The sequence below is a fragment of the Clarias gariepinus genome, chromosome 14, assembly GCF_024256425.1.
Source record: "Clarias gariepinus isolate MV-2021 ecotype Netherlands chromosome 14, CGAR_prim_01v2, whole genome shotgun sequence".
Lineage (NCBI taxonomy): Eukaryota > Metazoa > Chordata > Actinopteri > Siluriformes > Clariidae > Clarias > Clarias gariepinus.
In genome coordinates this window covers 29016905-29080000 of record NC_071113.1, presented here as the reverse complement: position 1 = coordinate 29080000, position 63096 = coordinate 29016905, and the positions used below count along the sequence as shown (strand labels likewise).

The window sequence follows — 63096 nt, the reverse complement described above, 5'->3', positions numbered from 1 at the left end:
AATGTGATAAACTCCACCAAGAGCCAGACGCCGGCTGAACCCAGGGGTCACCTAGCAACCGGCTGTGTTCATAACAACATTACACGGACAACAGCCGCAGGGAATAAAGAGACCCACACACACACACACACACACACACACACACACACACACACATCAAAATGTCTTAAATATGCAGTAGCAGAATGTTGAAACTGTTTCAGGATAATATAATTAGTTTTTTAATAATTACTAATTAATAGTTACTTAATCAGTTCCTGACACGTTGTACTTTTTGTCCGAGTTCAACGATGGATTCAATGCAAGACTGAAAATGCTGCTTATTTTAAAAAATGTCACTGCTGGGATGGTGTCGGACCTTTGACCTTACTGAACGGTGAACGTGTGACATCCTGACAAGATAAAAACAAAGCCTGAGACGGGTGTGTCCAGGCGACACCGCACTCTTCCTCTACGCGGTTCATCTTCAACAAAAGACGAGCTAAAGTGTCCTTTGACACGGAGCGCCGCCGCTAATCTCCAGCTATTATCCCTGAACACAGGTGTTACTGCAGCAATAGGTATGCGACCTAAGTGGCTTTGAAGGTTTTCGGCCGAGTTGCGGCCGAGGTGAGTCTGGCAGCACAACAGAGAGAGAGAGAGAGAGAGAGAGAGAGAGACGGGTCGTCTCACACCACCGTGCCCTGACCGGTTACCTTTGCAGACGAAGCACTTGATGTGGAAGTGTTTGTTCTGCACACGCAGCACCTCGCCCTTGCAGGCCTGGCCGCAGTTCTGGCACGGGATCGCCCCGCTCTGAGGGTGAGGCTTGGGCTGCTGCTGCTGATCCAGACCGCCGTGTACGGCCTGCTGCTGAAACGCTGAGAGAGAGAGAGAGAGAGAGAGAGAGAGATATGTGAGTGTTAATTATGATACCAACTCAACATTCTGAACAACAGTGGAAAAACCGCATCGCACCAGACAGGAGAGAATCTTTAATGCATCAGGAATTATCCTTAAACACCACGGCCAGTTGTATATGTGTTTTAAAAATCCCTTCTTCTTTCTTTTTTCAGTTTTAATTCTAGGGTTAGGGTTAGGTAGAGGTGTAATATTGATTCCTTATCACTCAGAGATCGCAGGTTTGATTCCCAGATGTGCGTTTGATTAAATTAGGGAGAAAAAACTAGGGAAAGGGAATATCAAGGTAATACTATATTATCAATTTAGTAATAATTATATAATTTTTTATGGTATTGTATGAGAAGGTCTGGAGTGGCAGAGAAGTATGTTAGAGTGGTACAGGACATGTATGAGAGCTGTAAGACAGAGGTGAGATGTGCTGTAGGTGTGACAGAAGAGTTCAAGGTGGAGGTGGGTCTGCATCAAGGATCGGCCCTAAGACCCTTTTTGTTTGCTCTGGTAATGGACAGGATGACAGATGAGGTAAGACAGGAGTCTCTATGGACTATGATGTTTGCAGATGATATTGTGCTTTGTAGCGAAAGCAGGGAACAGGTGGAGGAAAATTTGGAGAGATGGAGGTATGCTCTGGAAAGCAGAGGAATGAAGGTTAGCCACAGCAAGGAACGGTGAGGCTGCAGGGAGCAGAGGTAAAGAAGGTGCAGGATTTTAAGTACTTGGGGTCAATGGTCCAGAGCAACGGAGAGTGTTCAAAGGAGGTAAAGAGGCGGGTACAGGCAGGTTGGAATGGGTGGAGAAAAGTGTCAGGTGTGTTGTGCGATAAAAGAGTATCAGCGAGAATGAAAGAAAGGGGGACAGGACAGTGGTGAGACCAGCGATGCTCTACGGTGGCGCTGAAGAAAAGACAGGAGGCAGAGTTGGAGGTAGCAGAGCTGAAGATGTTGAGGTTCTCTTTGGGAGTGACGAGGATGAATAGGATCAAGAATGAGTTTATCACAGGGACAACCCACGTTAGATGTTTTGGAGATAAAGTCAGAGAGGCCAGATTGAGGTGGTTTGGACATGTTCAGAGGAGAGATTGTGAATATATCGGTAGAAGGATGCTGAGGTTGGAACTGCCAGGCAGGAGGTCTAGAGGAAGACCAAAGGGGAGATTTATGGATGTAGTGAGAGAGGACATGAAGGTAGTTGGTGTGAGAGAAGAGGATGCAGAGGATAGGGTTAGATGGAGGCAGATGATTCGCTGTGGCGACCCCTGAAAGGGAACAGCCGAAAGACAAAGAAGATATAATTTCTTATGAGGACGAAAAAATCATAATATATTAAGATTAAGGCGATAATATAGAATTAAATATAGAATAATATAGAATAAAAAAAAATTAAAATGATAAATTCCACTGTGTAAGACATCTACAATAAACGCTTTGACTGGAGTCCTCGTTTGTACAAATTCATTCTGTTTCTGTGGTCTAAAACAGAGGCACGTCTCTGAACCGTCGCTCTCTCTCTCAAATCTCTTTTCTTCCTCTTGGAGAGCTGGCATGTGATCTAAGACATATTTGGGATAGTGATGGGACGTTTGGATCATTTTAATGACTCAGTTCTTTGAATCTCGTTCATCTAAATAAACAAAGCTTTTGAGTCGTTTCGTTCTTTTGATCAGAAATAAAATAAAATCTTAATAAACAGACCCGAACAGGCTCCAGCAATAACAACACTGTAACACAAAATATAACAATGTGGCTAAGGATATGTTATGATAAACAGAATGAGCAGCTCTCCCCTCATATCTTCTAGTCTGAGTCATTCGCTAATACTGTCTATATGAACTAGACTATATGAACTATGGCGTCTATGAGAGTCACGTGACGAAGGAATGGACGATTCGGACCAAAGGACTCGAGAGGTGACTTCTCATTTTTGATCCCTGTACAGAACCTACGGAGGTTTTGCGATGCTTTGTGCACCCGCGCCCAGTAGAACATGAACGAATAACTCTCCGGTAGTGCTGGTGGGTGTGTCTGTTGTTGTTTTTATTGCTGTTCTTTTGTTTGTACTGGTTTGTTTATTCTTTTTTTTTTATTTTGTTCTCATTTGCTGATTCACTTTGTTTTTAAATCTGAGCGTTGATATTGTTACCCTGTAAAGTTATTTTGGTTTATAACTTTATTGGTCCTTCCCTTTATACATTTATTTATTATTATTATCATTATTATTATTATTATTATTATCTTATTCTATCTTATTACTTTGCAAATATTCTGAATGTGTAAAGTGTCAACTGTGTTATATTTGTATTATCTTTTTGTTGAAATAATTAGAAAATTGCAAATAATTTAATAAATAAACCAAGAATATATATATATATATATATATATATATATATATATATATATATATATATATATATAAAAGTAATAATATATGAAAAAATCGCAATATTCAGAGAATAAATTCATAATATTTCAAAGCTAGGGTACAATTATGAAAAAAATATTTTGATAATATAATCATAATATTAAAGAATAAAACAATAATTTATAACATTATGATAAAAAAATCATATATTTAGAATAGAATCACACAATGTGATATTTTGAGAAACAAGTCGCAATATTTCTAATAAAAAAAGTTGTAATATTTTACAAGTAAAGTAACTGCAGTACAAATTAACCCCAAAACAAAATCAATGCTGGCGATGACAGAAATGCACCGGAACACCCAGTACACAAAATACTCCGGCTACAGGAGCATCAGCAGCAGATTATTATTAGTAGCAGAAATATGAAAAGACTGAGCAACGGATTGTGTTTATTCAGAAGGCTGCACCACTGCAATCAGCATGGCATTGTGGGTAACGTACTGTAGGAAACACTTAACTGGAGCAAGAATCCAGCAACGTCTGTGAAAGAAGCCAAAATCACTCACGCCCCGAAGTCTTACACCATCTCTCACAACACACACACACACACACACACACACACAGATTGTCATAAAACATCACCACTACAGCCACTTGTTTTGCGAAGGAGTGGAGTTAAAACCGGTTTGGGTCAGACATACCGACAGCGCCGCATTTTACAACGTCCTGTACGAGCTCTGCCCGCTTACACAATTGTCTCCTGAGGATTAAAGCATTCACGGAGCGCTGGCTATCTATACACGCTTGTCGCTTACACACAGGACTTTCAGGTCTTTATTTAAACTCGAGAGCTTTGTGGAGAATTGCACAGAAACGCACACGCGGGACGACGCCGGAAACATCCGGGGTCACGTCGGAAAACACCTTCACACCGAGCAGCAAAAAAACACACAGCATTCAAACTAGTCTCCTTCTTCCTGTCTGGTTTTATTAACTTCAAAAGGTGGCAACAAAACAAGCTGGGAACAAAACGAGACGGCTGGTGTCTAACGTGCGTGACAACTCATTTTGCTAAACGCAAATATGAATGGATACTGTTGTGGTATAAAAGGAGTTTCCCTTTATTTCCCTTTAACAGAACAACACGGAGTGTTTTATTTCCATACGTAGTCCAATATTACCCTTTATACCGAAATAACTTTTATAACTGTATCGGTTTCCTTATTCTTAAGTCTTAATAGTGGCTCTGTGACATCATACTAAACTCCGCCCGTAAATCTGATTTATTTCATTTATATATTTTACAAGGGGTGTTCAAGTCAATGCAGGACTTTTAATAACAGTGCAGAATAACAGAACACCAAACTTTCTCTATATACAGTAATAATGCCTGTCTGATTCAGACGCCGGCCTCCCAGGAAAATGTCTTGGAGCGAGTACATGGGATGTGGCAATAACTCTCAGCCGAGGTTCTGTAACGTGCAAGTGGTGCGACAAGTTATCCGTCGATTTTTTACGGATCAGTTTTGACCTGGGTCTTGACCTGGGATCGTCATTCACGTACGTACTTTAAAATGTGTGCACAGTCTCACTAAGAGTCTCATCGCCGTACTTCTGTAAATGTCAATCAGTTTTACGCCTCCATTCACCAGACACTTCATCACAAGTCTTGGTTTAACTTGAAAGCCCTCTCGTATATACAGTATATTTACATAACTGCAATCCCGCTAGAGCGCTTTACAGCTCCCTTTGAGTTCGGTTCTCTGCAGCTGCACCTCCAGCGAGGCATGCTGGGAATGTTTACAAGCCTCTTTTAAACTAAAACTATTTCCTGACCTGGAACGGGAACAACTTTTCGCGCCGTGGATCATAAACCCGACACCGGCGCGTCTCCACTCCACCTCTGAGAAGAGTAGCCGGGCGGGAGATCGACCCGCTCATGAGGACACGCGTACGTCTCATTCTTTCCACTTGCATTTTTGTTACAACACACTTTTCCTTGGCACGGGTCTCCCCGTTAAAACGACTGTAAAAGCGTCTTCGTGTCTGAGCGGATGCTCCTGAACTGAGATGAACGCTGATAAGGACGCCTTCCTCAGAACCAAGCTGTTGAAATGTAAGAAATGTGGTTACTGGAGAGATGCCCGCTGTTTGACGGGTGCCCAATGGAGCCAACACATGGTTCCAATAAAGATAAGAATGCTGAAAGGATCAGGAAGACTCGCTTTTAAAAAAGACGAAAAAAGGGGGTTACCGAATCAAATTCATATTTTGAAAAACAACAGAAAATCCATGGAGAGCAAGATATGCATCTGGATGTGTCGTTAATTGATGTTTATTTTGTTATAATGCATGTAGGGAGGAAGATAAAGCACTTTCATGTTGAAAAGGATCTCTGTGATCATACTGTGATTAGAACACCAACAGGAATAATAAAGGCAAAAATGTCAATAAAAAGGTCAGAACATTTTCTTACAGGAAAAAATTACTGAAATCCTTTTATAATTGCACAATAAATTAGATTAAATCATTAAATTAATGTATATATATACAGTATATATACTGTGCATGCATAACTCTTTATGCAATTGAGCTTCCCACATCAAAACACATAAAGCTGAAGTGCAGTAATGGGACTCCAGTGTGACACTTCAGCTAATCAATCGTCACATCTGTGTCCTTTAACCTGCTGAAGGTCAGCGTCCGGGATCGATGTGACACGCTGCGCTGTGGAGCGCTAACACCGACCGGCTAGACGTCTACGCACATGCATGTGCGCTATTCATTTCCCGAACCGCTTCGGTGTTTGAGGACTTGAAGCAGGTCTGCTATAAATAGGAGGTCATGTGAAGCATCCGCAGGCACGACGCTGCGTTCTCCACACTCAACCTGACCCACCTGCAAACGCTCCATAGCAACAGCAAGACATTTACGAGTTTTTGTATTGACGCCAATACTTTACTCTGTTGCGTACATTTTTTTCTGACAGCAGACCATCCCAAATCTCGGAAGGAATAACGGCATCCGCATGCTGCTGACCGCCAACTGTGCTGAACTGTTTCTAAAATCTGATTGGCTGGTTTATGCACATGCTGTATATTGATAACCGAAAGTATTAAAGTCTGTATTAATGCACAACCTAATAAAAATGCTACACTTCAATCATTGCTCTACAGTAATCAAAGGCACTTCAAAGGCTACATTTGAAAATCCATTACATGGCAGCATCATGACAAAGTGCCCAATGTATCCCAGGATTCTTTGCAAGCCGGGGATGTGACGGTGGTGGAAGGAGTGCAAATTGGTTTCAATTCTACCGAATAGTTCACAATACTATTTAATCCATCCTTCCAGGAACCACTGTAGTCCAACTAGGGACCGTGGAGGCCAATGGAGATTACTACTGGTCTACTATTTATTCCCATTTTATTACCATGGGAGGATCTCACTTTCTGTAACACTTTATCCTGTATTTAGGGTCACTGGGGGCATAGAGCCTATCCCAGGAGACTTAGGGCACAAGGCGGGGTACACCCTGGAAGGTACACACACATACATGCTCTCATTCAAACATTACGGGCAATTTGGGAACGCCAATAAGCTTAATCTGCATTTCTTTGGACTATGGGAGGAAACCGGAGAACCCAGAGGAAACCCACCAGGGACGGGGAGAACACTCAAACTCCACGCACACAGACCCAGGGCGGGATTCAAACCCAGACCCTGCAGTTGCAAGGCGAAAGTGCTAACCACTAATGCACCGTGCCTCCCAGTCAATCAATACAATTACAGTATATAAGACAGATGAGACAGGTGTTCGTAAAAGTGTTGTTACATGGCCTTAACCAACAGCAGCTCATTAGAGATGAATAAAAATAAATAAATAAAAATCTAAATCTCCATAACAAGTCCGACTGCCACCAGGTATCACTAAATGGCGGACCTCGGTCTGGATCCGGACAGTTCCATCTGGACCCTGATGCTTTTCTGATAAATTAGAATAATGAATTTACCAGTGATCTAGCGCTTTATAAACACCTCAACCACTTCCTGTGTAACTGATGTGTGTTTAAGCTCCTGAGCATTTAGCAACTTTCAAGCCACCAGCCAAGTTACAGTACATGAAGTGTGGAATAAATTAGCAAAAATAATTGTAAAGTCTTGAAAAATAAAAGTTTTATTGGTACGGCGCTTTTAACCATGGTCATTGTCTTGCAAAGCAGCTTTACAGAATGAAAAAAAAAAAAAAATGCACAAGCTAGTTTAGCTACGGAAGCTAACAAACCAGGAGACGAACAGAATACAGGCAGCGATCTTGAAAAGACGTTAGAGGGTTAAAAAAGGTCAAATATCTCATGTCACAGTGCTGTAAGTGTGTAAAAAAATTAAGCATTACATGATTTATATATACTGTATATCACAGTGAAAAGAAATACGCCGCATTTATTCTAAGGTTTCACTCGATGCTTCACCACCTCGAACTGACTCTAATCTGCCCTGAGGTCGTCTAGATCCTCCTCAGCTCACCCGAGCACCTCTCACGCTCTCACATCGCTCTCAAACGATCCATATATTACTCACTGTATGTAACACACGACGTGCCTCAAAGGTGCAATTCAGCAGGGAAATGTGATACCAGATAACTGACAGGCGTAGCAGGGTGTAATTACACCATTAGAATAGAAAGCAAATATTTTATCATTATTTTGGGATGATAATTCACCTTTACAGTACTGTGCAAAAGTCTAGACACCCGCCCCGCCCCACCCCCCCACCCAATTTCTTCATATTTTGATTCCAAAGAGCCAGACTTTCTTGTATTTTTAATGTAGTCTTGAGGAATAGAATGTAAGAATAAACTCTAACCCTGTGCTAAATAACTTAAAAAAATATGCTAATTCCAATACGTGAAAACTATAGACTGGCTGCATCACAATCCGAACAAAAGTGCTGTCTGCCCTCTTCTGCATACATGAGCTCACAGACGCATGTGATTGGCTGCTCTTTCGTTGACTGACAGGTAGAGAGAGTATATCACCGCTTCCACTTAAACAACTCCCGAATCATGAAGTCTCTGGCTCCGTCGAGTTTGTAACTTGCATGTATATTTTAAATTGTTTCGTATTTAATTAATTCAATAACAAACTCTAAGAAATCAATGTGCTGCACTTCATTGAAAGTTTTGCTTCCATCTACTCCTTTCTTTCTCTTAATATAAAAATAACAAATTAAATAAAAAGAAATGTAGACATTAATACATAAAGTATAAGACAGGCTTTTCTTTTTTCATGCAATGCTACCATAGTGTTCCCATATAATATAGAAATGATTTGTAAAAAAATAAAAATATGTTGTCATATCACACACCCCCACCAGGGGCATCTCTACTGTATACTTCTGATCTTTTCAACTGCCATACTGTAGGGCTCCCGTCTTTACTGCAACCCATAAACAACGCAAAGAGCTATGATTTAGTCCACCTGCCCATTCAAAAGGCTAAACTTAAAAAAAAAAAAAGTGAGGAGGACATGAAAGCATGCATCATGAAGCCGAGAAAAAGCTGCTGTTTTAATTTTTGATCATGACTCTCTTCAAGGAAAGAACAACCTTCTTGTGTCAGAGCAACCGATTAGTTCCATCATCTTAATTGCAACTATAAATTTTATAATTTTAAATTTTATAAATTTTCCGACTGTCATATTTGTAAGTTTAATCATTTGTTTGACACTTTTATCTGAAGCACTTGACGTTTCATTTGCATTCAATTCTGATCTCAAAACCCAGCAACAGAGCACGAACAGGAAGCAAATACGCCACCGTCGCTCTGCCTGCTGGCACAAAGTCACACGTTACATCATCTCTGGTCTCCGCTGCAAGCCTGGATCGAGTGACATGGAGTCTCATCGGCTCAAAATGGCACAAGCGTCATATAATCCCCCCGTGTTGATGGATGCCGCTAAAACCCTGCCTTATTTCGAACTTGGTTACAGTTATTTCCCATGAACACCATGTGTTATTCTGTCACAACAAAGCTGTGAGAAAAACATTTAGTCCAGCCAGGGAACAAGTGAGTAATGGGAATAAAAAGCATCTATTCCAGAGCAAAGGTTACCGACGGATCCAGGAGGTGACACCAGATATTTCCTGGAGATGGGATTCGGATCACGGCTTGGACGGCTTGCAGGTGGAGAACAGACGCTCCGGTCCAACGTTTATACTCGCGCCTGTCAAGCTGGTTAAAATTATTAGAGCGTGATGTACACCAGGATGAGATGTCCAAGACTCCAAGACGTGGCTTAGTGCAGTCAATTAAGCCTCTCTGGTCTAAACCTGAGAAATGCCACACCCCACTGTGAAATTCCATCCTGGTAGCTGCTGGACGCCACGATCCAGTCGCGTTACGATGTTCCTGTGTGATAATGAGGTGCTGGTTCTATATTTAAAAAAACAACCTAAATATAAAAAAATAGTTTATATTATACTATTCAAATTGTATAAAAGTGAAAAGTGAAGTCCTTGTGTAACAGTGACTTGGATATTAGTAACCTAACGACCCAGTGCAAGGATCCAGCCGCTCTGGATGGAGATAATGTGGTTTGACTTGAATCAGACAGCCGGTCCGATCACGACTCCGGCGTAATGAGAAAACTTTCTACCTTCTAAGCACTAGTGAAACACTGGGATAAGTGCATTAGTGTAGCAGGGGATTATATAGATTATATAGTTACTCTGCACAATTAAAAGTCCCGCTTTGACTTGAACAACCTAAGTACATTTCAATAAAAAGCTACTGAACTGTTTGTAACTCTGGAAAAATGTCAATACTTTCATAGTCAACATACAGTGAAAATATCTTGACTTTTGGTCAAATTACTTACGGCAAACTAAACATAAGATTAATTAACCTGTTTGTAGACTTTTTTAAAACACAAATTTTTTGTTCTATTGTGAGACAGTTTTGCCTATTTCAAGCATCTACTGCTAAAACTGAACATCGAATATTCAAATATCCCGCGTCATTAGTGGCGTCTCTCGTCATTAGCATGCCTCTGGAGTAAAAGAGTAATTCATTATTATTATTATTATTATTATTTAAACAATAATTTCTGTATGTACACACAAATCAACCTAAGAATCTGTGACCCATCACCAGCGTCTGTTTATGTCGCATGCCTTCTCTATTATATAAACACACACACACACACACACACACACACACACAGTTGGCCCAGCCTGTTGCCCGGAGGGTCCAGATTGCATTAGAGCTCATGTAGCGCGTTAGCAACAAACTTCATCACGACTCCTGGCACTAGGTGGAGCAGTGAAATTGTTGCTCTTGTTGATTACTCGCATATTTAATGAACGCTATCATGCTGTTATCGCTACGTGAAAAAACCACCGGCTTCCAGCTAAGTCATAACGATTTGATTTAAGCAGTGATTGATTATCATTATAACATATTACATATTCTCCTTTTCCTCAAACACACACACACACACACACACACACACACACACTCCATGTCACTAATTTGCTTGTTCTACATTAGCTCACATCGATCCTTAAAATTTGCCTCAAACCTAAATGCCACCCCATTTTTTTTTCTTCTATTTAACAAATCCTACAAAAACTAGTCATAACTATAAAACCAATTCATTTACAGAATCATTATATAACATTTGTTCTTGTACTGAAAAACAAATTGAACTTAATACTAAGAATAACATAAGCATTGCCACCCCTTAGCGTTTCTCTGCCACCCCTGTTGCCCACCTGTTGTCTACAAAACGAATAATTCCAATTATTTCATGCCATCCTTCCACCTGTAGGCTCAAATATATGTTGTAACCTGCATTATGGAGTTTATATTCAATGTCATTAAGGTGTAAAGAATAATATTTAAAATGCAAAAGAAAGAGTTTTTATTATTATTATTATTTATAAAAGTAACGTTACAAAGAACCTTTACCAGAACACCAGCCTCACCTTTTTTCTCTGGCATTTTCCTCACTCTTCACTGCCAAGCTCTCAGGTGTAAATCCAAATTAGTATCTGATTGTAATTCCTATAAAGAATCTAATGGAGTAATCCTGTTTATCCCAGTTTACTCTCATCCACCATCCTCTCCCTCTCTCTCTGAGGACTCTTGGCTCTGATGTGAGCACACGCTGGAAGTGAAGGACTCGTGTGTGTGTGTGTGTGTGTTAAAGGCATGCAGCTCAGAGCTGGTTGGCAGGGTTGCCAGATGGACCATAAACCCGTCCAGAAGCTGGATGTGTGTCCTGGGTCCCAGACACCGTATTATATTATCGGTGGTACAAATCTTGTTATATATGTTTATCATGTCTGCATTATTGTGAACACTACCCGACAGACCGGTTTTCAGATGAAAACAAACGAAAAAAACGATCTATTTTAGGCTCCAGAAGATACAGTTACCAAAGGTTCAGTACCTAAAGGACCCTTCTCCAGCACGCTCAGTAAAACCTACAAAGTAAACTGGTTTGACTTGCGTTCTCACATCAAATACAGAACGTGTTAATTTTTATTACCCTCTAGTGATCTCTGTAGAAGTTTCTTTTATGGATAATTTTTTTCAAAGGCATCTTTGCTTATGGCATTTTTGTTTGTGCACGATACTGTAAATGAAACAGCCGTTAGGTTTTACTGAGCGTGCTGGAGAATATAAGTTCTTCTTTATTTTTTTTAAAGGTTTTTTGTTGTTGTTGTTGTTTCTGTGTCTCCATCTGAAATCTGGTCTGTAATGGAATATGTTGCTTTCTTTACAGCTTTGCAAAGATTCTTTTGTAGTGTTTTTTTTTTATTTTTTTTATTTTGAAGGTATATTTGGACATGATAAACATATAGAACAAAATGTGTACTTTTTTTAAATGTGTATATACATATAAACAAATATGTATATGAGCACAACGCCTCTGATTAAAACACCCGTATACACACATACTTAAACGTCCGAGTGCTGTTATGGTCTATATCACTGCTCGTGGAATGCTTGGTTGGAAATAAATGTTGTATAAAAATATATATATATATGACATCCATATATACAGTACAGCACATATCTGTATCTACTCTGTATGTAAACTGTATACTGTAGATTACCATTCAAAAGTTTGATCGCACCTCCTAATTCCATGTTATTTGTTTGTTAATTGGTGATTTCTGAGGCTCTAAATGAACTTCTTCATTCCAGCAGAGCTCAGGTTTGTTCTTGCTCTCCTGGGAAGGTCTTCATGAGAGACAGTTTCATCATGGAGCTTGATGGGTTTTACAAACGCACTCGACACAATACTGTTCTTGCATGAACTGTTCCGGAACAGCTGGTGTATATGACAGATTCAGACACATTCAAATCCCAAAGTCATTACACTACACACCTCCGCATATAAAACTAATCCCATCTGAATAGGGCTTGAGGCGTGGCACCACCTACATCATTCGTATAATTCAAATAAAGTGACAGGTTTGGCCACTCTAAAATAAATATCCACTAACAATACAATCACTATACTCAGATTGTTGTTACTATAAATCGAGATTTTACTTTAATGCACATTGAAATACTTTCCTTAGTCTATCATAAGCCACACATTTTAAAGCATGACATTTGAACTGTCAGAGGGATATGTTCGGGTTTTCATTTCAAATATAAATCAGAATTATAGATTCTATTGGAGGTTAATTCAAAGCAGGATCATGGTGGATCCGCAGCCTGACACCCTGAGCGTGAGACTGAAATACACCCTGGATGGGATCCGAGTCCATTACAAGGCACCACACACACACACACACACACACACACATTTACAAAAACACATTTCCAATTATGTACAGTTTAGTATAGCTGGTACGTCTACTGGCATGTTTGTGGATTGAGGGAGGAAACAGGAGACCCTGGAGGAAACCCACATGCACACAAGGAGAAAATGCTATGTATAAATAAATTAATTTAGTTTAATGTTATATCGAATGTTTGATTCCTATTTTGGGGTGAATTCACAAAGTTTCTGGCAAGAAATTAAACTGCATATACTGTATATTTTGTTGTATGTTCTGAATTCCAATGCTAGAGCACTGAGCTTTAAAGATCCTCTGACTTAACTTTAATTCTACAAAGTTTAAAGCCTCTTAACTTCAATTTGACAAAGTTGCTGCCTAAAAAGAATTAGAACAAACGAAACATCTCCATAATCCCGAGTGAAATAAAATCCAATCTGGCAACCCGGTTATTCCTGTAAGACATCCTGACAGCCTGGCCAACTTATTGCAGCGATGTATTATAAATAGAACACTCTCTATAACTAAATACCCACCGTGAGGGTCTCATGGCACCTAATGGGGGTCCGGTTGACATTGAACCCCCTTCTGGAGGGATTTAATTATTTATGAAAGATAAATGGCATAGCGCAGGTTTCCGGTTAAGAGTCGATGTGCTGTTAATGGACTTTTCTGTGCTTTAAAAGTGTGTGTTGCTGGTGACAGCCTAAATAATTGATATTCCTGCAGAGCAAAGATGCAACTTGAAGGACGAACATTAACAAAGCGTTATTGACGTGTATACAGTACGTATTCACATCTGATTCAGTTCAGTGTATTCACATGTATTATTAATAATTAGAAAAAAAGTTCTGTATAGGTGTGCCATAAAAACACAGCTAAAGTAAAACAGAAAGGAAAAATAATATGCAATACTCATTAAAACACTAAATTATAAACCACTAAGCATTTCTAAGACTTTTAGTGGCATCCGAAAATAGTGCTATATCTCATTAAATGTATATTAGCATATATTACAATGATGTTTTAATTAATGACAATTTGTTAATTGTCATTTTAGTTTTTTTTTTAAACATATATAACATCTAGCCATTTGTTTTAATTCTTAAAATAATTTATTCTTAACTTAACATTCTTACTTAACTATCTCAAGTAATTATATACACACTGTAAAAAATTATAATTGTATAAAGGTCTAGTTGCTAAATACATTTTAATAAACATCAATCCCTACTTGATTTCCGGAGTAATGTTCTCTTAAACACTTAAACAGTCTATCTTTTTTCAATCCTTGTGTTTTGTGCTTTATATATAAAATAAATAAATGATAAATCCTCTGATATTCCTCATTCCGTCATACCCACAAACTGTAGCTTCACATTCCTAAGCTGATCACGCAGGAAGGACGGACGATACTCATTACCATCAGGACTCCACTTGCGACTTGCGAGGTCACACACAGGTGTAGAGTTTCTCTAATGAAAATGCTCAGATGTGACAAATTCTTTAACAGACCTAAGAGGCATGTGGGAAGCCTGTGTGTTGATTCCAGCACTACATACAGTATTAGTAAACAACAGCTAGTTCCCACCGAGCAATCTGATTGGATAAGAGCTGTTCCATGAGTGCTGATAATAGACGGTTACAGCACTGGGACGTTTAACTATATGTATGGTATGAATGGGCGTCTCAGGTGTTGTATAAATATACTGTATTGTATATATTTACAAAACCCACATTCACCACCAGCCATAGAAGCACTTTCAGCAAAAACACGTAATTTAACTTATTTAAAAAAGACTTAAAGACTCCACAATGTGTTTGTTAATGTTCCAGTTCAGCTCCTGCGTTCTCGCTGTTCAATTCTCTTTCTCTTTCACTCCTTTTCCAAACGCACTGTTTTAGTGTCTGTAGCTTTAAGTCAACTGTCCCTAAACTGTCAGCCTTTTACTAAAGTGCATTTTCCCTAGCCAATCAGAACACAGGGACGAGAATGTTCGGGACCTTATTAGACATTTTTTCACCCTCCCTCTTCTCCAACCCACATTTCTGCCAAACGAAATGAGGGGAACGATTTACGTTCATTAGCACATCCTCTTATTAACCCAAATATAAGTTAAAACCCATCTGAGAGCTGATGAAGACTAGATTATTCCTTCAGTTGTTCTAAACTTCTCAATACCACCAGCTTAGCTAGCCCTTAAGAGCCCTAAATCTTACTAGATACAGTATAACCATTAGCATTTAGCCACTAAATGCTAACGTATTCCTGCTAAACTATAAATGCTAAACTATAAATGCTAAACTATTCCTACATAAAAGCTAAAGATTGCCAGGTTAGGCTTTAGTGGCTAGTTGCTACCCGCTAGCTGCTAACAGCTAGCCTAGCCATATTTACTGTAGCAGAGAGCAGATCTGAGAAAAACAGCAGAGAACGTTTTTTTCTCCCCTTATGTTTTTTGTTTGTACATGCACACTAAAAATATTAAAGAGATAATAAATAAAGTGTGATTTATAACAGAGATTAAACTGGTCCATAAACGATGATGAGATCAAAGTGAGCGGTGCTGGTAATAATAGCCACAGCAGGTGAACCTGGGTGTCACCTTTTCTCTCTCTCTCTCTCTCTCACACACACACACACACACACACACACACACGGTGTGTGAGTGTTTATTTCCTAACAGCTGCCTCAGTGGGTCAAACCCCCAGCTGAACCTGATACGGTCTGAATAAAGAGGCAAAATGAGAGAAAACAAAAACACTAAACTGCTTTTCATTCTGACTGCAGATCAGATTTATGGCTCAGGTCTGATTCGAGGGCTGCTCTCAGGCTGGGAGTGAAACGGCATGTGGGCAATTCATGGAAAAAGCAAACACCATGTCAAAGAAGCATTGTTCCAAGGACGTGTGTATGTGTGTGTGTGTGTGTGTGTGTGAGAGAGAGAGACAGAAGCTCAGTGTTCAAACGAAACAGATTACATAATTGACTCAGACTCTCTCGTGCACTTCCTGTGACTCTCCCTGACACTTCATACATTTCTTTAGAAACTAGACATCTGGAATGTGTGTGTTATCCAGGAATGTAAAAGAAAATGCCAAGCGGTGACAAGTAAACATTATTAAACTTTATGATGAAATTATTTCTTTCTAACGTAAGCTATTCTACAGTACGTCACTCACAATCATTAAACAATACTTTCTTTATATTCAACTGTCAAAACTCACATTCACAACCCAGAACACACATCTGATAACGTTAGGTCGTCTTAAACAACACGCCGTTCCAAAGCTAACCAGCTTCTAGCACAAGGCTGAATCCCAAATCCCTCTCTAAAACCCTGATCAAGGGCACTACTTAGAGTGTGGAACAAGGGATTGTGCACCCTACATAGCACTCTACATAGCACACTAGCTTTCCATTTAACTGTATATATTTAAATAATAAAGAAGTATTTAAATTACTAATAAACTGTATGTGTATATTTCTAGTAATACATTTTTGAAAATAGGTGAGTGAGTGATAAATTGCACCATTTTGCGTTTGCAGTTTAGATTTTTATCTTACATTAGATCATTATCTTCCATTATCTTATCTTAGAACAGATACCCCAGTAAGAATATGTCACGTGTAATAAATGATCTAAATGACCAAAGGGTGCAGTTAGAGTTTTGCATAAATAACGGCACCCTTTCACAACTCAGGTCCTGAGCGGAGACACCATGATGGAGTTGGAAATGTTCCACTCTTGTAAAAGGACTAAGAACAATGCCCACTTCCAGAAAATGCCGCACCATGAAATGACCTTGAATCTGTACACACCCTGCACGGCGCAGTTCAAATTAACATCTGCACACACAGGTTATATATTTGTTCATCATGTATAACTAGAGCTGGACGATTTGATCAAAAACATAAATAAATAAATTACTCTGCGATTATCTTGTCACATACTGCGATTGTGATTACGATTAAAACTGTGATATGAAACTACTCAATGTGGCAAAATAATTGCACAGGTCCATATTGCGATTTTTAATTATTATGAGTATAATTGTGCAGCATATAACTGATATACATTAAATGTATGTGGCAGGAATTTTTTTTTATGAATTACTACTTAATATGTTGCATTAAATAGTAGTTAGCTTGCAGGTGCTTTCTTAAACACACATTAAGTTCAGCATGAAAATATCCAATTAAAATAACAAGATTGAGGTTTTATTAGATCAGATTACTTAAAGTTAGTATTAGATTAAATCATGGCTTAAACAAATGGCTAGCTAACGCTAAGCAGTATTATTCCCTTACGCTACTGTATGCATTTACATCTTACTTGGACCTTAAAACATCAGGCCGATGACTGTAGCCTAGTTTTTCATCATCTCTAGCACAAAATAAAATAGAAACTATCAAGATTATTCTGTATTCACAAATTGTGCACTAAATTTTTTAATAGTGAAATAACAAAACTTTAACTTTTGTTTAACTGTATGTGAAAGTTAGTTGAATGTTGAACTTGTTTAAATTTAACAACTCTAATAACTTTACTAAACATTTAAGGTATTCTATTTTTTTCTACGATATAAATTTTACATGCTGTGCAACATCAAATGATAGAAATACTGTATATATATATATATATATATATATATATATGACGAATTTTCACCTTAAGACATGACATTTTTATAAGAAATTTGCCTTGTGCGTATGTCCAAGCATCCATATATATTTTTTGCTAATGTTCCAAACAATATAGTGTTAATGTTACTGGTGTTCTATAATTTTTTCCTACAAGGCCAGAATTTCCTACCAGTAGCAAAAAATTATAGTTATATCAGTCTGCGCTACTTACTAATTATCTCCTACCTAGAGTTTTGCATGATCGTAGCATAAAAAAATATAGTACAGTTTCATCAGAGTAAATAGCATGCCCTGACATACTGGTAGCTTTTGATGACTAACATTCTCAGAATATAATCTCTATCGCATTAGCTCTGGTAGCACTTTCTGACACTGAAAAATTTATCAATATCCACTATAATCAGTCGACCAGGCAACTGTTAAATTAACCGTTTAAATAAAATTAAACATGAAATTAAACACACAGATGATGGAAAAAAAATTTCAATACCAAACAGGAACCCACATGAAGTCACTAGGAGTAGTAGCATGGATTTATGGGCGGAGATCTACAGTAAAGCTGTGAAACGTGACATAATTGTAGGTAGGGGAGACTGATGACAAGGACGAGTTTATAGACCACCAGTCCTAAGATAACCACTGCACATATGCACTGTGATTTGTTCATTTCTACAGCTCTGGAAATAAATAAGTATTAACCCAAACATGCCCCACCCCCACCCACTCCCCAAACTGGATCTCACCCAACCCTTAATTACATCATGCATTTTACATAAGAATATACTGTATTATCATTCCTACTGTAGCATTTGTATATCTACTGTATGGAATGAACGGATAGACCGATGAATAAGTAAAGTTAAACATGAACAGTAGCGTGTAGTTCACTCATCGGGATGAGTCTAAGCCTGTCGCGATTAAGTTAATCCCGTTAACTCGTCCTTTTGATGTGAAGCTACTTTACATCTCATTCACTACACCGTACATCCCCTAAGGACCTGACACACTAAAACTCACACACACACACACACACACACACTTATCAAATAATTGGCTTTCTCTTGTCTTTGAGGCTTGTATAGACTATGTTTCGACACACATTTTGCTGTCCCAGTATACGATAAAGTTTGCACTGAGATTATTTTATACTACAATAAACACATGAACATATATACAGTACAGAGTTTATCAGGTCTGTGATGTACTGGCTTTCCATCCAGGGTGCATTCCCCGTTCAGGGTGTATTCCCGTGTCACACCCAGCGTTCCCAGGATCATTAGTTCTCACAATAATGCAACTCTGAGTGCACACTATCTGTAGTGGTATAGGCTACATCAAGCTAGTATAGACTGTAGGGATGGTTAGGTTTGTATGCAGCGTCTTTCACCGTCTCAAATCAAACATATACAGTATGAATCAAACATTTACTTTAAAGAATTGATTTTGCAGCCAAATCTTTTTTATAATAAAAATGAAAGGAGACGCTTTGGATTTTATTGATGCTAAAATCTGTAAGTTTACTGACACAGCTTTCGGTCTTATTAACGTCAAGACAGGAAAAAAAAAAAACAAAGACGTAATCACATTCGGAAGGCAAGCGTAACGCTGTTCATCACACCACCTTTAATTATTATTAATTAAATCATTAATTATTGTCCTACAGCAGCACTGAGACTGGGATACACTGTACAGTAGGTATGCGGCAACTATACTATTATATATAATTATACTATACCATTAACTATATAACTATTGTTTAGAACGAGATAAAAGTTAATAATGCTGATTAATGCTGAATATTAAAGGTTGTAGAAAAAATAAAGCATATTTTTTATACAGGACCACCAATTGAAGTGGGGTGCCAATAATTTTGAAACAAGTATTATGCATAGAATTTGGCAGCATATTATGATAAAACAATGTAAAAATGAAATAAAATAAATAAAATAAAAATCCTAGTATATTTACTCTCAGAAATATCGCACATTCTGTGTTTTTGAAGTAACATGTATATATTCGCATTTACACAATTTCATTAAGGGTGCCAAGAATTCTGGATCTGACTGGAGGAAATCTGCTGAACTGACTAAAGGTAAAGTGTGTGTGTGTGTGTGTGTGTGTGTGTGTGTGTGTGTGTGAGAGAGAGACAGTGCTGATGAACATCTGAGTATAGAGAGACTGATGGAACCATTTCTATGTTGGTTATCATTACATTATGCTGCAGGTTCCTCGCACGTCTGTAAACACATGCCGTAAATGCGCAAATCTCTATTGTTCTCTCTCGCTTTTGCTTTCTTAATTCGTCCTACATTTAATTTTCCTCTGGGAGGACATTTCTGTATTGTTTGCTGAAGCTCAGGAAAGCCTAGCGTCTGGAGCGGCATTGTGTTGCTCTATTTACGAGGGTTTAGAAACGTGTAAAGTAACGAGCATTATGTTTTCTCATGACTGCAAAAGAGATTTAAGACATTTTTGGCAGACCCTGTTTTTCTTTCCAAACAGGTTTCCAAGACATATTCAAGAATAAAAGAGATGTGTGATTATAGATAATTTTCCTTTAAAAGCAAATGTTTTTTGTTGTTGTTGTTTTTGTAAACCGGAGTGATTTGAAAAAAAAAAAATAATAATGTTCAGGTCAAAAATTACTGGTGAATGAAGGCGTAAAAGCGTTTTGATGTTTATAGGAGACTTCGAGCACAGCGCGATGATGAGATTCTTAGCTGCAGTAAAATATTTGAATTTTAAAGAAGGCTGTACGTCCGTGGATGATGATCACAGCCGAGGTGGCCCGGAGATCACTGCAGTCATGAACATCGTGACCAACAGCACTCGTTCAAGACATTTCAATATGTTTGGGTCATTCAAGGAGTTCCTGGGAGGCCGGGGTTTCAGACATGTTTGTTATCAAAAGTCCCAGTTTGACTTGAACGGCATTCTTAATTAGAGAATCATGTATTCATCTTGATTAGTCTTAATAATAACTATTTTCTCATCCTGAAAAAGTCTTTAATAGCAAACATCTAAATTTGACTTACATTTTTTTATGGATGCAAAATTTGTAATCAGTTATAAATAAATAAATCAGATCAATAGGAAAGCATCTGTCTCATGACTTTAAACAGAGAAGATGGAAAAATCCCCATCACCAGAAGGCATGGAGATGCTAAAATAACCAACAAACAATGACCAAGCTGTCCTGGCCTGGCTGTATATATAGCACTGAGGACACACACAGCAAATACCGAACACTCATCGTCCCGATCAGCGGCACAAACCCGGCTCTGACTGGCGCCTGGCACAGACATTCTGCTGAATTCATGTTTCACACACACACACACACAGTTATCTCATCCCTCACATTCATATTAAATCTGGTCTATAACACGTTTATAAAAATGCGTAAATCCTTTTCACCCAACATTACAGATCCCTTATTTTCTCCGGAGCTGGTTGTTAGTTCTCTGTTGTTCGCTGGAGTAAAGAACAAGAGAACAAGGCAAGAGTGATAAATATAAGCCGAGAAGGGCACAGATGGATATTTATAGACATTTAAAGAGACCTACATAAGGGAAACAAAAGGAAAGGGAGTGTCCCGGGGATGCTGTTGTTCAGGAACCAGCGACATGCAGTCTGGATTATTTTATAAATTATTTAAAGAGTGTTATAACGTTACAGAGGGAACTCTGTGTCACCGGCCGCTTCTCTTTGTTACTAGTGATGGGAAATCTGAATCGTCTCAGTGAATCAGATCATTCGACTCGGCTCACCGAATAAGAGTCGACTCAGAATCTTTTTTTTTTCCAAAACCAGTTAAGTTGACACAGACTCCAACATCATGAAATATAGCGGTTCAACCGTAAAATATTTTAACTTTGCATTGTATTTTATTTGATGTACAGTAATTATAAAGAATATGAATATAAATAAAAGTAAGTTTTAGTCTGTACATTGGTCATATAGGAAAGCAGAAAAGCATCTCAGAAAACACGATACGTCAAACCATGATGCGGACGGCCTGAAACCAGGAACAAGACGTACAGCTACCTGTAACCAGGAACTCTTCTTTAAACAGTTGATATTGAGATGTATATCTGCTACTTCTGCTCTGTAAAGCTTCATAACAGCTCTAATCTCAGGTGCTGGATGTTAATTGGTGATTTCCGAGGCTGGTGACTCTAAATGAACGTCTCCTCTCCAGCAAAGGTCAGTTTTGGTCTTGCTTTCCTGGGAAGGTCTTCATGAGAGACAGTTTCATCATCATGGAGCTTGATGGGTTTCACAAACGCACTCGACACAATACTGTTCTTGCAGGAACTGTTCCGGAACGGCTGACTGTCGGTGTTTTGTTTTTGTTGTTACTTAAATACCTAATTCTATATGTGTTATTTTATAGTTTTGAAAAAAATCCAGTCCAGTATTGTTCTAAAAGGTAGAAAATAAATCCAAACTTGTGTCCAAACGTTTGACTGGTGCTGTATGTCAGCTTCATTCGTGCACCGGGCCAGCGATTTACCCGAGAAAGAGAAGACCAAATAAACCCAATACAGAAAGGCCAGACTTACGTCACAATGCTTTAAATAAAGAACACAAATCAGACCCGACATCTAAACATATTAACTATTCTCATAGCACGTCTCCTGTAAACCAGATTATCGTAAATGAGAGTTTTGGTGTACATTTACAATCATTTAATGGAGCACATGTACAGCAAGCTTCATGTTTTAATATTACTCAGGTTATAAAAGTGAAAAGGGAGCATTGAAATGGCATAACTTTGGGATTTAATTGTAATTACACTTATTAAAGGATTTGTGTGTGTGTGTGCGTTCTTCAGTACATTTCCTCAATATCTCCGTCAGTAAAGATCTAAGCGTGTATACACGAGGGTGTACACAGGTAATGTACCTTTATCATTCGGCGCTATGGGGATGATCAGTGTTTTTAGTGAAGTACCTGTTAAAAGAGCTGACATGTTCTGCTTTATAAGTGTCTGTCTTAAACATTAAACGTATGGTTTAAAAAAAATACAAAACTAAACTTAAAATATCATCAAACCTGTTGAAGTGCCCTATAGGAAGAGCCATTTGCAGCACTTTGAAGCAGATTTGCTTTTCCTGAGTATGTACTGTACTACAGTGTGTAATGATGAAAAATGGTAAACACAAGGTTTATAGAAATAAAATAATAATTAAGATCATATTCATCTTCTTAACCCATCCAAATCAAAGTAATTCAAAGCTGCTGCCACTGATGACCTCATTAATATTATACATGTTAGGTCTAACTGAGTGATCGGATTGGATGAGAGGCGGTATTCCACGAGTGCTAAAAAAAAACGTAAAAGCACTGAGACGTGTATCTATCTGTATAAGTGGGCGTGTCCCAGATGTTGTCCAGTGGTTAATGACACTAACTGTGTGTCTCAGCCTGGGTGAGAGTAGGTCTGTACGGTCTGCAGTACTAAGGAGAGAGCAGCCGCCTGACAAAACCCACATTCACACCCAGTCACAGAAGCAGTTTCAGTAAGCCGTCTCTGCACTAATCACTTCTAAGTCGTTCTGAATCGCCTCTGAACCATCCGTGTCATTCTGTTCACAGTTAACGCTTAGCGACAACGCTAACTAGCTTCTAACCTGAGTCTAAATCCTAAATCCCTTTCTAACCCCTGATTAAGGGCACTACTTGGTGTGTGGAACAGGGGATGGTACACCCTACACAGCGCACTAGCTTTCCATTTAACTTCATTTGGGATTTGACCCCAGAACCTGTGAGTTAACGGAGTTAAAGGGTAGTTAACGGAGCTAATATTCTAAAGTGGAAATATTATAGTGGAAAGTTTCTCAGGACTGTCCACCACCTCCATGGTTTATTCTCCTCACCTTTTGGCTACACAATCCTGGTAAAAATGTAAACTACTTTCACCTCCTGTTAATTACATTAACTGTTGCTGGAAAAAATGTCAGTCGCGTTTAGTCAGGTCCACCAGGTGCCGAAGGGTATGTGTGGATGGAGCACAAAACCTACAGTGTAATTTATTACACAGGAGTAGCCTAGAGGGCACTTCATACAGTATCCCCTTTGCCTTATGGTTAACCTAGAGACAACAGAAATACCCTAGGGGACACCTCATCACATTCACACACATTCAAGTCAAATTTTATTTATAGAGCACAGATGGTTTCCATCCAAGACTCCAAGATTCTTTACGTAGTCGTGTAGGTTGTTACTTAGAGAAACTAACTGTGTTTTGATAGAGTTATTAATAACAGCAGGGCCCAATAGCAGCACCTCGGTTTTATTTTTATTAAATTGCAGAGTTTTTTGCCATCCAGCTCTTGACTTTACTAAGACATGACAAAAGATGATCAAATGAAAAGTCATTTCCTGATTTGGGTGGAAAATATAACTGGAGGTCATCAGCGTAAAAACGGTAATTAATATTATGTTTTCCAAGAATTGAACCCAGAGGAAGCATATAAATGGAGAACAAAAGAGGCCCAAGAATGGATCCCTGTGGAACACCACACTGAATAGGTGCAACGGGAGAAGTAAAACATCCAATATTTACAGAAAAAGTTCTCCCCTTTAAGTATGAGGCAAACCACTCTAAGACTAAACTCTGCACCCCGATAACACACTCAAGTCGAGTACTCAAGTCGAGTACTTCATCACATTCTGTTAACCATACGGGTAGCCTAGGGGGCACTTCATACAGTATGCCCTTTGCCTTATGGTTAACCTAGAGACAACAGAGATACCCTAGAGGCACTTCATTACATTTATCTACCATTGGAGGACACTATGTAGCGAACAATAGAGGGCACAGTCACAATTTATCTACCATGGGGTACCCTAGAGGGCATTTCATCATGTTTTCTCTTACACAAGGACACAACAGAGGGCACTTGATTACATTTGTTTCTACCACGGAGCCCCATAGTGTTGAATTAATTTTTTTCTAGTTTAAGAGCCCCACAGAGTGTGTTTAACTATATGTATAACTTCATCATCTTTTATGTACTACACTGTCATTCTAGATGGGACATGATCATGTTTCACCTTTCACCTTGTTGCTGATAATTGCTACAGGTGTAATGAACTCGAAATACCTTTAAAAAAAGAAAAGAAACTAAACGTCTAGCTTGTGAGTAAGCAGTATTACCACTGAGTGGCTCAAGTTCATGTTTTTACATCTCTTTAATCCTAGTTCATTAGACAGACAAACGAGTTATATACCCGAGGAATATCATGTCATCCTAGTTTATCCTGGTGTTGTTGCTGCATGCCTATAAGCCCCGTAGCGGTCGCACTGACAATGTCAACTGGAAGCCGTTCTTTCATTCCTTCTGATAATCTCAAACTCAAATAAAAGCCAAGACAAAAGGAATGTCACAGGCTAATGCTACATGTCAGAGCCAATTACTAGAGCCTCCCTCTCTCTCCACACCCACACGCATACAGTGTGTACATATACAGGGAACAACGGGGTTTCACAAAGGTCAAGTTATTAGTCTTTATAAAGCTAAGAAAACAACTTAAGTTGAAGTGACTGCAATCGGGTTAAAAGCTGTCCAACACACTGCTAAAACCTGGAGGACAGAACTGAACCCTCAACTTCCCCAAAGAAATGTTGTCGCGATAGGAGATCACTTAAACGCTTGGTGAAGTTGCATGGTAAAAAAATGAACAGTTAATAGCAATAGTGAAAGTGCGAGTGATGAGAACTCACAGGATTGGGACTAAACAGCTGTGTGTCCATAAGAAAAACACTTGTTAATGAGAATCATCAGAAAAAAGGCTTCGGTTTGCTAGGGAGCCTAAAGATTGGACTTTGGAGTGAATGAAAAAGGTCATGTGACCCATCTGATGAGTCCAGATTGAGCCTATTCCAGAGGGATGGGCGTGTCAGGGTAGAAGGGGACCCGCATGAAGCTTTTATGTATAGTGTCCACTGTCCAAGCCTCTTGAGAGAGTGTTATGATCTGGGGTTGATCAGTTGCTCAGGTCTAGACTTAGCAACGTTATGGAGCAATAAAATGAAGTCTAGACTCAGTACCACCTGAATGTACTGAATGAACAGGTTATCACAACATCTGGTGGCATGGACATATTCCAGGACTCAGAATATGAAAGTGTGGTTCTGGGAGCACGAGGAATCATTTTCCTCGGTTGTCAGGAATCATTTTTACCCAGGGTTGTCCTGCGTCTCTATTATTTGACCTCTATTATTCCTTCATTGTATGTAGTAACCTTCTACAAAAATGTGGAAATGGTATCATTTACAATAAACCCATATCTACTTTGGTAAACACTTCACACATCACCGCCTTACTGTTATGAGATCATGGAATTGATTTTGATGACGTCCAGCCAAGCGTAGACAGCAAAATGGCTGTGTTCTATATGTGGGAGGGGCTTAAGTTTTCTCCCTCATTAATCTCTGACCAATCACAGGAATCTACTAACTGATGTGGACGAAGGTGTATACTGTAGCACTTTTCATCCAAGTGTGTTACACAAAGTTAGCAAGAAGCTGGTAGCTGTTCCATGATGGAGACAAAAATGATGAAAAACATTGTGAATGTTCCACTCATGTTCAGCAAAGGATCCAGAGCACATCTTTATGATATTGGGCATGAACTGGGAATATGGGAAAAAACTGGAGAACACATGGAGGAGCCTGAGTTTAGGATCGAACCAGGAACCCTGGAGCTGTAAAGGCAACACTACCCATTAGAACTATTCATTTATTATTTGTTTGTTTAATTAGTTAATAACTGACGTGGCAATGTTTTTCTTATATTTACTAATCTTTTCACCTGGTTGTTAAGGACGGGAATCACCAGGGACCAGCCGATACAATATATTCATGATGCCTAGGTGGCAATTCGATCTGTATTGCAGTTTTTGTAAATATCACGATTTTTCAAATATCCTGATGCGATATTAAATGTTTTTATTTTCAGATTTGATTACAGTTCTAAATAAACTTTGCAAATATAGCAGAACCTATATGTATTGGTTCCAGTGCGAGTTCTTAAGGTGAGATTTCGTATTGTGAACACATCTTCCCCGTAAGAAATAATGTCAGTGCAGATGATCTGTTCCAGCCACCCAAAAATATGATCAATATTACTAATTCCCAATACTATAGTCAGAATTTTGCTTATAAAAACAATTGAAACATAAAAAAACAAGACTTTTGTGACACAATCAAGTTTCCAAAGGCTCCTGGTCATACACCCGACAAATATGCGCGACTTAGCTGGTGCTCGCTTCAGTTCGTATGCCAAGAACACTTTGTATGCAGAGGCGAAATTAAAATTCTCTATGCTGAGGTTGGTCTGTAGTTCTCTCCTACTACATGTGTTGCTGTGTTTGCCTGTCAACATGTGAATAGTTTGGAGCATGCTACCTGTAGGATTATAAAGCAATAGCGTTGTTCTGAAACCTTAAATGCAAACGAATGCATTTAAATTTTGTTACAAAGATCGATTCTGGAATCAGTATGGCGGTACATACAAAGGAATCTCAATTTTTTTCCTCCATCTCTAGTAATTGTGTTTTTTTCCTCCGTTCATATATACTGTAGCCTCAGGATTATATATATATAGGCTCAGGATTGTGCTGTATAGAGAGACGTATCCTTTTTTTTTCAGCACAACCCAGGCAATATACTGAACTGAATTTTATTTCATTTACACCAACTATACAAACATGACTGAGCAGAAAATATAATGCCAAAAAAATAGCACAGATACACATAATTATGTGTTTTTATGTTTGTTTTTGGTTGTTTCTATGACCAAAATAATAACAATAATAATAATACACTCATTAAAGGTTCTACATTTTTGCAATGTCATTCCTATAAAATCTACACGTTATAAAAGGAATAATAACTCTGATTCTACCTGACGTATCCGAAAACCCAAATACACAGTCTGAAGTTCCTTCATTAACACACACGGCAAGGCTTCCATAAAGACATATATATATATACGCACACACACATGTGACAATATAAGTCAAGTCATGTAACTTATACATTATAAGTTAAGTCATGACTTGGTAATTAGTTAAAGTATAAATGTAGAAACATTCTATCTCTCTCCTCCTGGATCGTAACGTTATTTCGGCTTTATGTTTATTCAATCATCTTTATCTGTTTATCAGAGTCAGGATGGTGGTGACTCTGGTGTAGTCCAGCTCAAGGGAATACACCTAGGATGAGATGCCATCAGGGGGCACCATGCACACACACACACACACACACACACACACTTGTGTGTTAACATCTTGGGGGAAATGTACAATGGCCTGGAGAAGCTGGAGGAAACCAGAAAACACAGAGGAAACCCAGGAGGACACGGAGACAACATCTGAAACTCCACTCGGAGACGAACCTGAGCTCGGCCATCGGACCCGGGACGGTGGCACTTGATGTTGTTATTTTAATATTTTAAATTTGTAAAGATATTCACTGTGACGAGTTTAATATAAGGAGTGTGAAGATGCTCCACAGTGATCTGCTGTATACACACCGAGGTAAAATGGCTCGTCTTATGATTTCATGATTAACTGATTAAAGCTGGAACGACATCATCATGATCTAACCTCCATACTACTATAGTGACATATTGATGGTGTGTTGTGCAACCTGCAACACACACACACACACACATTTCACAATAGAAAAACAAGCAGACTCCTGCGCTGAAAGGGGAATCTGCGTAACTGGCTTGTTGAAGGCAGAGATGACAAATACAGTACATACACCAAACCAACACACACACACACACACACACACACACACACACACACATTTGATATAAATGATCAGACCCGGCCTTGTTACACTCACCAGTGCTCATGGTGCTGCGCAAATCCCGTCTCCACTCCGGTTACAGTGTTGCAGCTGAGATCAAAGAGAGCATCACACACACACACACAAGGTCAGTCCGAGATGCGCACAGATCAAAGCAATCCCCCCGCGCGCTGCTGCGCTCTGAAGCAGTCCGGGTCCTGCGGAACAGACCAGCGCAGTGAGAGTCTCAGAGAGGTGTGTATGAGTGTGTGTGTGTGTGTGTGTGTGTGTGTACTGGGCGTGTGACAGCGCCGCTCCTGCATCAGCAGCAGCAGCAGCAGCACCTCCCCGGTCCTGAGCGCGCAACGGCGCATGGGAAACTGAGTACAGGGAGGTCTGTGGATATGGAAACCCCTCCCGCGGCCAGTTTATTAGGAACACCTGACTGCAAGTAGACCACACGCGCGCGCGAGGAGAGAGAGAGAGAGAGAGACGCAGTGAGACAGGGAGTGAGTGCTGGTTATGGAGACTCCTGGGTTTTAGGTGCTGTCTTGTCGCCCCCAAGAGGCGAGATTGCGAAACAGCAGGGGAGCTGGTGGGGCAAATACTGAGCACAAGACCATAATCATCAGCAGCTGCATCGTCATCATCATCATTGTCCTTTTTTCATTCTTCGTCATCATCTTCGTAATTAGCCCTCTTCTTAACCATCACCATTTAATTGCCATCAACATCACCACCACCATTGTGGTCATCATTGCCATCATGACCTTTTCTTTTCTTCAACATCATCATCGTCACCATCATCAGCATCATCCTCATCATAGTCGTCATTGTCATCGTGATTTTTTCTTTTCTTCATCAACCTCATCATTATCTTTATTATCATCCGTCTCCTTAAAATCATAATGTTTATTGTCATCAACATCATCGTCACCATCAGCATTCTCATCCTCATCAGTCATCATTGTCATTGTGATCTTTTTTTTTGTCATCATCATCTTAATCATGCTTCTCCTTAACGATCATAATTTTTATTGTCATCAACATCATCCTTTTTTCTTTTTAGCATCATTCTTTCCTTTCTTCATCATCATTATGTGTCACCATCTTTCTAAATTCTTTTCTTTTTCATCATCATCGTCATCATCATCATCATCATGGTCTTTTCTTCATCAACATCATCATCTTCATTAACATCTGTCTCCTTAACATCATAATTTTTATTGTCATCAACATCATCATCATCACCATCATCCTTGTCATCATGATCTTTTTTCATCATCATCATTATCTTTAATCTTCATCCTTCTCCTTAACGATCTTTATTTTTATTGTACATTTACATTTAGGCATTTGGTAGACGCTCTTATCCAGAGCGACTTACATTTTTTTTAATCTCATTACACATTTGAGCCATTGAGGGTTAAGGGCCTTGCTCAAAGGCCCAACAGTGGCAACTTGGTGGTCGTGGGGTTTGAACCTGGGAACCGTAGTCCAATGCCTTAACCACTGAGCTACCCCTGGCCTTATTGTCATCAACATCATCCTTTTTCTTTCTGAGCATCATTCTTCCCTTTCTTCATAATCATCATGTGTCACCATACTTCTAAATTCTTTTCTTTTTCATCATCATCATCATCATCATCATCATTGTCATTATGATCTTTTTCTTTTTTTTCATCATCATCCTTCTCCTTAACCATAATTTTTATTGTCATCATCACCACCAACATCCTTTTCTTCTTCATCATCCTTCTCTTCTTTTTGTCATCACCATCATCAAAGTCATCATTGCCATCATGAGGTTTTTTTTTTCATCATCATCATCATCATCATCATCCTTATTTCTTCTTTATTATCCTTGCTTTTCCTGATTCTTCTTTCTACTATTATTTTTCTTCCTCATCAGCATCATTAATCTTCTTCTTCTTCTTCTTCTTCTTCCTATTTTGATTATTTTTCCTCTTTATTCATTTTTCTTCATTATCTTCTTCATTGTTCTATAAATACCAGTATAAATCTAACCTTGTGACGGTGTGTACACCAGTTATAACCCTGTGTTGAGAGTATAATGTAGTATAATGTAGTATAATGGAGTATATAATGACCTGAGCCTACTGACATCACATTTATTTACCCGGTTCTCTCTCTGTTTTTATGGATTAATACTCATACTCATACACCAGACACGTTACACTATACACTGCGGTATGTTTGCGCTACAAAAGTGAAATAAATCAGAAAATAAATAGATCCGTGCGCGTGCAGGGGGCGGTTACGCGGGTGCACAGTGACGTCATATTTCCGCGACACCCAAAGTTACTGTCGCGGTGTTGTTGGAGTGAGTGAGTGTGCGCGCGCGTGATATTAACACAGTGACAGGAAGAAGGAGAATCAGTGTGTGTGTGTGTGTGTGTGTGTGAGAAAGAGAGAGAGAGAGAGATGGAGCAGGGTGGAGAGGTGGAAGTGATTATTCCCGGTGAAGAGGAGAGGAATGTACCGCACTGTCCACATGGTGAGTGTGTGTGTGTGTGTGTGTGTGTGTGTGTGTGTGTGAGGGAGAGAGAGAGACAGACAGACAGAGAGACAGACAGAAAGAGAGAGGCAGAGAAAGAGGCAGACAGAGAGAGAGAGACAGTCAGAAAGAGAGACAGTCAGAAAGAGAGACAGTCAAAGAGAGAGAGAGAGGCAGACAGAAAGAGAGAGGCAGACAGAAAGAGAGAGACAGTCAGAAAGAGAGACAGTCAAAGAGAGAGAGAGAGGCAGACAGAAAGAGAGAGAGGCAGACAGAGAGAGAGAGGCAGACAGAAAGAGAGAGACAGTCGAAGAGAGAGACAGTCAAAGAGAGACAGTCAGAGAAAGAGGCAGACAGGGAGAGAGAGAGACAGTCAAAGAGAGAGACAGACAGGGAGAGAGAGAGACAGTCAAAGAAAGAGGCAGACAGAAAGAGAGACAGTCAAAGAGAGATGCAGAGAGAGAGAGAGAAAAAGGCAGACAGAGAGAGAGAGAGAGAGAGACAGTCAGAGAGACAGTCAAAGAGAGGCAGACAGAGAGAGAGACAGACAGACAGGGAGGGAGAGGCAGACAGAGACTGAAAAAGAGACAGTCAGAGAGAGAGGCAGACAGATAAACTGAAAGAGAGACAGAGAGAGAGACAGACAGACAGGGAGGAAGAGGCAGACAGAAAGAGAGACAGTCAGAGAGATAGAGGCAGACATAGAGACTGAAAGAGAGACAGACTGAGACAAAGAGAGAGGGGGAGAGAGACAGACAGAAAGAGATAGAGAAAGACAGAGTAAGACACACAGAGAAAGAGAGAGACCCTTTTCGTGTAATGTACAGTACTTGTGAATAGTGTAGTTACTTTACTTATTTAAATAATTGAACATTCTCCCACCAAAGCGCTCAGTTACAGTGTTATAATTGTTTAAAATAATCTGTTTATTTGTAAATTTAACTGCAGCTTTATTTAAAAAATATTACATTATAGTGTGCTATGAAATACATTTGAAATATGTGAATATATATTCTTTTCTTCCTCTGACGTTATTAAGCTCTGGGTGAAAAAAGGACCAGCTTTTTATAAGATCTACTGTACAGTCTGACTCATATTCACCATCTGAACCCCATTGAGTTCACGTTAATTGTTAACTATATTTAAGCAGTATTACACCTGAGGTCATGCTGTGATGCGTTCGTACTGAATACAGAGGATATCAGAGCCGTGCTGATATTCAGCACAACAGCACGACCTCGAGTGTGAACTGTTTTTATACAACAGTTCCACAAACACCATTTATTAGCAGCAGATTATGATTTGTTTCTTTATTTAACCAGTTATGTTGCTCCGCCCACACATATCCTTCCGCAGCTTACCGCAACTGGTGGAGCTGACGACCGACAGTTTTAAGTGTAATTACCAGAAGGTGAAATTAGTTTTAAAGTAGTTTTAAATTCTTACCAGTACTGTATAGCCATAAGGTGAGGAAAATGGAGGACAGTCGAGGGTTTTGTACAACACCTGGGATGCCCAGGGATGCATATAGTTAAACATCCCAATGCTGTTACTGTCTATTATCAGCACTTGTGGAATAACACCTCTCGTCCAATCAGATTACTCAGGGTGGAACTAACTGTTGTATAACAAGCTAATCTGATAGGATGGGATGGGATCATCAGATTAAAAAGCGGTAACTTGACATTATTATGTAAAAGCATGGATTTGAGTTGCCCTGAGATTTATGTGTGTGTGTGTGTAGGCCCGACAGTGTTGTTTCAGGTCATGTGCAGTGAAGAGAAGAGCAGAAAGAGGTTTTACGCCTGCTCTGCATGTCGAGACAGAAAAGACTGCAGCTTCTTTCAGTGGGAGAACGAAAAGGTAAAGGAGCTGACGTCTGCACGTTTTTATTTTTATCCAGTCTTGTTAATTTAATTAAATGTTCAGTACAAACCATAAATTACATTTTAAATGATTATTGTAGAACTTGTAGAAGCACAAGTTAAAAGTAAAAGAAATGAAACCATTAAACTTAAAAAGATTAAATAATATTCATCTACAGTGACGATCAGGAAACGGGTACCGAGATCCCTGTTGTAGAAATTTACGTAAAAATTAAATAATAAAATACAACAAAATGAAAAAACAAATTGGTTTAGAAATAAAATAAAAACACAGGCAGAACTTCTGATCTTATCTTATGCTGTTTTACTATTTTGTATTCTTTTCTTTCTTGGTAATTTTGTCTTTTTCTTCTTTTAAATGTTTATCTTCTTTGTCTTTGGGCTGTTCCCTTTCAGGGGTCACCACAGCGAATCATCTGCCTCCATCTAACCCTATCCTCTGCATCCTCTTCTCTCACACCAACTAACTTCATGTCCTCTCTCACTGTATCCATAAATCTCCTCTTTGGTCTTCCTCTAGACCTCCTGCCTGGCAGTTCCAACCTCAGCATCCTTCTACCGATATATTCACCATCTCTCCTCTGAACATGTCCAAACCACCTCAATCTGGCCTCTCTGACTTTATCTCCAAAGCATCTAACGTGGGTTGTCCCTCTGATAAACTCATTCTTAATCCTATCCATCCTTGTCACTCCCAAAGAGAACCTCAACATCTTCAGCTCTGCTACCTCCAACTCTGCCTCCTGTCTTTTCTTCAGCGCCACTGTCTCTAAGCCGTAGAGCATCGCTGGTCTCACCACTGTCCTGTACACCTTTCCTTTCATTCTCGCTGATACTCTTTTATCGCACAACACACCTGACACTTTTCTCCACCCATTCCAACCTGCCTGTACCCGCCTCTTCACCTCCTTTCCACACTCTCCGTTGCTCTGGACCGTTGACCCCAAGTACTTAAAATCCTGCACCTTCTTTACCTCTGCTCCCTGTAGCCTCACCGATCCTCCTGGGTTCTTCTCATTTACACACATGTATTCCGTCTTGCTGCGGCTAACCTTCATTCCTCTGCTTTCCAGAGCATACCTCCACCTCTCCAAATTTTCCTCCACCTGTTCCCTGCTCTCGCTACAAAGCACAATGTCATCTGCAAACATCATAGTCCATGGGGACTCCTGTCTTACCTCAACTGTCAACCTGTCCATCACCAGAGCAAACAAAAAGGGGCTTAGAACCGATCCTTGACCCACCTCCACCTTGAACTCTTCTGTCACACCTACAGCACATCTTACCACTGTCTTACAGCTCTCATACATGTCCTGTACCACTCTAACATACTTCTCTGCCACTCCAGACTTCCTCATACAATACCACAGCTCCTCTCTTGGCACCCTGTCATATGCTTTCTCTAAATCTAAAAAGACACAATGCAACTCCCTGTTACCCTCTCTGTACTTCTCCGCCAGCATCCTCAAAGCAAATACTGCATCTGATGTACTCTTTCTAGGCATAAAACCATATTGCTGCTCACAAATGCTTACCTCTGCCCTTAACCTAGCTTCCACTACTCTTTCCCACAGCTTCATTGTCTGGCTCATTAGCTTTATACCTCTATAATTGCCACAGCTTTGCACATCTCCCTTGTTCTTAAAAATTGGCACCAATACACTTCTCCTCCAATTCTTCTTTTAAATGTTTATCATCATACAAATTGCCAGATGTGATTGTGGTTTCCTTGTGTCGTATTTTTATTATTAAACATTTTAAAGTAAAATTGCACAACAGGGCAGTCACTGTAGATGAATATAATTTAATCTTATTTGGTTTAATTGTCGTTGACCTGCTGATGCTTAAATGTTTTAGGTTTCAGAGGAACGTTTGCGTGCGAGAGAGGAGCAGAACCGGTTAAAGAGACCCGCATTCAGTCATTCAGAATACTGCACGAGGTAAGAACTTGGTACAGGTACATACTGTAGTAGGTAACGAAACCACAATCCACTTCCTAGTGTTGTATTTTAACAACTTTAAAATCACAAACATCTTTTTTTTTTTTAAGAGAAATTTAATTATTGGCACCCTTACATCATCCCTACACCACAACCCTTCAGATAAACTGTGTATGACCCAGACTCAGGTACTTGACCAGGGTACAGGTAGTACCGCTTTAGATCAGGGTGTGAAGTGCTTCCTCTCCCTCCCGTGCCAGGTTCAGAGAGTTTGTCTCCCTGCCGCTGGATGAGAGAAGGTTCTGTGTGGACTGTCAGCTGCTGCTCCTTCCCGCCGAATGGAGAGCTCACACCTCGCACCAGGCGCTTTCTGATGACATCACAGTAGCACGGCTGAGGAGACCCAGTCTACTGCTACGCGCTTTGGAGAATAAGAAGAGCAACGCGCAGTACCTGTTCGCCGACCGCAGCTGCCATTTCCTGCTGGATGTTCTCTCCGGATTAGGGTTCCAGAAGGTTCTCTGTATAGGAACGCCCCGGTGAGTTTAAACATCTACATCTCCATTTACAAAAAAAATTATCAATGCAAAACACAAGTTCATTAGCAGAATAGTGATAATAATTACTAAGTTAATATTAACTGCAGAACTGCGATATTACAGAGTAATGTAAATAAAAGAGTGTGTTTATATCAGGATTGCCAGAACTCTAAATATTCAAACATCAGAGACGGTCGATGTAGGAACTGGAAATCTGGCAATGATTTCTACTATATATATATATATATATATATATATCTCTAATACAGTATATCTACGTCTTATGCTGACCATTTTTCTCATCTGAACCGATGTTTTGTTTTCTAACAGACTTACGAAATTTCTTATAAACTTACCTGCTTACAAACACACCTACAATCTCACATTCTTACTAACAAACTTGCAAACAAAACCAACATAAGTATTTTATATTCATTAGGTTGGAGTCTGTTTTATTTATTTATTTGTTTATTTATTTTCCCAAGCTTTCATTTTTCAAGTCACAGGTTTTAGTCCTTAAAAGTATTATCTGTAAGTCCACTGATGATGATGTCACTGACTCTACTTTAGTATCAGTTTTGAACTAGAAAATGGAATGTTATGTGATTAACCCAAAAAATGTAAAACACTTCTACGCGACAAATCAAATTAGTGGACAGGAACTATCTTATGTAAGATGTTGTGTAAACTAATTTGTTTCAGAAATTAACCTATTTAAAAACTGACTTAACTTCCTTACAAACTAACATTCTTACTGAGAAACCTACTTAAAAAATAACATAAAAATGTAAACACACTTACAAACTCACTTTCATACTTAATAACATACAAGCTAACTACAGTAACCTTTTTCATGTTAACAAATTTACTTACGATATTACTTACAAATTACTAACAAACTTACCTACTTATGAATTTATTACAAACTAAGCTGCTTAAGACAAATGAAAAAACCAACCAACGTAATCAAACTAACCGAATTATAAACTTCAACTAACCTAAATCGTTTATTATAACATACAAACTAATAAACCAACAAATAACCAACAAACTAATGTACTTAGGACATTATTACAAAATAACATATGAACAAAATTACAAATTAACCTACTTGCAACTTTCAAAGTAACTTTAAATACTAATCTATTTACAAATTAGCTTGCTTAGAAATGTGTTTGTTAACAAACTAATTTATTAACAAACTAACAAACATACTTACAACCTAACCTACTTACTGTATGTCTTTCTTATTTAACCTACTTGCAGAATGACCTACTTACAACAAAACTACTAAAGAACTTACAAACTAACTTACTGAAAAACGTACACAGATATTAATGTACTTACTGTATAAATGCAGTTTATCTGAACATATACACTAACTTACAATCCAACTTGTTTACGCACTAACTGACAAGCTTAAACTTATGAAATCAACCTTACAAATTAATCTACGTATAAACGTTAATCTACTTACAAACCAACATATTCACAAACTAACACACTACTTATCCTACCTGCAAACTAACCAAGGCATAATGTCACCAACATGAAGACTGGCTAGTGATTGACAGGTGTAAGAGCAAATGCCCCTCCCACCCAGATTTGATCTCTTGAATTTGTAGTAATGGATTATTCCCTGTTGTTTATTTGCTGTCATTCCAAAAGTGTAAATATTTGGTTCCAGCTTCATTCCCCACATCTGTGACTCCTTTAGTATCTGACGTGCTTAATAACTATTTTGCAAATTAGCATGATTTATCAAGTATTATTTACGCAAACTAACTTTTATCATTTAATCCCAGATTACATGAGCTGATTAAGATCCGGAGCACAGAGGACAAGACAAACACCATAAAGAGTTTATTACTGGATATTGATTTCAGGTAAAAGCGTGTTTAATAAACATTTTGCCATTTTGGCTAGTTAAATTTTAAAAGCTAGAGTTTTGTAAAAAGTTACGATGTTTAGAAGTAATTACTGTAATTACTATTCATATCATAAATCTGGGCCTAGAATAGCATTAAAAATTACCTGTCCTGTTTATTATGTGTTTGTTTATTTGTAAATCACATGATCAACCGAGCAAGATTGTTTTTTGTTTTTGACACCCATGTAACGTAGGTGTATTACTTTTTGGTTTTGTTTAATACAGTGGAATCTTGGCATACAAATTTATTTTGATCTTGAGGCGAAAATGTTTTTTTTCCGATATGAAATTTCCAGACCCCCAAAATATAACCAATACTACAAAAAAAAGAAAAATGCGCGAAAAATCAAGTAGCTTTTAAACGGATGCCGAAGGCAACGTTGGTATGATGAGTTGACGCTTTAAAAACATCTTTTGTTGACTGGGAAAAAATTGTGAACTTGCTTCACTAGGCTTTTCACTGACGCAGACAAGTTTTGAAACGGCTCTCGGACACGCGTGCAACTTTTTGGTTTGGTTTGTTTGTTTGCTTATTTGTCAAAAATGCTTTGTATGCCAAAGTGAATTTCTTGAATTTTTTTTTATTCTTAAGACAAAAACTCGTAAGGGAGGGCATTCTTATGCTGAGGTTCCACTGTAATTACTATTCATATAATTTAAATACCATTTTTATTTGGTTAAGTCATCATTAAAGCGTGGATGTAAATTAAAACACATTCACTTGGAAAAAGTGCAATGCTAATTATAATTTTTTTTTTCGGCATTATAATGTAGCACCGCATCATTTAGACTTCAGGTGAAAAAAAATTATGATAAATTGGGGCAAGAAAGAACCGGTCTATCTGCGTTTGGGTATTCCTGCAGACTAGAGAGTTAGAGCCAGAGGTCACAGATCTTCATATGATCAGGAACAGGCTGTCGATCTCTGGCTTTGAAAAAGCGAAAAGCAGGAAACAGCGGCTCGGTGAACTGGTGATGCGCCCTCTCGAACACGGTCGTGCAGCTCGCCGAGAAATCCTGCAGCATCTTCATGGCGTCCGCGTCGTAGAATGCAACGCGACCCTTCTGAAAGTTCACCAACACCCCCACCGTATCTGGCACCGCCCGAGCGGATAAGGCCACGTGGCGGTCGTTGTGCCATGCCGAAAGATGCCCGTCCCGAAACTCCACACACCACGAGAGTCTGTTCCTGCCCAGTTTTGCACTCTTCTCCTGCCCTTTCCTGTGCAGGCTGCCGTAAGCCACGCCCACAGCCCAGGAAGTGCAGCAGTGAACATCCACTTCCCAGTAACGCTGACCCGAGGTTATCGCAGGCAAGCCCAGGGCACAGCAGATCTGATCGAACTGCAGAGGCTGGCTAGGAGCCGAGCCGTCGTCAGGGGAGACGTGAAAGCCCCGCCCACTCGCATTCGCTTTGATCTGTTTGTGGCAGGCTGTCCTGTCAATCATCACCGCAGTGGAGTCTGGCAAGAGAAATGCAGCGATACAGATTAGTTTTAAGACAGCGTAGTGCATTGTGGATAACTATGGTAATAGATTTTGTGCATTCTGGAATATAAAGAGTACATTGGTCCTTAAATAAAATAGAAAGGGTGTAATTTTTTTCTAGAAATTAATTATAATATGTTGTGTTAATTATAATTATAGGAAAAGAATGAATGATGAATGAATGAGTGTGTCATAAAGCGGAAGTTATTTTTTTCCACCTTGAAGTTTAATATTTTCCTTTAATGGTGAATCCTGGAGTGTTTATTCCCCCACAATAAAAAAAAAAACATACATATACAGTACATTTTATCCAGTACAGGTAGTCCCCAACTTACGAACAAGTTTTGTTCCGGGAGCACGTTCATAAGTCTGATTTGTTCTTAAGTGAATCTTGTATGCCTTTGACACAAATATACAACGTAAAGCATACAAATCCACTTAACTAAATCTCTCTCCTCTTTTTTATACATTTATTTACACACTAACAATATTGTATATAATTGTAAATATTGGTATCTGGTGCACTGCAGTATATATTTTTTGTACAATACTTGTGAGTTACTTCTGTAATTGAACCGGAAGTAAAAACCATGGTCCGTTTGTATCTTCTGGCATTCTGTAAAATCATTCACGTTAACAAAGCAGAAACAAAAGAGTTTATGATTCAGTGATATTCATCGAAAATAAACAGTATATTTACCCAACAGCAAGTTTTTTTTCTGTAGTTGGACTTGCAAATCTTTTGAGATCTTCCCCAAAACTTTCATGAGCTTCTGGAACTTTTCTTCATTTAGCTTGATGCCCAGTTCTGCTGCGTCCTGCTTCTTATGGCAACTACACAAAAGTTTAATCAAATGACCATTAAGGAGATGCTAATTAATTCTTAATGTTGATTATTCCAAAACTGAACTGCAATTCATACTGAACGTGTTTTACTGTACCTGAAATCCACATGAGAGACCTAGAACCAGAAATCACATAATAATAACTTCAGCTTTAAGAGTGGCCGATTTTTAAAGCATTGAACGCAGCGTGACGCGCTTTGATGCGTACCTGCTGCTGGCTCTCGACTCCCCTCTCCTGCAGCGTCCTGATGGCGCTCATGTGCTTGCGCACAGTTTTCAGGTGCTGGTTCCAGTCCTGCAGGAGACGCGTAATTTTGCTGCTGCTCTCCCTGTGCTCTTGCTCCAGGGCACCCAGGACCATCTGTTCTTCCTTCTCCAGGGCCAGACGCATGGCCTCGAACCGCTCATGCACTTGTTGCTCCATCGTCTCTGCGCAAGCCTTAGCCCCGACAACAGGGACAGAGGAGGAGATTTTAACAAAAAAAAGTAGACATTTGGATTTCCATAGACACAAAGTGCCTTTGATTGGATCATTACTGCAGTGAATAAAACGTTTCAGCTGCAAAAATTATTTTATTTTAACTAGTGCTATAAATCGATAAAAATTTTTAATCTTGTAAATCACAATAATAGTCTGTGATTCATCGTGATAAATCACAGTTAAAAAAAAAAATGTTTTGTCCTGTCCTGTTCAGCTGCTTCTCAAGACGTTTAGTAGCTGTTTATTAACTCCAGCTGTGGAGGTGAAATAAAGGAACTAGGAAATTCTCTATATGTAAACACTGAAACACTGTGATTACCTTTAAAACAGCACGTATAAGACGATTCGCTCATCACTTACAGTCAGGTTGTCTTGGCGCTTCTTTAGAGATGCGATGTGAGCTTCTGTGCTTTTGCTCTCCTTCTCCATCTCCTCCAGCCAGCAGGACAGCTGTTCCTGATGTTCACACAATACACACATGGATAGTGCTGCATCGCTTTAACATAACTGTCAGACTTTTATTTTTATTAATTAATTTTTTTAAATGATGTAAAGTTACATTGGAATGGCAGCAAACCTGAGAGTATTTGAGCGAGTCAGGAGCGTTCAGTTTGCGGAGCGTTTTAGGAGAATGCCTGTAGGGCTGCGTGACCGACGCCAGACCGGGCGAATCGGCTTGCGGTGGCCGTGATGCGCCATTTTCCTCTGCCATTTCTGCTTTAACTTTGTTAAATATTAAAGAAACAAAAAGAAGAAATCCTCAGGTCATACTTCCTCACTAGGGGGTTCAGTGGATCTTCTTATGTTTTAACCACAGCCCTGATCCTCTCTCGAACATTTCAGCATTTCTGCTCTACAAATAGTTCATGTTTTCTCTTCTCCAGGAAATTAATCCAGGGATTTCTCCTGGTAGCTGAAGTGCAATGTGTTAAAACATGTCTGAAGCAGAGCCGTACACTAAAGGTATTTAGAAAGGAAGCGTTCCAAACTTCACCCTGATCCTTCAGAGACATAGTAATAGATGTGTTCTTAATCTAAGGTGAACACAGAGGAAATGTTCAGTTTCTCATCTCTGATCGCACCAAAGCTTTAAAATTCAAAAACATTTAAATCGTTTAATTCTAGAATGAAAAATATATTATTTAGTATAGAATAGTATTATTATAAATATAGTATAGTATTATTATAAATATACTCAGCAAAAAAAGAAACTTTCAACTGTTTTTACTTTCAGTAAACTTAATGTGTAAATATTTGTATGAACACTAAAAGAGTCAACACCATAAGACATAAACTAAAAATGTTTCCCAATGTGTCCCTGAATGAAGCGAGGCTCAAAATCAAAAGTACCAGTCAGTATCTGGTGTGGCCACAGCAGGGACCCTGGGCATCTTTCTTTGGGTGTTTTTCACAGTCGGTAGACAAGTCTCTTTAGTGTCCTGCGTTTTTAGAACTGTGACCTTAAATGCCTACTTTCTGTAAGCTGTTAAGGTCTTAACGACCATTCCACAGGTGCATGTAAATTAATTGATTATGGTTAATTGAACATGCATGGAAAACATTGTTTAAACCCTTTACAATGAAGATCTGTAAAGTTATTTGGATTTTTACAACATTATTGTTGAAATACACAGTCTTGAAAAAGGGACGTTTCTTTTTTTGCTGAGTATATATAATTTTAAAATGATGGGCAAAAAATCACTGCATTTTAGGACGTGTTGGGGCTCTAGAAAAGCTCTAGAAAAGAAGTAACCAGTCGTTTTACAATTTTAGACAGCTTTATATTTTATAGGATGTTAATTTTTTCTCCTTGAACAGCAGGGAAGCAAAGGATTTTTTGATTCTAGAGTGAAGGAGGCAATTTATTATTGGCAAAAATAGCTTAAGGGATGATTTATTCAAAAAGAAAATTCTTACTCTAGAAAAGGGTTTAAAAAGGGGGTTGGGACATTTTAGAACAGAATAAATTTGCACTTTTTATTTTCACCTACTTTAAACCTTGTTCATTCGAAACTGTAACAAACTGTAGTGCTAAAGCATGTTATCATGGGATAAAAGTCATTTTGATTCTGTTCTAGGGTGCAAATAAATATAATGGAGTATTAGGACCAATATGGGATTAAAAAAAAATAGAAGAAGGGGAGGGGCTGGGAATTTTCAAGTTATAAGTCAAAATTTAAGAAAAACCTTCAAATTACATGGAAAAACCTACAAATTTACGAGACATAAACTTAAAGGTTTGTGTTTAAACCGCAACGTTATTTTTCTCAAACATTTCAAGTTTTTTTTTTCTTGGAATTTTTTGTTGCAGTTTTGTCTCTCAAAAATTTAGATTTACAACTTGGACATTGAGTTTTTAGCTCCTCCCCTTCCAACTCTTTAAAAAAATATATATATTGGCTCTAAAACTCAGTGGTAAATAAACTACCATTAACTGCGACAAAGGGTATTTTAAAAAAGATGGACTTTTAAAAAGACACTGTAATGTGTGTAAATGCCTGGCTTGATACTAGATGGAGATAAATGATGGAGATGGTGTTGATTCATATCTTTGTACCAACATGTTTCTACCAATGTGTGCAATTTAAACCAACTCTGTCAGTTAATACAAAGGTTGGGGACAACTTTGCATTACTTTTGGTACAGTGCTATTAGTAAAGTAGTATACCTAGTAATAATAATAACAATAATAATAATGAGCTTTTCCAGTTGATTTGGTTCACTTTTAAAATCAGAACTGAAATTCAAGAAGAACACTTTTTTATCATTTATATCACTTGTGTACATCATAAAAGCTATTTCTTTTGGTCAAAGACCTTTTTTTATTCCTATAAATGTGAATCCTGCACTGATGATCTGCTCCGAGCTAAATCTCGACTTCACCTATAGAGAGGAACGTTTAAAGTGTCCGATCAGCCAGTTCTCTCAAACACCTGGTTGCCATGGAAGTGGTGTGTAAGATGACAGTATGTTAGAGCAGATGATGGATAAGACCCTCATAAAGCTTGTTCAGTATTGTGAGGTGGAGAAGAACCTCACAGGAACATCAGGAAGTGCAGAGTACAGTAACATAGCTGTAATGTACAGTTCTGCTTGAGGAATACTCCCCTCGTTCACATCTCTGACTCAGTAGCGTTTTTCCTTCGTGCTGTCCGGTGAAGTGAAACACTTGTTTTCTTTTCACACAGTCCGTCAACAAATTACAGTTCAATCAGTAAAGAGTGTAAAAGTGAATCCTGCAGAAACTGTTTATCAAACAGACAAAGTCGTCAAATCCTGAGCCGTAGTTTTGATAAAAAAAAACAACACTCAGAGTTATGCTAACAGCACGGCTCAGCACTGTGACTAGCCTGTTCATAAATATTGGCACACGGTCTTGCATTCAGACACCACTGGCATGTTTATCGATAAATACGTAGTTGCTTCTGATTAATAAACAAAGGATTTTAAGCGAGTTACAGGCAGCTCTGTCATGTTGTGTTGTACTAATGGGTTTGAGAAACGCACTTACTTTTCTGCAAACTTTAATGATGATTTGAGAAAAGCTCCAAAGCCACAGAGGGAAAAACTGTAATACACAGTGTCTCAAAATGTTGGTAAACAGTTAAATGTAGGTTGATACTTACAGTTTACGGTGCGAAGGAGAAATGAAAAGTTTGATCTTGTCCTCTTTCTCTCTCTCTTGTTCTGTCTCTCGATGTTCTGTCTCTGGTATGCACTCATGCAGCTGTAGATATCTTTACAACCCCATAACATGCCAAAGCCTGTGTGTGTGTGTGTGTGTCAGCGTGTGCATGTAGGTGCATGCATGTGCAGTGATGTGATTTAGAATAAAGTCATATGATGTTCTTGTCTCATTTTCCTCTTTCAGATATTCCCAGTTCTACACACAGCAGGAGTTCTGCCACTATAACATGTTTAATCATCACTTCTTCGATGGAAAGGTAAATAGTAAAAGCCAGAAAGGTATAATGTACATGCGCTTTTATATACAGTACATCTAAACACACGTAATCTATATTACACTGTCCGGTTTTCTGTCCGCGCAGGAAGCAGCCGATGTCTTTCAGGACTTCCTGACAGATGAAGATGGGAATAAAGTGGTCATGGTCGCAGATCCACCCTTCGGAGGTCTGGTGAAGCTTCTAGGCCATACGTTCTTAAAGATATCTGAGACGTGGAGAAGTCACCGCCGAGCTGGTGTGTATTCCGGGGCGATCCAGGGAGCGCAAACTTCTGCACTTCAACTTTATACAGACACTCAAACTCAAGCAGAGTTGTAGAACTTGTTTTTCCCTCAGTTTCTTTATTTGTTTTAAATGAAGACAGACTGTAATTATACTCTCACGCCCGACCGTTCTCCCCCTCGCCCTGCAGAGCGCAGCCCGGCCCAGATGCCCATGGTCTGGATATTCCCGTACTTTTTCGAGCCGAGGATTCTGGAATGTTTTCCCGCATTCACCATGTTGGATTATCAGGTAAGTAATTCTGTTTACAAGAAGAGAAAGCAAAAAAAGATCAAATCGTTATCATCGTTCAAGTCAAACCGGGAATGTCTTGTGGCATGGCATAAAAAAAAAAAAGTTTAAAAAAAAATTTGTGTAAAAGTCACATGATCTCCATCGTTAACCCAACCCCTTACTGTTTGTTTGTTTCTCTTTCCTTTCAACTAAATGTTTCTTTCTCTTATATTATAATGAGCTCTGATCATGTGACTAAATATACCTTTCTGGAACCTCATGAAAAAATTAGCATGTTAAAAAAATTCTTTTAAAACATGCATGCATTTGTTTTGATAGGAAGGATTTGTCATTTTATACACATTATATTAAACATAATGAATACTTTAAATCACTGTTTAAACATTCGGACATTACGATCACTATAATTCTTAGCTTAAATCGAAGACAAATACATCTTGAATATTTTCTGTACTTTTGTCTATAAAACACCTTTAGTGACACGGGGGATCTGCTGCCTGTTTTTAGATAGACCGAGTACTTTATTAATCCCAAAGAAAGACTTTTGTTTGAATTCATGACACAGCAACCTCCTCACTATTTCCAGAGCTTCACCAATCTTAGTGTATATTTGGGTTTTTTTTGTCTCGCACACCATGCTCTATAATCCCAATGTCTCAACACGGAGTGGTTTATGAATGTACTTTATGTAAAACTGTACTTTGTTGAAACTGCAGGTGGATTACGATAACCATCCTCTGTACAAGCACGGGACGACGGGCCGTAAACAATCCCCGGTCCGACTGTTCACTAACCTCTGTCCCAAAGACATCATCCTGCCAAAGGACGAAGGCTACAGGTAACCATCAATACACACACTTCTCATCTGTTCTTAACTCTGTTCAGTTATAAAATCATAAATATAAAATAAAAAATGTATCTCCTACTCCCAGATGTGAACCAAAACTAAGTACATTTACTTTGATACTAGACTTTTGTACATATTCCATGTATATGTACTTTTCTTGAGTAGTTTTATTAGAGGATACTTTTTTACTTTTACTCCACTACATACTGCAGTAAATATCTGTACTTTCTACTTCACTACATTCCTGCATTACCTGCAACCTGGTAATATCGCTACCTGCTGACTATTTTATGTAATTGTGTGATTTTCCTTCGCTCTGTGAAAAACTCTAACGTGAAGCAGGTGTTTAAAATCCATAGCAGAGATTATTTCAGCTAGTGGAGAAACAGATGGGAAAAAGGGAAAGAATGGGGGAGAGAAGGAAGGGAGAAAGAAGGGATAGAAGGGAGAAGGAAGTAAGGGGACAGAAGGAGAGTGAGAGATATTCTTCAGATCATAACATGAAGACTACAGTGAGCCAATACCACCTCAGTACTTTAAAACCTTAATAAAACTTAAAACCTTAAATTTGAAGATGAGTACTTGAGTATAAAAGGGTTTCTACTTTTACTTGAGTGATAGTTGAGTGATAGTTTATCTGGAGTATCTCACCTTTTACACCCAGTACAGGGTGTGTGTGTTTTTCCCACCACTGCCCACTCCCATTCCTGTTCACTTCCTCAGATTTTGCGGCGTCTGTGAGAGATACGTCTCGGCAGAGAACCGACACTGCGCCGACTGCAACGCCTGCACATCCAAGGTACTGTATAGACCATGCCAGAATTTCTCAGGGCTGTTGTGTGTGTGTGTATATAATAAAGCAAACCTTTATTAAAAAAAAGTTTTCTTTCTCAGAATGGAAGACCATGGAGGCATTGTGCTGAATGTGAAAAGTGTGTGAAGCCCTGTAAGTGTTCATTATTCTAAAGAATGAAATCAGCAGTGTCTCAGTCATCTAAGACATCTTTAGCTTGGATGAAAGAAAAAGCAAGAGCTAATAGTCTAGCGTTTTGAATAAAAACACGCCTGTCTTTTAGCCAAATACATTATTTGTATATAAAAAGTTTGGAAACGTTTGAGAATCTTGTCACTGTAACGGATCTTCTAACCCCTCGCAGCGTGGCGTCACTGTTCCTCCTGTGGACGCTGCGTACTTCCAGATCATCGCTGCGGACAAACAGGCTGTTACAACTGCGGCGATCCTACACACAAACACAAAGCCTGTCCTCTCAAACACAAGAAAAAGTTTGTGACCTCACATTTCTATATAGTGTGTTCATGTGTGTGAGTTAGAGATGAAATTAATATTGCATAAAAATCTAAATCACAATATGGACCAGTACAATTATCCGCTTGCAAAAAACACTGCAATTTGTTACCGCAGATAGACACACAGTCTGTAATTTATTATGAAAGAGTTTGATAGTAATTTAAGCATTTGCTATTTTTAAATAACTTTTGAGGTGCTAGATAAATATGGGAAAATATTCTCTTAGTGGCATCATCTGTGCCATTATTTGCTGTTAGTCTCAATAAATACATTCAGTATTTAAATACTGCAGTTTTAATAGCAAATTGTGTCTATACAGGTAGTCCCTGACTTACGAACATTTGAGTTACGAATTTCTGCAGATACGAACAGACCGTGTTTTTTGTACAAAAAATAGACACTGCAGTGTACCAAATACCAATGTATTTAATTTTATACAATATGTTCAGTGTGCAAGTGAATGTATAAAATATCTAAAGTCCGGTATATTGTGTGTGCGTGTGCTCGTGGGAGAAATTAGTCGGCCTTATCGGTTTAAATGAATCAGTCCGGGAGCACGATGATAGAAAATGTCTGTCCTGTAAAGCTGTCCTGATGGAGAATAATCCTAATTTCAGAAAATCCTCAACAAAACAGAGTTCACAGTCCAATACAATGGAAAACAGCTCTAAGACAAAATGCGTACGGGATTCCCTTCTCGATTTAAAGGCGCAGACACAACACTGTTTTATTTGACGTGTGTGAGATTCCATTTCTTAGGCGCGGTTACGGTTTTTGGCCAAATGATGGCAGTGTGGGGAAAGGGACAGATTTAGTCAAGTGAATTGGTATGCTTTACGTTGTACAGTATATTCGTGTCAAAGGCATATAAGACTTTGTCTGACTTATGAACAAATCCGATTTACTAACGTTCACAAGTCAGGGACCACCTGTATTCGGAATTTAAAGGGGGTGGTTTTAGTTTTTTTTTTAAATAAAATCGTACAGCCCTATTGTGAGTATTGTAGGTTTACAGATTAACCTGAACTGAGCCGGATCTCTTGTGTCTTTTACAGAGGACAGAGTGCTAAAGGAGCGTCCAAACAGAACAGCAACAAGCACACAGCAATGAAAAGGAAAAACAAACAAGCACACAAGAAGAAGAAAAATGCCAGATGAGAACTCGCTGCACAGACTGCATGGCGATGGAGCCTGCATCCTGAACAGGGTGGAGTCATAACAATTTTAGAATCAGTGACTGAAAAATTAAGTATCTCTTTATAATAACAGAGTGAAATGTATTAAATATTTTGGCTATTTGAAAATAAACAAATATACTTTTACACTCTGGGTAATTTGCAGCTTTTTTACTTTAATACAACTTCAATACATTTGATAATCAGGTAAATTTGTACTTTAACTTGAGTACATTTGTAAATAGAGAACATCTACTTTTACTTAAGTGATATTGTAGCTAGAGGATCTCTACTAATACTCAAGAACACGATTTGTGTACTTTGCCCATCACTGGTCTTAAGCAGTTGCAATTTTTTTTTACTAAAAATATCTATCAATGCTGTGTAGCTTGTAGTAATTGTGTAGATGTCACATCGTGTAAAAAGCGGTAGCTTTTTTTTTTTTCCTTTGCCAAGCTTCTGCGTCCCACTCCTGTCCATAAGGTGGCAGTATTGCATCCACCACATATATATGATAAAGAAGCAATACTCCTGCAAAACACATTTGTGGAAGATGCGAAGCAGGTTTTTTTTAATCAAGGAATTTGTCTATTTTGGACCTATTAACATTTGTAAAAGAAATAATATATTTGTTTACAAATAAATAATTTTAAATGTATGAATTAATTCTAAATCAAAAAACGTCTGTTTTCCATCATTGCTTTGATTAAATAAATCAACCTCCAAAAGATTGGTTAAATTGTATAATCAGTAAAATAATCTGCTAGCTGTATTACAGCGTCGGACCAAAATGTTACCGAAAAAAAATAGTGCAATAAATAAGCTGTTTTTGAATAAATTTCGAATCATCCTTAGTTCAGTTATTTAATAGATGCATTTTCACAGTTAGTCCCAGACTCATTTGTCCTTTAACACATTGACTCTTACATGATATTTGTCCTGAATCATGCACACAGAATACTTTCCAACCTGTTTTTGTTTTAGCTGATTCATACAGGAAACGCTGAAATTAATACACCTGAAATATATAAAAGTACACACGGGTCACTCCATGAAAACAGCAGCTGTTTGCCATCCACCTTTCACTCGTCTTTTGTTCAGAGTATAAACTCAGTTCATTACTTCATATTGCACTTATGTTTTCATGAAAAACTAAAATTAAGTATTGAGCAAAAGTTTATGCACCCTATTATCTGTAGTGCACATTGTAGATGTTTATCATGTCTGCATTATGATGTACAAAATCATTTAATATTTCAAAACCTAACTCACAGATTAATGAATAAATAGCATTATAAAAGAAAATTTACATGCCTGTAAAGAAAACGACATATCTTACAACTGACAGAAAACAAATCCCTAATGTATGCTCCAGGGTTTTGCTAGAAAATAGGAAGGACTGAGTGTGACAAAGTTACCAGAAGAACTCTGGTATATTTTAAAGCACACTCAGTAAAACACACCAGCTGTTTTACTTATAACACTGCACACATCTGTGTTTAACATTACTGATTACTTTCATATCAACTTTTTTATTATTATTCCTTTATTTTACCAGAAAAAAAAAATCCCATTGAGTTCCAAATCTCTTCCACCAGGGCAATGAAATAAAAAAAAATGGCAGCACATTAAGTTTGACATTAAACACTTTTGAAAAGATACACAAAACCCAAAACACACACACATCCACTAAAACTATACAAAACATGTACATATTTCCTTCACATGAAACTCAGAGATTTCGAAGAATATTTAGAGAGAGAAGCACTTCTAATGTCAAAGTGTTCTGCATTTCATTCGATAGTATGTTAGTGGAAATAAATAATAATTTTAGTCCTCTTAATGGAAGTTTCCTTTATGTTTTTTTTTTGCTCAGTAAAACCCAACAGTTGGTTTATTTACAGTACTGAGCAAATGTCTTGGGAACATAAAAAAAAAAAACTTTTATAAAAAAAGTTTCATAAAAGAATCTTCCATGAGGAGGACTAAAGACTAATAATAAACAGTCAGTATTCAGTAATCAGTAGTGTTAAATACAGATGTGTGCAGTTTCTTTTAAGTAAAACAGCTGGTAGGTTTTACTGAGTGTGCTGGAGAATGAGTGTTGTCACACTCACTCTTGTCTATTTTCTAGCAAAACCCCGGAGCATACATTAGGGGGTTTTATGCAAATATTTCTGGAATGTTATCTTAATTCATTTTAAGGTGTTTGGAAATAGTAAATGGTTTTGTACATCATAATGCACACGATCAACATGTACTGTATAACAAAATTTGTACTAAAGATAATAAGACTTTTGCACAGGACTATAAATAAACCCAATATTGATCTTACCTTAACTTCTTAGTAATGTACTCAGTACTTAAAAAAAATCCTGTGTTCTAAAACCTTCTTTTTGACCATATTTTAAAAACACTGAAGAGACACAGAGAAAATCTGTAAATTTTTTACATAAGTTAACAGATTTAAATACTTAACCATATTGTTGATAATTTCCAAATTATCTTGCTGAGTGTTTTCCTGTTTTTATGGTACATTCATTCTTTTCGTGTCCTTGTGGCGCTTCATTACTCAGGCTTGTGTGAAGAGATTGTCTTCTCAGACATTGTTCCATCATATCTGATGGTAATGCTGGAGTACAGGTGGAAGCGCTTTTCCCAAGAAGAACAACAACAGAAAAAAATGATAAAATCTAGACTTTCACCTTCATGTCAAAGTTAAGCTAAGGTTTTCATGGAGTAGCCCGAACAATATAAAAACAGCTTTAAAACAAAAGCTTAGACAATAAAACTTAAATAAGCAGATATTCTTTCAAGTTCGCAAACCTGAGCAGATTCAATTTTCAGAAAGCATGACAATAAAAATGAGCTTTTAAGTTAAATACAGATACGTGTAACAGGAAGGATGGTTTCTCCTGTCTACTGGGCCTGTGCTGTTATTTCATTATAATTCTTTTTTATATATATATTATAAACTATTAAACATTTAAAAATATCATATTCTATTTTTTTTATGCTGGAGGTTGTTATTTTAGTAATAATTGCACATATAACTTCTCAGTGCATAGGATTTTGTGCATGAGCTTCATCATCCCTTTTAGTGTCATTACATCATAAAACATGAGAGCCAATCATGTTCCGATATGCAAATTACTTCCATGCACTGTTGTATAGCTGAATATGTGTGTGTGTTTTTTGTAAAGCATGTTCCTGTATTCTGTATTTCTTTTTTTCTACCCTGTTTTTCAGTTTCCTGTGAATAATTTAATATTCTTCTTCTTTCATCGATCCCATACCACCGAGAGGTTTAGTCCGTAAGGGTTGAATACAAAGTGGGATATGTCCGTCAGACGTCCTCACTCCTGTATCCTGCCGTAGCGCACGGAGAACGCTATAAGTCGCCTGTACAAGGCTGTGAGGAGGGCGATGGCGGCCAGGACGATCCCGCAGATCAGACTGAAGGCCCAGCGAGGACCCAGGATGGTGTACACGTGAGAGACGAACACGGGGCCCAGGGTCCGAGCACCGCTGCCTGAGGCCGTCAGCCAGCCCATGTACACACCCTGTGAAAATACACACACACACACACACACACACATACATACATACATACATATACACACAGTTACTGAAAGAGATAAAGGATTGCTTGGCTCTGAATCTACAGTATTACAAGGTTTACATATTTAGTTTGTTCCTTTACTTCATCATTATCATCATCAGACCTGTGGTTTGGGTCCCAGGATCTTGGAGTACAGTGTGTAGGACATGACGTTACAGGCGGGGTAGCCCACACCTATCAGGACATCGGATGTGAGGTATTGTGCCAGGTGGATGGCGGGGGTGAACTGGCACCAGGTCTGATCTGAAGGGCATCCGGTCGGCTCCACGGTGCTGTTAGAGACCGAGGAACGAACCAAAGCTGGCATGGTGTTGTTCTGGAGATCTGTGGAGCCCGGAAAAAGCAGGAATGTAATAAAGTAACCCAACGTAAACAGTTTAATAATGGCAATGTGATTTTTTTTGAGTAAATGGTGCAGCTCTTAGCCTTAATCTGAATACACAATAAACAACATCTCTAGGATTTTAATGACGTTAAAATTGTTTATCTCACTGTAACGTCACTCTACAAAGCAAATGCTAATATTACTATTAGAATTTTATTGTTATTTAGGTATTGATTTGATCAATTATTTTTTTTAATTAATATTGATGCGTTATTTAACCAAGAATATCCTCTTTAAGGTTAAAAATCTCTTTCTTTAAGAGTGTCCTGGCCAAGATGGGCGGCAACAAGGGTGCAGACAAACACAACTGTACAACACAAGCGATGTGGATAAAACCATAACATCCTCTCTTTAGTTAGAAACTAAACAACTAATCATAAATTGAATCAAAACCACATTAAAATACAGAAAATAAGAGACAGACAAAAAAGGAAAACTTTAAAAAAAAAACAAAAAAAAAAACACTAACAATGTAGTCTAGACTTTTTTTACTACAGTTAAAGAGAAAACATTCAAGTCATGATAAAATTGATAGACATGAACCAAATCATCATATCCATCTGTACTGTCTGAAATTAATCTTTGGCTAATTAAACTGATGACGGACAGGATTCCTCACCTGCCCACTGAATTTTTGGATATCGGTTTCCCCACGGGAGCAGGATAAAGAACCCGATAAAGATGATGATCAGACCGGCCAAGAGCACTGGACGATCACCAAACCTGTGGACAGGGGAAAGAAAAAAATGTAACAGTTCTTTTGTAACACACACAGAGTAGTATACAGGTCATCCCTGACTTATGAATGAGTTCTGTTACGTGAGCACGTTCATAAGTCCGATTTGTTCTTAAGTCATACACAAAGTGAGTCTTACACGCCTTTGACACAAATATACAATATAAACCAAACCAATCCACTCGACTAAATTTGTCCCCTTTCCCCACACTGAAGTAAAACCACGATCCGTTCATATCTGCGGAAATTCGTAAGTCAGGGACTACCTGTACTTAATCAATTGGACAAAATTACATTTAAATACAACACCTGTACATACCGCAAAGAGATCAGCTTCACTGCCAGGAACACTATGATGGACTCGAAGCCGATGGCTGCCAAAATGATCCCGTTGTACAGGACGGCGTCTTTCCTCGTCCATGCAAACATGTCCATCGATAAAGGGGTGGATATCCTGCAGAGAGAAAAAAATAAACATCCACATGAGTTACATAATTATATTAATAGTAGAGATGGGACTCACCAGGGACCTTCTGATACGAATTATCACGATTCAATCCGTATTGCGATTCTGTAAGTATCACGATTTTATAAATATCCTGATTCTATATTAAAATATTTTACGAATTTGTCACACACAATCAAATTTAGGAAATGATTTGCCTCTACCACAAGGGATGCTGCGCTGCCTGCCAACGTGTGATTTGTTTAGAGTGCACCACCTGCAGGAGTATAGCGGAACTGCAACATTTTACCTCAAATGTAATGTAAACGTGTGTAAATTAAATATTACTTTTCCCAATTAATTTCAGGGTCTGTGTGGCGATACATGAATCGACTCACGATGTGTAAAACCCACTCAAACAAAGAATCAGCAGTTGTATTTATTTATCTGTCTAGTTGTACTTATCAATCTTTCTTTTAATTCTCCTAGATTTTGGCATGTACATGAAAGAAGACACAAGAAAAAACACTTTTTGGGAGTGTAACGGTATGACATTTACACTCCTGTAAGTACGCCTTCCAGAAGTGTTTAAAATTAAAACTTTGCACAGTAATTAAAAGGACATTTAATGTTTTATTTTATCCTAGAGGGATTGGTCATGTCATAAAAATACTTAAATTTTAATAGATATTTGAATTATTCTTTAAACATACAATGATTACATTAATTGGAGTAAAATATAAACCAGTGTGTATAAGAACTTCACAAGAGGATCAGTATTTATCACGTGTGTATACATTACTGTACACAACCTTCACTGAGAAATCCTACGCACTGTTTATTTTTCATTTGCGTAAAGAAACGCCCCTAAATCACCATATATGGTAAACAGCTTTCCTTTAAAATGCCCAGACATTCATGATGTTTATTTGGTTTTTCTGATAAACAAATATAAATCACATATAAACAAAAATAAATAATATATTAAGAACCTTATTTTTTTTTTCTACCTGTTAAAATAAACAAAAAATTGTATCATGGAAAATCATTAGCTAATTGTGTTTTTTTAGCGTTCTTTGATTTGTTTTTATACATTATGTGTGTGAAAAAAATTCTAGTCTTTTTCTTTATGTATATTTAGATTTATTTTATTAGTGATATTATATCAAACACAAAAAGTCTAAATCTATGCAAATGAGGCTGTAATTAAACATTATTACTTAATTAATAAAAACTATAATGTTGGTTAATAAAGGCAGTGAACATCATCATCTCAAGGAAATGTTTTTACATTGAGCCACTGTGGGGTGGATGATTTTCCAGTAACAGAATGTCACTCTGTCTATATAGTGTTAGCTTGTGAACCCATGACAAATGTCTAAATGTATACAAATAATATGGATCGTGAAAACAAAACGGATTCAGTTATGAAGCACAATCGCTTTTGTGTGATAATTCATGTCTCATCACACTATTGATTTTTTAAAATTAATTTTTACTTCATACGTTTGCATTTCAGGAGGTAAAATGTTACAGTTCCTCTATAATCCTGCAGGTGGTGCACTCTAAACTATTCACACAGCGCAGCATCCTGTAGAAACGAATTATTTGCTTATTAAGTTTGTTTATAATTGCAGAAAAATCTGAAAAAAAAGCTTTAATATCGATTCGCGATATGTATAAAATCGTGATACCAAATCGCAATACACCACCTAAGTATGGTGATGATATCATATCGGGAGGCCCCTGAACTGTAAAGATCAAGCATTCAGATGAATATGATTTTATATAAAAAGAGCTTTATGTAAGTAGTTTATGTAAGTAACAAAAAGCATTTGCATGTGCAAAAGTGTTTTTCGACAACAACAGTTTTTAATATTTCATAAATTCTCCATAAGGTTTTTAAACTTGAGTAAGTCATAGCCAAATAAACATTTTCAAAATAAAATTGTCTAGAGTATGACCTTAAGTTTGGTCTCACTTGTTGTTTTATAAGTTTGTAATTTTACTGTAAAATGTTTGGAGGTTAGAAATGACAGAATTGTAAATCTGTAACACTTACGTTTCAAACACAGCGAAAATGAAGAGGATGATGAAGAAAAGGATGTTGGATGTAAGCACTGCGACCTGGTCAATATTTCCTTCCACTTCAGGAGGCTCGACTAGTTCCTGCTCTGTAAAGATAAAAACAATGCAAACTGGCAGTCACAAAAAAATAAAATAATTAAATAGCTTCTTAAATATCTTACCTAAAGTCACAGTCGAATATAAATACTCATAAATAATTACAGTAAAGTTTATTCCAGTGGGTAAGAAATTAATGAGAAACAAGCAAATGAAAGATGTTCTGTATGTAGGTGAAACGTCACTGATGAAACCAAGAGAAAACTATTTTAATGCTGTAAATTTGTCCAGGCTGCAGACCTCTAGTGTATTCATTTAAAAATAAGCGGCTTATTGTAGTCAGCTGTTTTATAAAACATATATACGAAATAAGCCATTCACATCCCACAGATCCGCTCTGTGTGTGTGTGTGTGTGTGTGTGTGTGTGTGTGTGTGTGTGTGTGTGTGTGTGTGTGTGTGTGCGCGCTGTAAATTAATCAGCTTCACTACCTTCTGAAGAGTAGTTAATCGCTCTGATCTGGTTGCCATAGTCGTCCACACAATGCTCCCTGGTAGGTAGGAACAAACAAACAAACATACTGTAAATAAATCAATAAAATAGTAAGGAATGAAAGAAAAAGAAAAGAAATATGGAATGAAAGAAGTAATGAAGTTATGAATAAAGAGATATGAAGAAAAGAAAGAAAGAAAAAGGAAAGAGATAAGAAAGAAAGAGGAAAGAAAGAGATATGAAAGAAAGATATGAAAGAAAGAAAGTTAGATATGAACGTAAGAAAGAAAGAAAGAGAGATAAGAAAGAAAGGAAGAACGAAAGAGATAAGTAAGAGAAAAAAGAAAGAAAAAAAGAAAGAAAGAAAGAGAGATAAGTAAGAAAAAAAAATCAAAGAAAAAAGAAAGAAAGGGAGATAAGTAGGAAAGAAAGATATCGAAGAAGGGGAGAAAGAAAGAAAGAAAGGAAGAAAAAAGAAAGAAAGAAAGGAAGTAAGAAAGAGAAAGGGAGATGATTAAGAAAAAAAATATCAAAGAAAGAAAGAGAGGGAGATATGAAAGAAAGTAAAAAAGAAAGAAAGAAAGAAAGATAGATAAGTAAGAAAGAAAGATATCAAAGAAGGAGAGAAAAAAGAAAGGGAGAAAAAAAGAAAGGGAGATGAAAGAAAGAAAAAGGAATAGAAGGAAAAAGTAGGTGAGATAAGAAAAAGAAGGAAGATAGAAAGATATCAAAGCGGGGAGAAAGAAAGAAAGAAAGAAAGAAAGAAAGGGAGATCTGTGTAGAAGCTGTAGTCTGTAGTCAGAGTGAATCCACAGCGTTACCTCAGGACGAACACCACCAGCAGGATGTTGACGATGCCGAAGAAGACCGCGAGCAGCGCCGGAGCCGTGTACATGTTAAACCTCAGGCGGATGACGTCCACGCTGAAGCCGATCTCACCGATAAACGACAGACCTGCCTGAAGAGCTGGAAATACACACCGTCTGTATGATTACACACATACTGCGTAGTGTCTCACATTCCGAAAAACAGCTCCATCCTCACACTGTAACTTACTGTAACATACTGTAGTGTACTGTTGTGTACTGTGGTGTACTGTAACATACTGTAGTGTAATGTACGGTAACATACTGTACTGTAACGTACTATAGTATACTGTAGTGAACTGTGATGTACTGTGATGTACCTGGGCCGAGGATGAATCCCAGAGCCTGGCAGGCGCTCATGTTGGCCATAGCGCTGGTTCTCTCCTTCAGCGAGGTGGCTCCTGCTACATACGACCTCACCACGGCAACATTACCTGCAGGACATTGTGTGGAGTTTTAATATCGAGCACACTGCATCAGCTCACTTCTTCACCTTCACCTCACCTGCTCCGAATCCGACGAACGCTCGAGCCAGGAGCATGTGGTACTTGTTGTGAGACGGGGGCAGGTAGACGTACGAGTAGTACACGTTCGCTGCGACGTTGATGACGATGGAACACACCAGAGGTTCTTTCCGAGGCCTGTAATTGGACCAAAGTCCAAACAGGGGCGATGCCACCATCTGGCCGAGGCTATACGCAGCCACGACCCAACCCAGGAAACTGGCGTCTGCGCTGTGGTCGATCTAAAATCATCAAATAATAATTAAACGTCAAACACAAACTGATGAATCAGAATTGTAATTTATTATTGCTAGAATTTAATCCTACAATGCTAGCAATAAAAAATTATGCTAGTGTTAATTAAGATTAATTTAATTATAAGACTAATAATAACAATTTGATCTGTAATTTTCACTTCATCCTTAGTTTTAAAAATATGCACGAATCCATCTTTCTTTAAAAAGAACGAATCCACCATCTCCGTGCAGCGTTGTTACCTTTTCCAGGTACGGCCAGATGGACGTGATGACGATCGTGAAACCTGGATAGAATGTTACACTCGTTACAAAACACTGCTAATATTTATTATTAATCACACAGTTTATACTGATCACAAGCGTAATGCCGTGAATTCTAAGCAAAATCTGCAAAACTAGCACGTTTGTTGTTTACACCCTAATTTTTACCAGGTTTAGCAAAAGTTTTATAAATGTTTACTTCTTTGCATGGCTGCATTATTTAAAATAAACAAATAGATAGATAGATTGAATGATTAATAAATTACAAACAATGAAGGAAAAAATTGATAGAGAAATAAATAAAGGCGGCACGGTGGTGTAGTGGTTAGCACGGGTTCGATTCCCGGCCAGGCTCGATTTCTGTCTCTCTGTGCATGGAGTTTGCATGTTCTTCCTGTGCTTGGTGGGTTTCCTCCGGGTACTCCGGTTTCCTCCCACAGTCCAAAGACATGTAGGTTAGGCTAATTAGTGTTCTCAAATTGCCCGTAGTGTGTGTGTGCGCCCTGCGATGTATTGGCGCCCTGTCCAGGGTGTACCCTGGCCCCAAGGCTCCTGGGATAAGCCCACCCCCACGACACTGAATACAGGATTAAGCGGTAATGACGATTAGTTAGTATAAATAAATAAATAAATAAATTATGACTAATACTTCAGTAAGTAAAAACATACTACAGTACATATAAAAAAAAAATAAACAAATCATAATAAATAGACACAAAACAAGCAAATAAATTATAATAAATAAAAAAACAAATAGATAAGTAAATAAATATTAAGTCAAAAAATTCTAATTAATAAAAATATAAACCTATTAGTAAGTTCATTAATCAATCAATTAATAAACAAGTAAATAAAGAAGGAAATAATAAAGTAACTAATAAACAAAAATATATTATAATAGACAAATATTAAATATAATAATATAAGTAAATTAATAAAACAAATAATAAATAAATAAATTATAATAAATAATAGACAAACAAATGGTACAGCAAATAATAAACCATTAACAGAATAATAAGTGAATAAATAACAGATATACAATTAAGCAAATTATAATAAATAAGCAACAAAAAAAACAATGTATATAAGTACATAAATACAGTATGTTCCCTCTTCTGCACTCATGAGCTCACAGATCCCTGTGATTGGCTAGCGTCTCAGTGATTGACAGGATAAGGACAGCCCCTCCCATCCAGACAGCATGAGAAATGTTTGCTCGCTGCTGTGGATTCCTCTGATTCCATCATGATCATGTCTTCTTGTTTTGGTTATATTTTATCCACTCTCCCTTGCAGAACGCTTTAATATCAGTAACATGTCTGAGAAATCAAACCTAAACTAATTCTATTTTAGGTTCTAGACTGGTTTAGGCCAGGCCTATTCAGTTTACAGCAACATAGGAGTTAATAAAAACATTAGTAAGACTTAGTCCTCACCCACGCTGCTGAGGAACATGGTGAAGTACATGACCCTAATCGACCTCCAGCGGCTCTTCTCAGCGTCCTGTATGCTGTTAGACGACATCACAGGAGCAGACATTATTATTATCATCATCATCAACATTCACAACATGTACAGCTTTATAAACAAATGTTAATTCAGCCAAGACTAAACACACACAGAATCGATTCAGATCTAATCCTGACTTCAGACATGTCAGTGTTTCCGCTCTAACATCTAAGTTGTGTCGTGTTCATCCACATAACGCACTCGGAGTGTAAAACACATCGTGAGGGAAACATCAAGCCAGAATCGGATTAACCCCTTAATAAGTAAAAAAGCCAGTAAAAAGCCAATTATTATTATTATTGTTATTATTATTATTATTGTTGTTGTTGTATGCATTTGTTTTTATTAGCATTGTTGTTTATGTTATTTTTAATAATTTTTATTACAAAAAAAATTATTGTCCTGTTACATAAAATTGATATGTAACTGAATCAAATATTTCCTCCTTTTCTATATATTATTACTGGAAACAACACGCCAGAATGTAAAACTGTAATTACAGCATGTTCATCTCTGAGCGTGGAACTTTTTAATTATTCTATGTGCAAACACTCACTATTCTGCTCTTACAGGAAAGATAAACCCTACTTTCCTAAGATCAATAAAGTGTGAAACACATCCACAGTCAACGCATCACATGACTTTTATCCATCTGACTTTCCACATGACTGCTGAGGGAGGGACTTCTCATGTCATGTCAAGTCATTGTAACTATTTACAGCTGGTTCGGTACATGGTGACCCTGAAACCACGCTTCTCTAGGACCAGGGTGCTGCTTAAACCAACAGGAGAGACTGCACAGAAAGAGAATCAACTACAACACAGAGCCAAATAGTGTGTGTGTGCAGATCGGTTTACTCTGTGTGTGTGTGTGTTGGTCTCTATGGTAATTAGAAATTAGTAATCACCATTCACCTCCAGATATATTATCACAATACCTCACGGCCAATTAAATTAAATGTAGTGATTAATATTTTATTAATATTGCAACTTGATATTACATTTTCCCCTGATTTTATTACAATTTTAAACATTTTTTTAAGTTTTATGAGTAATTAAATGTAGCTCATTCCTTATAACATTAGTTTTCCCACTTAAAAACCAAGTGCAGCATTTAAACAATACAAAATAACTTCAAATACAAGAGTTTAACAATTAACTGAGCAGCGTGTATCTCTGTCCTCCACCATAATTATTACTTCTAAACAAATAATTCACTCCTACCACACAGGAGGAAAATGCGTGAATAGTTCAGAGAGCGCCACCTGTAGGATTATAAACAAACAGCAATGGTTTCCGCCTCAAAACTCGCTTTTATTAAATTCTTGAATAAAAGAGGTTTAAGACTAATTTGCTCACAAATTTTAGAGAAAAAGGCAGATCAGAGGCTTTTAAGGCGCGTCATTGTTGATAAAGTAACGTCATAAAAATGTGTTTCTTTTGCATCACTCAGAAGCTTCTGCACTCGGTTCGTAAGTCCCCGACTAATACATGTCTTATACACCATGCAATATACAATGTACAATGTAAAGCATACCAATCCACTTGGCTAATTCTAAGCAGTGCATCCGCACTTTCCCCACACTGCCATTATGTGGTCAAAAGCAGTAAACCACATGTAAGCCTTTTTAAACTTGCCTACCAAGTACTGCATCTCACACATTCGAAATGTAACAATGTTTACTGCACGTTTGAAAATACGCCATTTTGTCTCGCTGTTTTCCACTGTACTGCAGTGTGAACTTGAGGATTTTCCCGAAATTCTGACTTAAAAAACGAGCAATGCATCAATGTATCACGCATGTGCTTCTTGTTTTGACACAGAGCGTCACGTGATCACAACTGAGCCAATGTTTTCTCTCTCTCTTGCGCTGTGGAAGTGGATAATCGTCTCCCCTGCTGGGTCTTAGTGCGCGTCTCTTACTGGTATAATCAACATCCGTGCACGCATTTTCTCCCTCAGCCTGTCGTTATGTGTGTGCACACGCATAATTTGACACCGTGCCGGTTCACACACTCTCTCTCGCCTTTAGTAAGAGAGAGAGAGAGAGCAACAGACAGGCGCTGTGTGAACCGGCACGGTGTCAAATTACGCGTGCACACACATAACAGGCCGGAACAAACAAACTAACACACACACACACACACAGAGCACCTGCGCGGATAAAGGGAATCTTATCTGTCGGGATTTATTTTTACTTTTTTTCATTAGAAGGTTATAATCCATTTTCTCCCTCAGCCTGTCCTTAAGTGTGTGCATGCGCGTAATTTGACACCGTGCCGGTTCACACACACACTCTCTCTCTCTCTCTCACTCGCCTTTAGTGTGTGTGTGCGCGTTTGTGAACCGGCATGGTGTCAAATTACGCGCGCACACACATAACGACAAACACACACACACACACACACACACACACACACACACACACACACACACACACACACAGTGCCTGCGCGCATAAACGGAAACACTTATCTGTCGGGATTAATTTTTACTTTTTTTTTTTTTTTTTAAACGTAAAGTGCAGGTTAATTTGTTTTATTTTTACTTTATATTTTGTATTAATTATTTTGATGTATTTATTTTTTGGGGCTGTGAAACGAATAATTGAATTTTCCACTATTTCTTATTGGAAAATTAAATTTGGTTTACGAATGTTTTGGACTCGGAACGAGTTATGCTCTTAATCCGAGGTTCCACTATAAATGGGGAAAAATGTTGTTTTGCCTTTTTTTTAACCGATTTTGGAGTCAGTGTGGAGAAACGTGGATCACCACACAAAAGAATCACCATTCCTATCTGAATCGGTTTTATACTGGAAAGGGATAAAAGTTTTGTTTAAATGGATAAAACCATGTGATCACTGGTGTAGGAGGAATAAAGCACTCAAGGACATGGTGTTAAAGGGCAATAATCCATGTTAAGCTTCATCACACCTGATTGTTTTCCTACCACAGCACAACACACTAGTGATTTAATCATTATTAATGGTATGCAGCAGAGTGTGTACAGTCTCATGCATCCTGTTTTTTCTTCTTCTCACTTTTGTAACAGTTTGATGGTCGACAGTCACTCATATGTACTTTAATAAACAAGTTAATCTCACTTCCTCTTACTAACTTACTGTAAACACAGACTGTGTATGTGTGTGTATGTGTGTGTGTGAACCCTGACTCGGAGGTGTGTACACTGGTCTCACTGGTCTCATTCACTCACCTGTCAGCGTCTCCCTTCAGCAGAGGACTCCTTTCTTCTGGTTCCAGCAGAGACATGTTCACTCCAAAGTCTTTCACCAACAAACTCACTCTGACTCTCTCGACTTAGCGAGCTAGCTCACCAAATCATCCTCACAGCTCATTTTCGATAAGACAAACGTCGTCAAACGGTGACACAACACCGCCATTTTAGCTGTCGCACGCGGACCCTGTTGTGTTTGTGTTATAAATTAACACCGAGCAGTCTGAAGTACAACACTCTTATTGATTTAAAGCAGCTTCCGCATTGTGAGGAGCAGCAGCGTCAGGGTGAAAGGTCAAGGCCGCCATATTGGATCCTACGTCAGTGCGGCCGCCATATTGGAAAGGAACAAACCCGCTATTGAGACAACGGGAGTCTGTAGGGAGATGCTGGTGTGACCTGCTAAAATCAGATGTTTATTAAGTCTACATTAACATACATTTTTGTTTTACAGGTTTATACATATAAACTATACGTACACTTCAGATATTTAGATTGGGTTCAACTGCAACCTTTTAAAAAACAGTGATGTGTGGGTTAAATGTACAAACTTCGGCGTGGGTGGGTGTGGGGGGGGGGTTTGGGTAGTTGGGGGGGGGGGGGGGGGGTTGTGGTGTCCATAAATCTGGAAAACTCTGGATTTTATTTATTTAACTCTACTTTGCTCATTATTAAATATAACTATTATAATAATGCTAT

At 38.2% G+C, this 63096-nt stretch overlaps 4 protein-coding genes across 4 annotated transcripts in view; 1 reads left to right on the top strand and 3 right to left on the bottom strand.

Annotated features, from left to right (window-relative positions):
• ablim2 (actin binding LIM protein family, member 2) overlaps window positions 1-11409 on the bottom strand; it is a 79037-nt gene extending 67628 nt beyond the window's left edge. Inside the window, exons 1-2 of the mRNA XM_053511829.1 lie at window positions 11252-11409; window positions 696-860 (exon numbers count right to left, since the gene is read on the bottom strand). Of these exons, the coding sequence (XP_053367804.1) occupies window positions 696-860; window positions 11252-11267 (181 nt within the window). The 5' untranslated portion in view covers window positions 11268-11409. The remainder of the gene's footprint in view (window positions 1-695; window positions 861-11251) is intronic.
• A 19517-nt stretch (window positions 11410-30926) lies between these two features.
• On the top strand, window positions 30927-48104 carry zcchc4 (zinc finger, CCHC domain containing 4). The gene is made up of 13 exons (XM_053511692.1): window positions 30927-31036; window positions 32781-32899; window positions 34780-34862; window positions 35123-35401; window positions 37207-37287; window positions 44017-44089; window positions 44195-44345; window positions 44523-44623; window positions 45343-45464; window positions 46197-46272; window positions 46368-46419; window positions 46631-46757; window positions 47838-48104. The coding sequence occupies exons 1-13, from the start codon at window positions 30964-30966 to the stop codon at window positions 47938-47940; spliced, it is 1440 nt and encodes a 479-aa protein (XP_053367667.1). The 5' UTR covers window positions 30927-30963; the 3' UTR covers window positions 47941-48104.
• On the bottom strand, window positions 37365-40864 carry si:dkey-219e21.4 (tripartite motif-containing protein 14). The gene is made up of 6 exons (XM_053511693.1): window positions 40723-40864; window positions 40506-40601; window positions 39873-40103; window positions 39761-39780; window positions 39520-39653; window positions 37365-38794 (listed from the first exon to the last, which is right to left on the bottom strand). Exons 1-6 carry the CDS (start codon window positions 40855-40857, stop codon window positions 38205-38207), a joined length of 1206 nt encoding a protein of 401 aa, XP_053367668.1. The 5' UTR covers window positions 40858-40864; the 3' UTR covers window positions 37365-38204.
• A 703-nt stretch (window positions 48105-48807) lies between the features above and the next one.
• mfsd8 (major facilitator superfamily domain containing 8) lies at window positions 48808-62652 on the bottom strand. The gene is made up of 12 exons (XM_053511691.1): window positions 62377-62652; window positions 59087-59160; window positions 57627-57670; window positions 57131-57371; window positions 56947-57060; window positions 56582-56726; window positions 55760-55818; window positions 55208-55319; window positions 53020-53154; window positions 52584-52687; window positions 51683-51903; window positions 48808-51520 (listed from the first exon to the last, which is right to left on the bottom strand). The coding sequence occupies exons 1-12, from the start codon at window positions 62430-62432 to the stop codon at window positions 51314-51316; spliced, it is 1512 nt and encodes a 503-aa protein (XP_053367666.1). The 5' UTR covers window positions 62433-62652; the 3' UTR covers window positions 48808-51313.
• Between the last annotated feature and the right edge of the window lie 444 nt (window positions 62653-63096).

What these genes read in the sequence shown, in the direction of transcription:
- zcchc4 (XM_053511692.1), top strand. Translation starts at nt 30,964, where the DNA reads ATGGAGCAGGGTGGAGAGGTGGAAGTGATTATTCCCGGTGAAGAGGAG. An exon ending in TGTACCGCACTGTCCACATG is followed by an intron (nt 31,037 to 32,780) that starts GTGAGTGTGTGT and finishes GTGTGTGTGTAG; the next exon opens with GCCCGACAGTGTTGTTTCAG. An exon ending in CCTCTCAAACACAAGAAAAA is followed by an intron (nt 46,758 to 47,837) that starts GTTTGTGACCTC and finishes TGTCTTTTACAG; the next exon opens with AGGACAGAGTGCTAAAGGAG.
- si:dkey-219e21.4 (XM_053511693.1), bottom strand. Translation starts at nt 40,857, where the DNA reads ATGGCAGAGGAAAATGGCGCATCACGGCCACCGCAAGCCGATTCGCCC. An exon ending in ACTCGCTCAAATACTCTCAG is followed by an intron (nt 40,602 to 40,722) that starts GTTTGCTGCCAT and finishes TGTGAACATCAG; the next exon opens with GAACAGCTGTCCTGCTGGCT. An exon ending in GAAAAAAAACTTGCTGTTGG is followed by an intron (nt 38,795 to 39,519) that starts GTAAATATACTG and finishes TTCTCTTGCCAG; the next exon opens with ACTCCACTGCGGTGATGATT.
- mfsd8 (XM_053511691.1), bottom strand. Translation starts at nt 62,432, where the DNA reads ATGTCTCTGCTGGAACCAGAAGAAAGGAGTCCTCTGCTGAAGGGAGAC. An exon ending in ATTTTCGCTGTGTTTGAAAC is followed by an intron (nt 53,155 to 55,207) that starts GTAAGTGTTACA and finishes TTCTCTCTGCAG; the next exon opens with GATATCCACCCCTTTATCGA. An exon ending in GTGAAGCTGATCTCTTTGCG is followed by an intron (nt 52,688 to 53,019) that starts GTATGTACAGGT and finishes CCCTGTCCACAG; the next exon opens with GTTTGGTGATCGTCCAGTGC.